The sequence below is a fragment of the Peromyscus maniculatus genome, chromosome 7 (genome assembly GCF_049852395.1).
Source record: "Peromyscus maniculatus bairdii isolate BWxNUB_F1_BW_parent chromosome 7, HU_Pman_BW_mat_3.1, whole genome shotgun sequence".
Taxonomy (NCBI): Eukaryota; Metazoa; Chordata; class Mammalia; order Rodentia; family Cricetidae; genus Peromyscus; species Peromyscus maniculatus.
This window is the reverse complement of record NC_134858.1, coordinates 4,993,303-5,065,391: the sequence shown is the minus strand read 5'-3', so window position 1 is coordinate 5,065,391 and position 72,089 is coordinate 4,993,303. Positions and strand designations below refer to the sequence as shown.

Below are 72,089 nucleotides of genomic sequence, written 5' to 3'. Positions count from 1 at the left end.
CTGGCCACTTCTTATAGTAAACTTCCTTTTGGTCATAGAGAAACAGGCACGGGGTAAGCCATGGTGAAGGAGAGATGAATAAGGGGGTTGTAGGGTACTGAATCAGCCTTTGGCAGCCTGATATAGAGCAATTTCCCAGCCCTATTAGAATAGGCTGTTGGTTAGAGGTGGAGGTCTCTTGGATGTTAAACATTCATATGTCAGCTACCCTGGACAGGTATAGATAGGAAGAAACAGGAGGAGAGAGCAAGTCTAGACATCAAATCAGTAACTTGAGTTAGTTTGAAATGTTGAGATGTGGTCATGGCTGAAAAGTATAGAACATCCTCTACCAGTGCTACCTGAAGAGAGAGGACTTGGGAAGGGAGGAGTGTTTGGAGGACCTTGTATGTTAGGAGGTGGGGCAGGTGTTGGGGAGACAGCACTACAGGTGACCCCAAGGGTAACGTTTTTGATTCACGTATAAGAAGTTAGGCTGTGGCCAGAGGTACATTATTGTATGTTAATACATGGAGGTGTAGTGTTAAAAAACCTCATTAAACAAGAATTGTTTTTAAATCTTCCCTGGATAAAACAATTCAAGAATTGTTTTAAATGTTTTCAGAAACTCATGCAGTGTTCTGAGCTCTGGACACCAGAGCAGCCATAGCAGGCAGTATTAGCAGTGGTGACTGGCAGCTGGCAGCACCAGCAAGAGCCCAACAAAACCAACCAACACAGAATGCAGAGAGCTCACACACTCCAACAAGATCACAGAGAGCTCACACACTCCAAGAAGACCACAGAGAGCTCACACACTCCAACAAGACCACTCAGAAACACAGCAGTGGCTGGTGTCATTCAACTGAGCCTGACTGATTTCCGTCTCAGCTCCCATGTTTACAATGAAACTTACAGATACACCAGAAAACATAGCCCCATCTGTGCAGGGAAAACAGACAGACAAAACTTTCCAAACAACCAGAACCAAGCAACAGGGCTACATCTCCTCTTTTGCCATGGATGGGAGTGAAAGGATTTTGTAATTGAATGAGAGGGGAATGATGTTTGACTGTAGAGGAGTTTTGGGAGTCCCATACCCAGGATCCACCTGGGAAGCTGGTAAGAGAAAAGATGTGTCAGATTGTGTGGTTTGGAGAAGGAAGAGGGGTGACAGCTGGTGAGCCTGGGTTTAAAAGGATAAGGGGAGCAAAAGACATAGAGACTCTCACCTTAGTTAGGAGGTCCCTTCCCAGCAAGGGGACAGGACGGGTTGGTACAATTAGGAAGGAGTGGGTGAGGGGAATGCCCCTAGAATACAGCTCAGTGGTGGGGTCTGGTGAGGCTGTAAGGCTGTCCCTCTACTTTGACAACAGAGGAACAAGGAGAGGTAGAGTCCCAAAATTCCATCAGGAGCAAAAACATGGCCCTGGTGTCCAGAAGGAAGGAGATGGGTCGTCCTGATACTGTGGTGATTACCCAAGGTTCCTAAGCGATGGTGGTGGTCAGGCCAAGGGAGCCTGGGAGCCAGGTCCAGGAGGTTAGCTGGAGGGTGATCTGGGCTTGATGTCTTCACATTGCAAAGAACATGAGGACAGTCAGTAGCCCAGTGTCCCTCTTGATGGCACCATGGGCATGGTTAGAACAGTTTGCAAGGGTTTGGACAGACCTGGGCCCAATGACCCTACTGACCACATCTGAAATGGGGACCCGGAGGTTCTTGGGCTTTGGATGCCTGAGCAGCTGCCATGGCCAGCTGAAAGCCCTTAGGCGGCATCAGGTATTTTTGTTTTTGAGCTTCTCCATCCCTCTCATGGTACACCTTGAAGCCCACAGCTGAGTCTTCTGCTTGTGGAGTCAGGGGTCCTTTCTCTAGACATTCAAGTTTGGTCTTAATATCAGGGAATCTCTGGAAGGAGAAGTGGGTCATAGGGAGCCGTTTTCCATCTGGGTCTCAGGATCTAGACTGATATATTGTAAGAGGACCTTTGTGAGGCCATCTAGGAATTAGGTTGGGGTTTTGTGTTTATCCTGGATGACCTCTTTAATTTTTTTTCATAATTTACCACTTTAAAGGTGGCCTTGTGAAGACCATTCAGGAGGCAAGTTACAAATTGATCCCTGGCAAGGATGCCACTGGGGTGTTGTAATTCCATCCAGGGCTCTGGTCAGGGACTGCCTCGGTCACAGCTGGGTGGCGTTAGTTTGGTGGGTTTCATCTGCATGTGTCCCACAGCCTGGTCGAGACTCACCTGCATTCCTGGTAAAAGATTGCTGTGGAGAATCATATAAACACCATGGGAGGTGAGGGTGTGGGACTAGGTCATACACTGGAACTCTTTAATAGGGGTAGAAGAATTAGCAGTGTAGGAACCAATCTCTGTTCTATTTGACAGAGTATCTTAATGAGAAGGTGATGTTTATCCTGACCAGGCCATCTACTCCAGCAACCTCCCACAAACGAGAACTGTGGCCAGTTTAGGTCACATGAAGGGGGGGAGGTAAAGGAAGTCCCATGTCTGAGCAGGTGTGAGGAGCAGGACTAAGGGCTGCCAGTGGCACCTGAGAGGGTTGATTTGGACAGCCTGTGGCTGAGGAGGGAGAAAGGGAGACCGAAGAGGCTGGGAGGGACGGAAGGGACTGTGGGTTGAAGCTGACAGGGGAGGCTCGTTAGCATGATCTGAAACAGTGGGAAGTCTGGTTTGGGCCTCAACTGGCAGCAGCTGTTTTTCCTTGTGTGAGACCAAAATGAGCCATTTTAGAAATAAGACCAAAATGCTTTCACCCTAAAATTAAGGCCTAAGATTTCTCCTTTTGGGAATAGGCCATTAGTTACTGAAACCAGTCAGTTCAGATTCCAGAAACCAGGAAGTGTAAAAGTACAGAGTCACAAGATAGTCACGAGGTAATACCTGCCAGACTATGGAATGTCCTCTCCCTGGTTTCCAGGGTAACTGTCCACAGAAATGCCCCCCACTTGAGGGCAGCCAATGAGAAATGGTGGTGGGCAACCACTCCCTTAGAAGTAATTTCTAGAAGTCCCTAGAAGCGAGCCAATCAGAATTATACCTGTACTAGCACCCCTAAATGATGTAACCTTGTGACTTTTCCCTTTAAAAACTGAGCTTGCAGACAGGTGGGCACTTCCTCCAGCCTCCACTGCGTTGGATGTATTGGACAAAGTCCCTGCCTAGGCTTGTATATGCAGAATTAAACCTTGCTTTTGCATTCCGGCATGCTCGTCTTTGGTGGTCTCTCTGGGGGTCACGATCTGGGCACAACATTTGGGGGCTCGTCTGGGATCCCCACAGACCCCCTGCCGGGACCCCTAAGAGCTCCGGAGGTCCATCTGCACCGATTTGTAAGAGCACTCCATTTTCTTGTCTTTGCTTTCCTTTTACTTTCATTTTCTTATCCGAAGCCGGCGGTTGAATCTGACAGGCTCACCTTGGCGGACGCGCCTGTAAGGTGACCCTGGAGGAGTTGGAAGATGTTCCAACCCCTCATCAGGACGCGGGGGTCCCCACAGGTCCCCCCCCCCCCCGTCATAGGACACCTGAGAGGGGTTCGTCTGTTAGGATGCCCATGAGGGGTCCGTCTGGGGATCGGGAGACTCTGTTGTCCCTGTCCCATCCGTAGGTCTTTAGCATTATCGAGGCTCCCTCTCCGGACTCTCGTCTGCCTGGACCATCTGTAGGGCCCTTGTTCTTACTTTTTGTCTTCCTATCTTGTTCGTCATTGTTATTTGTTATACCTTCATAAATGTACAAATGTGTGAGAACTGTGGCCATATGTGTGAGTGTTTTATGCCTGAGCTTGTGTATGCATTGGGACTTGTGGGCCGGATTGCCAGCCAAAGGGATGGAGACCCCTTCGGTGGTTGAACTGGCACAGACTAACTTAACATTGCTTCCTTGCTCTCTCTGACCAGAGCACAGGCAGCAGGCAGCAGAAAGCTTGCAATGAGTCCAGCAGGCAGCGGCTGCACAGCTGCTACTTCGGGGACCCAGGGCGCCGCTGAGAGGACTAGGTGGCCCGTGAGCATCACGGGGCCTAGATGCAGCGGGTTCGGGGCCCTGGCTCACTCAAAAAACTGTGGAGTAGAGGTTTGGCTACATGGGAACTAGGCATGGCTTTGTGCTAGAGCAGGCAGTGAGCACTGTGGGGCCCAGATATGGCCAGCAGGTTCTGGCTGGGCTCCTGTGTGGACATGGGGCAGAGCTGGCAGAAGCCAGGAGCCTCAAGGAGCTCAGTGTGGGGGCTGGTGGAGAACTACCTGCCCCTCCAGGGTCACAGCTGAGGAGTGGCCTACAGGTTTGTGGGCCCAGCGTGGAGTCACTTTCAGTCTGCTGTTCTCGTGTACTTGATGGTCTGAGGTTGACAGCAATCCTTTGTCTCCATGGTGCATGCCTTCCTGGTTCTCTTCCATGCTGTTGGGTGGGGCTCCCAAGACCTGCCCTGGGGCTAAAACTTGATCAACATCTGGCTCCAAGAATGGAATGTTACCAACAGTTTCTTGTCTGTGGTACAGTGCTCATGCAAATTGAGAGTTATTCTTGTTATGGTATATGCATGTATTTCTGTTCTTGTTTAAAATATTGTAACTTTACAATATATTCTAGAGTACTGAGGGAAATCACAAGAAAGACTTTGGTAAGAGTTTCTGTTTTAAAGGAAAAGAAAAAGCAGAATTTGTCTGGAGTAAATGTCTGAGGGATCAAAGGAACGGACTGAGGGTACATGGAAGGTTGTAGAAGGTCAGAGGGGGTGTGATGTAAACTGTTTGTTATGGTTTCTTATACCTGCAAATACTGAATTTGAAAGTTAATTCTTATTGGTTTTCATCTTAAGAATGCCTAATGATTCTGCAAACTGCTTATGTGTGTATGTGTACAGGTATGTGACTTGAAAATGTAAGCAAGCTTTAACTGTATGTATGTATGTATGTATGTATGTATGTGTGTAACTTGGATCCAACTGTGTGTATGTGTGCAAGTTATTGTTTAGAAAAATGAGCTTTAAACAGCAACCACGTGGCTCCCTCCATCTTGGCTGGTGACCTCATGGGCAGCCATGTGGCTGGCAGCCATCTTTTACTAAGGTTATAAAGATCTACTCGGGTTAACACCTAATACTTATGTCTTTACCAAGTGTTCAACAGCAAGTTTCTAGAGAATTTAAATAGATGGCAACATATGTTTAATAAATAAGATACTTAGTAAATATTAAAGCTGCACATCAATGATTTTATACACAGGACTACACCTTGCTCTGGCAGCTAAACTTTGTAATATAAAGGAATCATATGAAACAGCTGAGGTTTGCAAATGTATGGCAGGACTAGAGTTCCAAAAAGAGTCTAGTTGCGGTGGTGGAAGACATTTGAGAGATCTCAGTCTTTTAAGAACAGTTTTTTATAGTTAAAAACCAATGGCTTAAAAAAATGTTTCTTCTTATCCAAGGTACATTCAGGCTTAAGAATGTTGTCTAGCCTCCTTGTATTTGCTAAGTTTGTTATGTTTTCAGGGTTGAGCTTGAAACAAGTAATTAGAAACAAAGTCTGTCTATTCAGACATACCTGGACAGTCCTCATACTTCAGAGATCTGCAGAATATGGCATTTAAATGTTGATCTAAAAGCTTACTATAACAGACAGGCTTCCAGATCCTAGCAGTGACCCAGGGTCTCCAAAGAAGATTATGTATGAGGCACCACAACGTCTCTGCCTGAAATTTGACAACGCTAACCACAAGGCAAGATGCCCCAATGCAACGCCTGCCGCCAGGACCCAACCCAGACTGTGGACAAGCAGTAGGACACTGGAATTGATTGCACCCTTTTGCCTGATCAAGGTCAGTCTTTCGTGTCCCTATTCCACAGGAAAAATACTCTGCCTTATGGACCTGATGGCAGAAGAAGATTGATGCTGTTCTGACTGGTGCCTCCAATGCTATGGAGACCTGGGTAGGGTTTGGTCCCTGTAATTTATAGGATTGGAAGCTTCTTGGTCTGCACTCAGATAGTGTATTCTTCTCAGATCTCTGACAGTACTGATGGCCAGGCTAGCTCTAACTATGTCAGCGTGGCAGCATCAGGCAACCAGACCCTTCTGCAAGGCTATAGCCAGCTTGTTAACTCACTTTTAAGAAAATGTTCTAAGATATAAAAGTTTAAGTAAATCATAAAGGTTCAGATATGAGTCCAAAATGAGATAAGTTTCAGATTACTCTCCTGTTCTATGGTTCAGAGCTTAACATTTAGGAGTCCTGATGAGCTGGTAGAGCAATGACTACTTACTGTTCAGTCACAAGCTCAATATTTTGGATTTGTTTTAGATGTCATATTTAAATGTAACATGTTGGGACTCAAAGGTATGAGTCCACTTCTGCTGTTTTACAGATACCCATTACCTGCTTTGTCTACAATATGGATTTCAGTACATATTGGTAATACTAATGTATCTAAAACTTTTATGTCATTTTGTAAGTAGGCCTCAAAGGATCAAAAGAGTCATAAAAACCTAGACCCACTTTACAGGGGTTAAAAGGACCCCAGATAAGTATTCCTAAAGATGGTATTTTTCCTCTCTCCTGGTCTTGGGACTACTGCTTTCCCCATTACTAAGGGTATGGACCTAAGGGTTCCAAATAAGTTCATAAATTTTAACTTCTGTTCCTAGTTTAAATTTGTCTCAACAGATTTCTACTCAGCTGGCAGTCACCTCCAGGTTTTAGTCGCTGACTCCACTGCTCCAGATGACTGTGAGCTCTGGACTTGCTAAAAGCTGACATGGACCAGCCCAGCTAACATGGTTCTTCCCTGTCCCTATGGGGTCAGGCAGCTACATGCTTCTGACAAATGCCCCCTTGCCCAGTCTTTGACTAGCTTTTCAGCCTTCTGTGGGCCCCTGACAGCAGCGCCCCAATGCCAGCTCGAAGCAGTTCCAGAAGAGAATACATCACCCATGTTCCCTGTTCAGAAAAGGCTGAAATCCTGGGTCAAAAGAAAATCCCCTGGCATAGGGCCAAGATGGCTAACTATACATGGCCATTATTAGAGAGGGATACTTAGGAGCTAACTGTCCAAAACCCATGATTGGGTTCCATTAGGCACATGAGAAGGGGGAAATGTGAGACCAAAATGAGCCATTTTAGAAATAAGACCAAAATGCTTTTACCCTAAAATTAAGGCCTAAGATTTCTCCTTTTGGGAATAGGCCATTAGTTACTGAAACCAGTCAGTTCAGATTCCAGAAACCAGGAAGTGTAAAAGTACAGAGTCACAAGATAGTCACGAGGTAATACCTGCCAGACTATGGAATGTCCTCTCCCTGGTTTCCAGGGTAACTGTCCACAGAAATGCCCCCATCTGAGGGCAGCCAATGAGGAATGGTGGTGGGCAACCATTCCCTTAGAAGTAATTTCTAGAAGTCCCTAGAAGTGAGCCAATCAGAATTGTATCCATACTAGCACCCCTAAATGATGTAACCTTGTGACTTTTCCCTTTAAAAACTGAGCTTGCAGACAGGTGGCGCTTCCTCCAGCCTCCACTGCGTTGGATGTATTGGACAAAGTCCCTGCCTAGGCTTGTATTGCATTTGGATATCCAGAATTAAACCTTGCTTTTGCATTCCGGCGTGCTTGTCTTTGGTGGTCTCTCTGGGGGTCACGATCTGGGCACAACACTTGGTTGGCTTATGTCATGTGGGCACTTTTAATCAAGATGGGAGTGAGGTCACATGGTAAAGTCCATCCTTTCCAACCCCAGCAAAGACGGCTGCCAGTCTCATGGCCGCCTCCGTCCCTGTCGGGGGACAGGAACTAAGATGGCAGCAAGTCACATGTTTCCTTCAAGATTACCTATGTGTAGATTTTTAGCTGTCAGCCCTGGTGTTATGAGTTTTAAGTTAACCCCTTTGTTACAGATTTTAGAGGTTTTTAATTGTACCCAATATGCTTACAAATCTTGAGGTAAGATTTGTACCTTGCCGGGCAAGGTGGTACATGTCTTTAACCCCAGCACTCAGGAGACTCCATGAGTTTGAGGCCAGTCTGGTCTACAAAGAGAGTTCCAGGACAGCTAGAGCTGTTACACAGAGAAACCCTGTCTTGAAAATCAGACAAAAATGTGTCTCACAAACAAAAGAAAATATATTCATACCTTAGCAAAAGTTTTAGAGAGTTAAACCAAAACCAAGAGTATGAGATGAGTAGCAATATCAGGAATAGTCTGTCTCTTTATTTTGTTTTGCTCTCCTTTCTCTGTTCCGGTCAGGTGGCTCTCCTGATATGGGAGATTTTGGAGGAAACGTTTAAACAAGCCTTGGGTCTAGAGGGGGGACAGCCATATGCTAACTCCAAAGCCAGCTTTTAATTGAAGTGGGACAACATAGAATAATATTCTAATGTCTCTCATACCTGAAAGACACCTGAATCCCTGTAAAACTGAATCCTTTAAGCTGAGAACAAAGAAGGCTTAGAGATAGGAAAATTCTGAGTCCTGACTATAGACAGAGGATACTGCAGAAGGGAGCTGAAAGGTGTACCAGCCCTTGAAGAGTGTGAGTGTGAGCATGTGCGTGTGTGCGCGTGCGTGCGTGTGCGCGTGCGTCCGCGTGCGTGCGTGTGTGCGTGCGTGTGTGTGTGTGTGTGTGTGCGTGCGTGCGTGCGTGCGTGCGTGTGTGTGTGTGTGTGTGTGTGTGTGTGTGTGTAGGGGAGAGTTAATGTGCACACTGCAGTTCTGAGGAAAGGGTGGGAGAAGAGGGTGGGAAGGGGCGCAGTAGCCCTGTCAGGTCTAAGGACACTGCAGGATTGCAGCTCCAAGGGTGGGGTGGGGTCAGATGAAGAGAGCCAGCCAGAGCTGCAGTGGTATTTGCTCCGCCCATGACCTTGGGCTATAGGGCCCAAAGGAGGCGATGCTTCCTGCTGTTGTAAGTGACCTCTTATAAGGAAAGGGAGAAGGGTCACATGCTCCTTCTCCTTGCTCCTGCCTGCGTGGTGGATTCGCTCCCAGTCAGATCAGAGGATGACTTCTGATGTCTACTCCATTCTGTAATTGTGAGTGTATTTCCTCAATTTATATCTTAATAAATTCTGTTAACCATTTAATAGACTCATGGGGATCAATCATAATAAGTGGTAGCCACGTGACAAAAAGACCCCACACTCCCTATAGCTCCTGCCCACAGCCTCTGTGGCAGCGGCAGCAAGTTGGCTCAGAGGATTGTGCATCTGCTGCAGGTCAACCATGCTAGCACCCTAGAGCCACTGGGTCCCAACCACGTGGATCTGAACCCCTTGTGTCCCTACCGTGGCTACTTGCATGATCAAACCCTAAAGTACATGGGTGGCTGCGGTGAGTTGCTCTGCCCTGCAGAACGCACACAGCCCTAACCCCCAGGAAGGGCCTGACCCCAGCTCAGGTGACCAGCTGCATACAGCAGCCCAGTGCCTGGAGACCAGGAGCTCACGTGGCACATGAGTCAGTCACTCTCTGGCCAGGCGACTCACAAGGCAACACTAGGCTCCTTTCTATTTCCATGTTTTTAGCGACAGGATCGGGTCACAGTTCCCTGCCTGTTTAGAGATTACCAGCAAACTGTTCCTTTACTTTTAAAATTGTTCAGTGTAGCAGCTGCTAATTCCCACCACCCTGGGATGCCTCACTCTGCCCTTGAGAGCATGCCTGCCTGCCCAGCCACCCTCTGGATTCCACCACTCTGGCTGAGTCCAGTCCCAGTGCTGAGACCCCACCCGCCATCACCAACCCTACAATCTGTTGTGGTCTCAGAAAACCTACCTAGTGCTCAGGGGTTGCCTGGGTGAGTGCTTAATCCACAGGAACCATTCAGAGACCTCAGTCAGCTTTCACCAGACCTGCTTTAGCGCTACACTGGTGACACCTGCTGGCTGAACAGTGCTACTACACCCCAAAACCATCATGTGGATGGTAATACAAGGAAGCCAGTATTTCATTCTAGGTAAGAGTACTTGATAATTTTACATCTTAAAACGGATTAATAAATAAAATTTTCTTTACAAATTTTGTCTGTTTCTCAAAACATGGCAGAACTAATATAGTTCACAAGGATTTATAAACTTTTTTTGCCTGCATAATGAATGACATTTTACAGGAAATATACAACCTTCCTAGGACATATTTGGTATACATCATTTTGGCATTTACCATAATAATTCACATAGCATTGAAAAACTGGTTTAATAATAATAACAAAGATGAGTCATTATTGGGACTGATACAGGATTTATGAGGTAGCAAAAAAGACTTGAATAAACAGATTCTTTCTCTGGAATCTGCTAACTGGGTTTCACAAGGTACCAATAGAGACTTGAATAAACGGATCCTTTCTCTGGAATCTGCTACCCAGGATTTACAAGGTAGTTATGAAGACTTACATAAAAAGATCCTTTTTCTGGAATCTGCTAACCAGGATTTACAAAGGTAGTAATAAAGATTTACAAAACAGGCTCCTTAGTTTGGAATCTGCTAACTTACTACAAGAAATTCAGTCCATTAATAATAAATGTACAAATGTATTTGATTTTTATTAATAGTAAATATGAATACTTAATGGGTAGAACAATAGCTCTCCAGGGTGAAGTTGTTGCTACTCAGACACTTTATAAGGAAGAAATATTATTGTTAACTGATAAGAACATAAAAGGTTGCATGATTCCATGAAACCTCTGGAATCTCTTATAACAAAGGAGGTTCATTTGTTGGAACAGGCCCTAGGTGTTTGTCTGTAAGCCCTAAAGGAAACTGTCAAAAAAGATGACAAGGGACCTAATAGATAGAAGGGCAAGACCATACAGGTCATAACATCTTCAGATGGCTCTCATACAATGGCTTATCTGGTCATCCTCTGTGTGAGGCCAGCAGATGATAGACATCCTGAGCCTACTGTGGAATATATGTTATAATCTATTCCTATGAGAGATTTAAAAAATTAAGGAAGTGGTAGTCACCTATGGTATACCCTCAACATGTATAAAACAGTGTTAAATATGTGGTCTACCCCACATAGAATCATACCAGATGATTGGAATCAGTTAATCTCAGCTGTTCTAGAATATAGGCAGCAGTTACAATGGAAAAGCTGGTTGAGAGAGGAAGCAAGGGTCCTAGAACAATAGGGTAAGGCCAGAGGTTTTGAGATCTCCCAAGATCAAATTCTTGGTGAGGGATGTTTTGCTGATAAGAGCCACTTATGATGAGCATACAATATACATACAGCAGATTTAAATGCTTGGAAAAAATTATAGAACCAGGAAAACCAACTGAGTTATACACAAAGATATTCTAAGCACACAAGAACATTTTACTGATTTTTTTTTTACAAAGGCTGACCACAGCTATAAAACAGGCTGTGTCAGATAAGGATTAAGACTGAGTCCTTGCCATTTAGCAATGCTAATATAGAATTCAAAATAATACTTATGCCATTAAAGGTCAGATCATCTCCTTTGGAAGAAAGGATTCAGTATACTAATGGTGTTGGATCTCTTAACTATAGTAATGAGGCTTGGATGGGAGGGGCAATTCCCAGAGGTGGAAGAAGGCCCCATGATACCAAATGTTTTAACTGGGGTATACCAGGTCATATAAGTAGAAATTATACATGAGGTGCTCCTAGAAGCAATACTCCTTCTAGAAATAACCCAAATGGGAGAGCCTAACCTTCTGGATTATGTAGAAGATGTGGCAAAGGTCAACATTGGACCAATGAGTACAAATCAACAATAGATATAGAAGGTAATGCTTTACTGGCAGGAAATGCTTCAGGGGGCCTCTTGCAGGCCCTCAAATCAAACATAGTCCAAACATTTCCAGCCAATGTGGAGGAAATTCCTCTCCAGGACAATTAGATAACTCAGTGTCTAATGTAAAGAATGATACTGTATTGGATGATAGAACAGCCCTGATAGATGAATCAAAAGTTCCAAAGAATACAATAAAATGAGTATTTTGGCAGACTTCCATAAATGAAAAAAGACCAAAACTTAGAATTCGAATTAATGGCATTGTTCTGGAGGGCCTGGTAGACACAGGTGTGGATGTGACTTTAATTACACCAAAATCATGGCATTAGAATTGGCCTCTTCAAGAGGTAGCTGTCCAATTTCTAGGGATGGGAACCCAAACTCAGGTAAAACAAAGTTCAAGATGGGTTGAGGGCATAAGGACAGAGAGGAAGGCTGAAACCATATGTGGCAAATGTAATAGTGAATTGTTGGGGACAAGATCTGTTACAGCAGTGGAATACTCAGATTAAAATTCCTACAATCTCACAAAGGGAATACAGACCAATGCATGTTTCTAGGAATAATATTATAACATACTATAAAAAACAGTCACCAACCATTCAGGCTGTACATAAACAGAGTACAACTGCTGTTGAACTCTCAGAAGCACCTACAGCCCTACCTTTAAAATTACTAACTGATAAACTTGTTTGGATTGACAATAGCCTTTGACAAAAGAGAAGCTACAAACTTTCGAACAGCTGGTTCAAGAGCAGTTGAATGTTCAACACATTGAAGAATCTGCCAGCACTTGGAATTCTCCTGTATTTGTTATTAGAAAAAAGTCTGGCAATTGAAGAATGCTGATGGATCTGAGGGCCATTAATAATTTAGCCTATGGGCTCCCTACAGACTGGGATGCCCTTGCCCCCTCTGATACCCAAAGAATGGTCTATAATAGTTATTGACTTAAAAGATTGTTTCTGCTGGGCGGTGGTGGTGCACGCCTTTAATCCCAGCACTCTGGAGGCAGAGCCAGGCGGATCTCTGTGAGTTCGAGGCCAGCCTGGGCTACCAAGTGAGTCCCAGGAAAGGCGCAAAGCTACACAGAGAAACCCTGTCTCAAAAAATAAAAAAAAGATTGTTTCTTTATCATATCTTTATAAGAAAATGATAGAGAAAAATTTGCCTCCACAGTACCTATAATAATTCCCAGCCAGTCAAGAGATATTAATGAAAGGTCCTCCCAAAGGGAATGTTAAACAGCCCTACCCTGTACCAATATTTTGTGCAAAAAACATTGTAGATAATTCATGTGAAATTTCTACAATCTATAATTTATCAGTATATGGATAATATCTTATTAGCTGATCCAAAGTTAGGTACCTTAGAAAGTATGTTTGAAGAAGTAAAGAAAATTTTGCCTTGCTGGGGACTACAAATTGCTCCTGAAAAAATACAAGGAGGAGATTCTATTAATTACTTAGGATATAAAGTAGAGCTACTGGACCTGCCTGGACTGAGTTTACCAGGTTGATTGTAGTCTTCGGGGGAGGATTTGCCCTGGAGGAGGTGGGAATCGGGGGTAGGCTGGGGGTAAGGGGAGGGTGTGGGAGGGGGGAGAATAGGGGAACCCGTGGCTGATATGTAGAACTGAATGGTATTGTAAAATAAAATTAAAAAACAAAAAACAAAAACAAAACAAAACAAAAAAAAGAAATGAATAAATTAAAAAAAAGAAATTCTAGCTATTGTAAATAGAGAAGCAATGAACATGGCTGAGCAATTATCTGTAGAGTAAGGAGGATTCAAAACCTTTTGAGATTATGCCAAGGAGTAGTATATCTGGGTCATAAGGTAGATTTTAGTTCCCAGGAATCCACAAGGATGACCCCAGCTTAAACTACTAGCAATAGTCAAGAGGGTCCCTGTACTGGCTTACCCCAGTAATCAGATTGGTGAACACCCTAACTCTTATCATAGCACCTTCATCCAGTAACTGATGGAAGCATATCCACAGCCAAACACCAGGCCAAGCTCCAGGAGTCCAGTAGAAGAGAGAGAAGAGGGACTCTATAAACAAGGGGCATCAAGATCATGATGGGGAAACCTACAGAGACAACCAAACCAAACTAGTGTGAACTCATGAACTTTAGACCAACAGCTGTGGAGCCTGCATGGGACTGGACTAGGACTTCTGCATAGAAAGACAGCTGTGTAGCTTGACCTGCTAAAGGGGCCCCTGGCAGTAGGATCAGGATCCATCCCTAGTGCATCAGCTGGCTTTTTGGAACCCACTACCTATGGTGGGACACCTCGCACAGCCTTGATGCCGAGGAAGGGGCTTGAACCTGCCTCTATTGAATATACCAGGCTCTGCTGACTCCCCATGGGAGGCCATACCCTATTGGAGGAGGGAGTGTGGGTGGGTGGGTTGGTGAGGGAAGGCTGGAGGAGAGGAAGGAGGGAAGAGTAGGGGATGTGTGGTTGGTATGTAAAAATGAATAAAAACTTCCTTAATCAAAAAAGAAAAAAAATAAAATAGAGCTACAAAAAATTAGACCCAAAAAGGTACAACCCAGGAGAGATCAATTGCAGACTCTTAATGATTTTCAAAAATTGTTAGGAAGCAGCCGGGCGGTGGTGGCACACGCCTTTAATCCCAGCACTCGGGAGGCAGAGCCAGGCGGATCTCTGTGAGTTCGAGGCCAGCCTGGGCTACCAAGTGAGCTCCAGGAAAGGCGCAAAGCTACGCAGAGAAACCCTGTCTCGAAAAACCAAAAAAAAAAAAAAAAAAAAAAATTGTTAGGAAGCATTTCCAACTTACAGGCTATCATTGGAATACCTAAAGATGGACTAAAAAATTTGGCTAATACTCTAAAAGGGGACAAGGAGTTAAACAGTCCAAGAGAATCATCAGCTGAAGCTGAGAAAGAATTGACTCTAGTAGAAAAGACTATTTGAGAAGCACATGTGGATTGTGTGAATCCAGAACTTGAATGCATTCTGGTCATACTGCCCTCCAGACATTCCCCAACAGAATTTTGATGCAGAGGGAAGATATTATATTGGAATTGATATTTCTACCATGTAAACCAAGGAAGAAGTTAAAGCCTTAAATAGAAAATTTCTCTGATTCAATTCAAAAAGGAAAACTAAGACTTTGCCAGTTGACAGGAATGGACCCAGCACAAATTGTAGTACCTTTAACTAGTGAGGAAATTTCCTCACTATGGAAAGATAATGAATACTGGCAAAGAGCCTGCAGTAATTTTTTGGGAGAGATTAACAATCATTATCCCAAAAGCACAAGAATAGAATTCATAAAGAGAACTGAATGGGTCCTTCCTCACATTGTACAACAAAAGCCAATTTTCTGGAGTCCTCATATTCTATACTGATGCAAATAAATCAGGGAAAGCTGGATACAAATCAGGAGACTTAAGTAAAGTGGTTCAAAGTCCATACAACTCTGTACAAAAAGCAGAACTGTATGTCATTCTTTTTTGTTGTTGTTGTTGTTTTTTGAGACAGGGTTTCTCTGGATAGCTTTGCGCCTTTCCTGGAACTCGCTTTGGAGACCAGGCTGGCCTCGAACTCACAGAGATCTGCCTGGCTCTGCCTCCCAAGTGCTGGAATTAAAGGCATCCGCCACCACCACCCGGCCTGTATGCCATTCTTATGGTACTGACAGACTTCACAGAACACCTCAATATAGTCACTGACTCTCAATACACAGAGAGAGATGTTTTACATATTGAAACTGCTGAGTTTATTCCTGATAATACAGAATTAACTTCATTTTTCATACAATTGCAGGAAATTATCATAAATAGGGAAAATTATATATATATATACATATATATATATGTATATATATATATATATAATATAACACATTAGATCATAGGGGTCTGCCAGGACCTCTAGCACAAGTTAATGATGAGACTGATCAGTTACTAATAGGTTATGTGCTAGAAGCCTAAGAATTTAATAAGAAACACCAATAGCAAAGGTTTGAAGAAGGATTTCTCCATCACTTGGCAACAAGCCAAGGATATTGTAAAAAAAAATGTCCTACTTGTTCCTTCTATAACCAAACTCCATTACATGCAGGAAGCAATCCAAAGGCATACAAAGAAATGAAATTTGGCAGATGAATGTGTTTCATTTTGCAGAATTTGGAAGATTAAAGTATGTAAACCACAATATTGACACCTATTCAGGATTTCAGTGGGCCACTCCTATGAGTTCTGAAAAGGCTGATTCTGTGATTACACACCTATTAGAAGTTATGGCCATCATGGGAATACCTGTACAAATTAAAACTGACAGTGCCCCAGCATACGTCTCCAATAAAATGAGACACTTTTGCATATTATATAAAGCATATTGTAGGTATACCACACAATCCCACAGGCCAAGCAATCAGAAAGATCTAATCAAACTTTAAAGAATATTCTCAATAAGCAAGAAAGAGATAACAATGACTCATAAAAATAGATTGCATAATGCTTTATTATCCTTGAATTTTCTTAATGCTGATGAGAAAGAGATAATAGCTGCTGAGAGACACTGGACGACAAAAAAACTCCTGAGCTAAACCAACCAGTTTATTTCAAAGATGTGTTAACTTCACAATGGAAACCAGGATATGTTCTACATTGGGGAAGAGGTTTTGCTTTTGTTTCTGAAGGAGAAAAAAAAGCTACGGATACCAACAAAATTAATAAAAATTCGATTTGACAGGGAGAAACCCCTTGATGAGGAGAAGTAAAAGCTCATCCACTGATGTGACATCTCTACAAGTTGTAAGAATGTATGAATTTCTAAATGGTCTGATTAAATAAAAAAACACATAGCCAAATATAGGGGTGAAAGCCTTAGAGAGATCAGGGAAAGCCACCAGCCAACCTTACCTTACCAACTCTGCAGCTTCCAAATGAGAGTTACTTCCTGTCTACCCAAGTCTATATGCCTTGCTGTTCTGCCATCTGATTTTCTGTCTGTCCAGGTATATTACTTCCTCTTCCTGCCCTGCTCTGTCACTTCCTGTCTGTCTGTACAGACCTCCAGACCTCCATGGTTAACTAGTGTTGGAATTTAAGGTGTGTGCCACCACACCTGGCTCTGTTCCCAGTGTGGCCTTGAACTCACAGAGATCCTGCTTGCTAAGTGATAAGATTAAGGGCATGTCTTACCACTGCCTGACTTCTTTGTTTACTTATAATGGCTGGATCTTTTCCTCTGATTTCCAGGCAAGCTTTATTTATTAAAGCACAAATAAATATTGCCACATTTCAGCACAAATAAAATATCACCACAGCAGGGTTCTGTTTTTTGTCTTTACAGGATAATAGAAATACCCATCTTCAAGAAATCATAAGACCTTGGATATCCAGACATCTATGTGGAAGGAAAGAATCTATTGGTACAATATACACAGGGTAATATCTCACTTCCTCACATCTATATCTCTTCAACTCTAGAAAAGTTGTGGTTTCGATTCAATTATATCAAGCTGACTTTGGAGTTGGAATTTGTCTCCCTCCTTCTCTAAACCCAAGCATGTTGCTAAAAGAAAAAGTTAAAAGATTCTGTCTCATATCAGAGGAGCCATTTGGTGTGGGACAGAAGAAAACCAATAAAAAGGGACCATTGTCATCAAGATTCTATTTCTTTCCATGTTTGTCCTTGCTTTCAGAGAATCCTTTCTTACATGTCATGTCATCTTTAAATTCAAACTTTCCATTTTGGTATTAAGTTTTCCACAGTGAAAATAAGTCTTTCCAATAGCAATCTCTGAAGTCTCCAGAAGGAAGATGGGGCCCCACAACAACAACTCTACCCAGTCCAGAATGATGCCTTGTTACCCATGAACATCACTCAATGATAAACTTTGGACTGAAAACTTCCAGACAGTTCTAAGATGAGATGGTCCAGCACACTACACTTCTAGCCAGAATCTCAATCTTACCCATTTCTGAGACTGGCTGCAGACTCTATTGAGACCTATCTGAGCTTTCTTACAGAACCCAATAGAGATACCCTTGCCCCCTAAACAGCAGGAAGCAATTCTAAGAAAATGATGTCCTTTCTTCCAAAGGTTTCATGTTTCTCAGGGTTATGGATAATGGCTATAGGGTTGGGGGTGGAAGAAAATATTGGACTCAGTATTCTTTTTTAGAAAAGGGGGAATGAATAGGTATAGGATATTAAGGTAGATTATCGTATTTACTAGTACACTAATTCAGTAAAATATTAGCCTTAGATAATTTGCACTGATATGGATTTTTATATATTGATACAAATGTAAACTATTCTTATATTCTTACTTATGATAATTTGTATATTGATACAAATACAAAACTATATTTGTTGTATTGTACACATACTCCTACTCTTGTTTGAAATATTTTGTATATTGATACAAATGTAATATTATACTTTTCATACTGTATGTATGTTCTACCTCTGTTTAGGATATATTGATACATATTTAGGATTATTGTCATATTACATGTTGCACTATACATTCTTATCTCTGTTTAAGCTATTTTTTGTATTGTCACAATCTTGAGGTCATTGTCCTTATATCATACATCTGCTTACAGACTGTTTATGTTGTTAATGTGAAGCCTTAGTCCTTAAATTATTTTAGTAGAGAAGACTTACTGAGATATAGTCATTCATGCTTGTCATTTTTATAGTTATGTTAGTTAGGTTATCCAAACTTACAGAAATATGTCAGATGGATAGGCAATCTTCAAACACTACATAGACCTAGAGAATATGACATCTAATGTTTTGATAACTTAGAATTCTGTTGACATGAGACATGATTGCTCCTGGCAGCACCAATCTGATCCTGAGAGAATGTTGGGCTTCTGAGACATTCCCGTTTGGAAGTTTGTATTCTTCTTGGCACAAAATGGCCTATTGGACCAAGAACTGCCCTTGCTGACTGCTGACAGTACGAATACTGTCCCTTCTGAATGAGCAGGACACAAGGAAAAGTGACTATTGAACTCTGCCAAAACAGGGTAAGATAGTCTTTCAAAATACCTACTTCTGAAAATGATCTGTCAGATACTCTAGGCCTGTAGCCAATTTGAATGCACCAATGATGCTGAGAAACTTTAGGTCACTATTCAGGCTCCCAGCTGTCTCTGTCCACTCTTGCAAGACTCCTGAAAGTTGCTAGCATCCTTCTCCCATTTCTCAGGTATTATATTCCTTCTCAGGTCTTTGATGGAATTGAAGACTAACAGTTATAGTTAAAATTTTCTTGTATCTTAGCTAGAACATATTAAGTATTAGATCAGTTTCTTCAGGATAAGACATTTTTGGAATGATCTTTGTAATACGCCATTTACCTATGCTCTAGACTTCTCTGGATTTTAGTATGTGTCTCTTGTTTGATTTTATTTTTGTTGGTTGTAGTTCCATCTTGCTTAGGTCATTATCCCTTATTCCTCCTGGACAATATTTGATCATCATTCCTATTGTATATAGTTTTGTATTAGGTTAAAACTTTCTTATTTAGACAAAAGGGGGAGATGTAGTGGGTAGCTGTTCCAGCTTAGACCTGAAAGTACTGCCCCAGTGAGGCTTCTGGTAACTGCCATGCCTACCTATGACCTGCCCCTGGGGTGGGGCCAAGAGCACATCTTAAGACTCAAGATCCAGATGTGCAGGCATCTCTTGGTTCCTTGTTTATGTTATTAACCTTTGTTTTCCTGAAAAATACTTGATAATCATTCTTATTATATATAGTTTGCATTAAAGATTAGAACGTTCTTATTTAGACAAAAAGGGGAAATGTAGAGGTATTTGCTCTGCCCATGGCCATGGGCTATAGGATTCAAAGGAGGTGGTGCTTCCTGTCATTGTTAAGTGACCTCTTATAAGGAAAGGGAGAAGGGTCACATGACCTTTCTCTCCACTCCTGCCATGCAAGGTGATTTGCTCCCAGTCAGATCAGAGGATGACTTCTGATGTCTACTCCATTCTGTAATTGAGAGTGTGTTTCCTCAATTTATATCTTAATAAATTCTGTTAACCATTTAATAGACTCATGTGGATTGACCATAATATGGAGCCTTAAAGACTGTGGCTGGGGGCACCTCTACCTCCAGGAGTAACAAAGGAGTGCTGGACACTCAACGGTCACTCCTCAGACTCAAATGTTTACACCAACCAAAGAGGAAACTCGCCAAATTGCCGTTGGTGGATGGGGTGCCAAGAGATTGGTGAGCCTGAAGGTGAGTCTGTTGCCGGTGGACTGGAGATGAGGGATGGGGTCCCAGTGCAGCTTAGACCATGAAGGGAAATGCAGGCAGTAGGAGAGGCTATCCCAGGTTTCAGCACCAAATGTAAGCATTACATCTCGGATGGAAAGGTAACCTGGCATTCGGGCACCAAGGAATACCACAAAATCACAGCACACAACAAACTTCACATAAGAGATTTATTGGGAGGGAAAAACCCAGAGGGTGACTGCCTCTGCTCAGGTGAGAAACAGCAGAGAATGAGCAGAAGGTAGGGCTTATAGAGTTTCCTAGGGGTGGTGTGGGGTGGAGCTTTCCAGGGTCTGGATTTCAAGTCAAGAGCTTGGGCTTTTTACTCTGTAGGACGGGGGCTGGGTGGAGCTGTTAGGGCAGTTAGATTGTTCTGTGGGTGGAACCTGGCAGTTGGAGGTCCTTGAGGGAGGGCCCTGGCCACTCTGTCTCAAGGGGCCTACACAGTCCATATACCCTAAGAAGCCTTGTGAAGACAGCCAGTGAAAAAACTACCACTTGTAAGGCATGGAATGAGGACACCAAAGCTCCCAACACCTAAAGCTTGGACTTGGGAGCAAGGACTGTGAGAACACACTTGGGTAAGTCACTCAGTCCAGGCCAGCTGGGTGGACAGATGAGTGTCAGGGTCAGTCCAGGTGAAAGCAAAGATATTTTGAGACTGAGGACTGAGAGGAATAGAAAAGAAGGCATCCTTGAGGTCTAGAACTGAGAATTGAGAGATTCCTGAAGGGACAGTGGACAGGAGAGTATAAGGGTTAGGCACTAAAGGATGGAGAGGGGCCACTGCAGAATTAATGAGCCAGAGGTCTTGAACCTGACAGTAGGTTCCATTAGACTTTTTAACTGCAAGTATGGGAGTGTTAAAAGGTGAAGAGGTTGGGTAGAGCAGCTTTTTCCTGAGAGGGTCAGAAATGATAGGCTTAAGTCCTCTTAGGCTCTAGAGTGAGAGAGGGTACTGAGCTTGGGTGATATATTTGGTATGGTCCTGTAACTGGATAGTAATAGGCTGATGCTGTGGGATGTTCTGTATGCTCTGAATGTGTTGCTCTGATTGGTTAGTAAATAAAGTGCTGATTGGCCAGTAGCCAGGCAGGAAGTATAGGCGGGACAAAGAGAAAGAAGGCTGGAAAGTGGAAGGCTGAGTCAGGAGACGCTGCCAGCTGCCGCTCTAATAAGCAAGATGTAAGGTACCAGTAAGCCACAAGTCATGTGGCAACTTATAGATTAATAGAAATGGGTTAGTTTATGATACAAGAACTAGATAGCAAGAAGCCTGAGCGTTTAAGCCTAACAGTTTAAATAATATAAGTACCTGTGTGTTTATTTGGGTGTGAGTGGCTGCAGGTCTAAGCAGGCCTGGAGAAAACTCCAACTACACCTGACCAGTGGCCCTGTTGGCAGCATTTTGGGCAAGGTCCTATCAGTGTCCCCCGTGGGGCGGTGGTGCAAGCCTGGGCCCAATGGCTGTCTTTCCCGCACTTGAAACAGGGACCAGGCGGCTTCCGGGGAGCCAGTCAGACAGCGTGTGCCAGCATCTGGTAATTTTTTTGGGGGGCTTTTTCATCTCTTCCATGGTACACCTTAAATGCCACCGCCAACACTTCTGCCTGTGGGGTCAGAGGGCCTTTCTCCAAGTGTTTAAGTTCTGCCCTTATGTTGGGGAAGCTCTGTGAGACAAAGTGGGTCACAAGGAGCTGCCTGCCCTCTGGGCTTTCAGGATCTAGGCTAGTATATTCAACAAAGGCCTTAGTAAGCCGTTCTAAGAAATGAGATGGATTTTGTCCTTATCTTGAATTATCATTCTTAGTCTTTCATAGTTTACTGGTTTTAGGGCAGCCTTATGGAGGCCTGCCAGGAGGCAGGTAATAAACCTGAGTATTGTTTTATAAATCCATTCAATGGTGTGTGTTCATCTGCACACGTATGCTGTCAGAAGTTAACTTTAGGATGTATCCTCCACTACTTTATATATATTTTTTGAGACAGGGTCTCTCACTGAACCTAGAGCCCACTTTTTTAGGTGGCTGGCCAGCAAGCCCCAGCAGTCTGTCAGTGTCTCTGCTCCCGAGCATGGGGGTTAGTGGTGTGTACTGCCACCCCTCGCTCTTATGTGGGTGCTGGGAATCCAAACTCTGGTGCTCACACAAAGACCAGTGTACCCACTGAGCACCTCCCAGCTCAGTCAATGATTTTGATTAGAGGTTTTAGTTCATTTGTATTTATTTGTTAAATATATTCAAAGTTGATCATCCTCACTCTTTTGTATTTTTGTTTTTTGAGATAGAGTTTCTGTGTAGCCTTGGCTGTCTTGGAACTTGCTCTGTAGACCACGTTGGCCTCAAACTCATGGATCTGCCTGCCTTTGTCTCCTGAATACTGGCATTAGAGGTGCATGCTACCACCACCCTGCTGTCACCCCTACTCTTAACACCTGAAATGCTTCAAAATTGGGAACTCCTGAGCATTGACCCGGTGACACGAGGAAATTTCCATATCTGACTCCATGGTGTTCAGTCAAAATGAAGGCACACTAAGAATATCACAGAAGCTTTTGGTTAGTGTTTAAGGCGCGCGTGCACGCACGCGCACACATGATTAGACAGGTTCTATCCCTGATACCTCATTTGCATATGTAAATATCCCAATGTCCAGAATCTGAGACACATTTGCTCTCTAGCATTTCAGGTCAGAAATACTGAACCTGTATACATAGGCAAGAACTGTGTTATTATTTAGGTCCTGCAAATCCTCTGGCTGTCTCCCTGTGCCTGGGTAATCTTCTGTACCAGCAATGATAGTATGCTTTATTATTTATCTTCTATGTACCCATTGGCTGTTACCTAGCCCAGTGGTTATTTCTTTTAGGAACTAACAACTTTGTGTAAACTACTCTGTACTTTTACCACCCACCTTCCATTTTTATTACTCGTCACAATGTACCTTTTGTCACATACGGCTGACAGTGCAGCTGTCACTGGCAAGGCTTATCCTTCTGAAGCCCATTCTGAAAGGCTCCCTCCTTGAGTAGTGTGATAATGGAACACCACCCACACTTTTGTGGCAAGTCTGAAGGACAGCTTTGCTATTTAGTCGGGTTTTTGTTTTTCCCCTTATAACATTGACTAGATCATTCCACCCCATTCTTCCAGGATGTCAGGTTTCCACTGAAGTCTTGATGGTAAAATTGGAGCCTTTTGTGTGGGGTTGCACATCTTTTTCCTGTTGCCTTCAGGATCCTGTCGTGCCTGGCAATTTGACTGCAATGTCACGGTGTAACCCATTCTGAATCAAATAGGAGTTGTGACTTTGGATCTTTCTGTACCTGGATTTTTTAAAATAATTTCTTCCCTCAGACTTGGGGCATTTCTAGTTATTATTTCTTTAAGTAATCTTTCTTCCATTAATACTGTATTCAGTATTTTCACTTGTGATGCTGGCTCATAAACTGTGTAGGATCTCATTTCTTCACATCTTTTTTCCTCTGATGACCATATACTTCATTGCTAGGTAGGTTCTCTAAGTACTCTAGCGATGAGTTGAAGCAGATTTTGGTAGCTTTGGGAGTCCTGGATCCAGTCGCCCACAGATAGCATGGAAACAGTTTCCTCTGTTACATGTTCCCATGATGCTCTGCCCCACCATGGGCTCAAGAGCAAGCAAGTAGCCATCAATCATGGATGAACAGCCCTCCCCCCACTTAGGCAAGAAACATTTTTTATAGGCTGAGTATCAAGTTATTTTATTACAGGAATGTAAAGCCGATTTAACACTTCATTATATTACAATTTTCACTTTGTCACTTGTTTAACCTTCCTTAAAATGATTATCTCGAATTATTTTTATATGTTAATAGTGTGGAGCTCTCTAGTTACTGGAAGTGGTTGGTTGGTATTCCCGTCTTCTTGACTTCCCATTTCCTGTTGGACTCTGTATTTGGTGGTACTGTCACTTTAGGGTGGCTTTGGGACAAAGGACTCACACTTGGGATGGAGGGCGCTGGTGAGAGGTACAATGACCTGGCCCAGGCGAGGACAGCCAGCGGCCGAGGTGGTTGTGGCAGACACTGTGGGGCCCGCCCTCGCAGCTCTGTACGTGAGTGGCTCAGGGTTTTGTGGGTCCACTTGTGACATCTGCTGGAGTCATTCTGCACCACAGAGGTCATCGCTAAGGCTTTTCAAGGCACTGAAGAGTGTGCCCGTGGAGAGGCTGTGGCTCCAGGGACTAGAACATGGGTTCTCAGGACTGAGGCCCCTGCTGAGAAGTTCATGACAGTATCTAGGTTCCACCTGTGAAGCAGCCAAGAACTGGGAACAAGGGCATGTGGCACACACATGGCCATGGTGGCTGCATGGTGAAGTGAGGTCTGTGTTCTCTCCGGTGACCGCATGAGCTAGCATTAGTAAACAGGCACATCACACAGTGGCCCTGGGCCCCAAGCATGAGGCCTTCTAAGACACCACTGATGTTGGCTGTCCAGGCCTGAGCATCCCTGACGGCCGAGCTGCCACTTTAGAGGGTCCACGTGCAAACAAGCTGGTTCTGGGGTGTCTCCCGTGTCAGAAGCAGAGGTAGGTACTATGCAGCCTCAGAGCTTAGCTTTGGAGTGTTTCGAGTTTGTTCAGGGTCAGCAGGAGAGATGGCATCTCTGATTTCTGGAGTGAAATAAGTGGCTGCTTTGTGGTGTGTGATGTGTTTGTGGAGGTGGCAGCCTCTGGTGGAAACGGATGGCTGATAATCTGTTGCAAAAGAAACTGAACCCAAGAATACTGAAGAAATGAGAGACCCCAATGGCAAACTTTCAAAGCCTGTGCCAAGGAATGGACATTTTTGTTGTGAGACTAAACTATCCAAGGTCTGGCCTAGGTGTAAAAGCAGACCTTTACTGTACATGCATCAAGATTATATACTGGAAGCTGGGTGGTGGTGGTGCATGCCTTTAATCCCAGCACTCGGGAAGCAGAGTTCAAGGCCAGCCTGTATTCAGAGTGAGATCCAGGAAAGACACAAAGCTACACAGAGAAACCCTGTCTCGAAAAACCAAAAAAAAAAAAAAAAAAAAGATTATATACTGGATAAATAAAATAGGAACCTCTGTGCACATTCAACAAAACACTAAAACCTTTGAATGGAGAACAAATTTTATTCTAAAAATAGATCTTAGTAACAATGAAATACCAAAATTGGTCATTATAGAAAAAAGGGTAACAAGAATTTGCTAGTCTTTCCCCTGAAGATACAAAATTATCACACTATAAAATATGTTGCCAACTCTCATTTCTCTTCCTTTGAATTATTCTTTTTATGGAATTACTGAAGTGAAATTTAAAGCCAGAATAGCTCTGGTGTCCACACGTACATCTAGGATTGCTTTATCTTAACAAACACATTCTCTAGGAAAGCTAGGAAAGGTGAGCATTTGTTCACTTAAGCCAGTCTCGGAAGACAAATTTACGCTTCGAAAATGTGGTCAATTTTGATAGATTAAAAAGAAATCTCTTCAACAAAAGTCCTGGTATTTGAAAGCAACAAATTAGAAAAGACATAACAACATTACTTTTAACCCCCAAATCAGTGGAGACTAGGAGGCAAAGAAAGACAGTACTTCAGGAAGAGGTCTGGACCTTCAAAGTGCTAAGGAAACAGCATTCAAGAACACTGCCCGCTGGTACTGAGTACCAAGAGCGCAGCAAACCGAAACAAGTTCAACTTAAAAGCCCTCACCACCGCAGGAGCCTAAACTACATTCTGAAGAAAGGAAAGTAGCCAATGAGAAAGCACTCACTTTCCATCAGCCCACACTTGAAACTAATCTACCCCATGTTCCATTTCCTAGCATTTCCTCCATTCTCCCTGTTAATAGATCTGAGCATTCCACGTTTACCACATCAGTTGGCCCTAATGCACAGCAAGTAGAAATAATTTTATTTATATAAAAAATTCTTGGTAGTCTGCATTTTCTGAAAACCAGCAGATTACAAAAGTTACACTTAATTTTAACTGTAACAGGTGTGCACTCATTAGGACATTTGAGGCTTATTTCTACACTTTCAAAAATTGCTGTAATTTTTTGGCCCTCTACAATAGAAATATATTAGTATTTTGTAACTAACACCTCCTTTGTTAGCCTTGACCCTGAGTTTGACCTGGAATCTAAACTATAGAACTAAATGCCGCAGACAGCCTGGGCTTCTGGAGTGACAGGCTGCTGGGGTGACGGCCACTGGGGGACCGGGTGCTGCTTTCCCTGGAAACACCAAGGGTAAGAAGTGGGCCTGGGGACATGGAAGCTGGAATTTACTCGAAAATACAGCCTAGAATAAAAAACGCCATTTTCTCAAATCTGAGTAAGTTGACAGTGTAAAAAATGCAGCATCTCCACTCTGTAGTTTAGTGGCCTGGGGGGCTTCACAGTCCCTGGTTCAGAAAGCACAGCGTTTTGCTGTCAATGTAGACTTCTAAACACTGATTTGGAAATCATACAATGGGGACTTTTAAAAAAAGGTATTTTACATTCCATTACAAATTTCTATATATGGAAAGCAGCTCTACATTGCCTAAAAATTGTTCACTGAAACTCAATCTGTCAAGTGCCTGTGAACAGCGTTCCCAGTGGTGTGACAGGTTCCCAGGCAGCGCCGTGGCTTTGCCTAAATCTGCAGAAATGAAGAAACAGCAACACGGACGGCTGACAAGAGGTGGTTAGTAGAGTCCACACTCCACGGCACTCCAGGGCCTTAACACAAGCATGGTGTTGTGAGGGCTGCATTGGAGTGCAAGTTCTCTCTAGATCAAGCCTGACTTCTAAACCCTAAAATGTTGACGTCTTCTTAAGATGAGCTGGGTAGCTCAGCTGTGGAACTCGAGGCATGAATTAGGGTACACCCAGCTCTGAATGGCACTCAGGTTCTTTACGTGGTCACTGTTTAGTGAAAGTCAGTGTTGCGGCAGGCTCCTCCCTGTATGCTGCACGGGATCCCGCCCAGTGACAACCAGTGCCATCTGCATACTCCGAAAGACAGGGCTTGTCTTGTGAGGACTTGTCTTGCGAGGACTTTCTAAAGTAAATGTAATCACTGGATAAATCACCTGTTTGCTTCAATTATTCACTGAACTGCCCAGACCACAACCTTTACCTTCAGTAATGAGGGATTTCTGGATATCATGGAATACACTGTTCATTTTATGCATGCTTCTTATACTACTTCCAAGAAAATAATATTTTAAGCTAATATAAACAAACTAATTGATAGGGTTGCAGGCTCTCTTCTTTCCTTGCTCAGTAGAGTGCTTTAAATGATGGCATCATGTTCATCACTGTAATAGAAAATTTAAATTACTGTCAAATTAGTATTTGTAAGGAAGACGTTAGAACAGTCTCTATTTTCACAATCAAAATTAATTACTGTTGCTCAGCATTAAGTCGTGTGCATACCCAGTATACTGCAGTGGTTAAGATTGCCAAATAGGCCCAGAGTCAAATCCCTGTGACTTTTCATAGGGCATAAGCCATTATCTGGTCATGTATACATGAGAAAAAATTAGCCCATAAAGGGTAAAGTTAGGAAGTTAGGCAACTTTAAAGGCTAGGATTACAAGTCATGGAACACCACACCTGGCTTACAGAGTCTGTACTCACAGTAACTACTATTACCAGGGAAAACTAAGCAGAGGAATTTCCTTTTGTGTCTGTATCTTTGTCATTAAAGCAAAAACTATGCTTTTACTAAAATACTCTTTGATATATATCACATATATATATGCATGTGGACAAGTCACTAGGTTGATGAGACCAGGCATGTCACTTATGATGTGTGGTAAACGCCAACAAAGGAGTTGGTTAAAAGTTGGTAAAGCAGTGTTTGACCCCAGGTGTGTTTTCATTTGTGAGCACAAGTCTGACCCAAGCACAGCGGAAGTCTGTCCCGGAGAGAACACTGGACATGATAACTATGTAGAGGGGCCAGACTTACATGCTTCGATACCGGATGCCTCTCCTTGAGTAATACATTTTGCACCCAATGTAGAGCACAGCCAGGACCCCCAGTGTTAACACTATTCCTCCAACAAAGCTGCCGGGGTCAAACCTGGATCCTTTGCTTTTGTCAGAATGAACAGTCGCCGTTACTAGAAGGAGACAAAACAGATGTCCGTGCTGTAGTCTGAAACAGTGCATGCTCTGAAGTCTGAATTTCTCTGTAAGAGCGCTGAAGTGGGGATGAGGGAAAATATAGGCACATAAAGGTTCTGTATTTTTGCAGAATGGAATGCTGGCTTTAACGTGGCATTTAACAACTATTTTACAGCACAGAGAATATAAGTCATTTTAATACATACTCGTTATCGATGTCTTTAAACTACTGGGGACTGTGGTCGTCACCGATGCTGATGTGTGGGTTGAGTTTGGGGAAGCACTTGCTTTGGGTGTAGACTTGGAGGCAGTGGAAGTCGCGTGTGGTGAGACCTCTGGTGTTGATGTTTTAGCAATAGTTGCAGGTTTCAAAGTGACAGCTGTGACAGTTTTTGGCAGTCTTGAAGTTACTACTGGCTTCACGGTGCTGCTGTTAATTTCCCTGGTCTGGTTGGAAGTCATGTGCACAGTGATATTCTCTGAAAAAAAAAAATGCCAAGAATAAAAACCGTTAGGATCTAGAGTGAAAGATCCCACACACTGCCACTTGTCATGGCCTCACTCAGCGGGGGTCTGACCAGGCAGCGGCAGGAGATCTGTGCGACAAGGGCACCCGAACTGTCAACAAAACCAGGCCCACATTCACAGAGCGAGGGAGTTCTGTAAGGATATAAAAACCTGTAAGACCAAGTCATCGCCGAATAGGAATGCTGCACCATACTTCCTGACACATTTTAGGTCGTTTGTTTTTGTTTTTGGAGACAGGGTTTCTCTGTGTAACAGCTCTGGCTGTCTTGGTTGGGTCTCTCTGTGTAGACCAGGCTGGTCTCAAACTCACAGGTATCTGCCTGCCTCTGTCTCCTGAGTGCTGGGATTAAAGGTGTGCACTACTACCACCCACACATTTTTGGTTTTTATAAGATACTTTTTTGTTTGTTATTTTGGGACAGGGTCTTGCTATGTAGCCCAGGCTGGACCCAGGCTTATGGCAATCACACTGCAGCCTACCTGAGTGTTGGGATTACAGGTCCTGCATAACCTGTAACAAATCAGTTCTTGTCTAGAGGAATAAACCCTGAATGTGAAAGTGAAAAGGTTTTTAAGTTTAAGGTTCTCTGCCACATTGTTTCAAGAACTCTACGGACAGCCAGCAGCTGCAGACTTCCAAGACACAGCAGGATATGAGCAGGCAGTTATTCTTCCCTGGGGTGACTCTGGGGATGAAATGCTACCAGTTAGGTGGTCATTCTGTGATGGTGATGGGGTCCACAGGTGTGATTCTGAATGCCTCAAATCTCAGAGCCAGTTCCACTGTGGCTGACAGCGCTGGTGCCTCAGCCCATGCCCAGCTCCTATATTTTGGTATGAAATATTGTGCGCATGAAAAAGGGACAGAAGCATTTAGTCTCCTTAAGTAAAACTCCCAACAACAGAATGTCTTCTTTACATCTTACTCAGTAGGCATTTCCCTTGAGGGAGTATAAAACACTGCATGTGACCAAAACCAAGCCCTACATCCATGGTCCAAAGGGTACCACTCTGATGCTCTACAGCTGCTCACAGTGCACACACGTGTGGGAGACGTGTAATGCATGTTTGACTCTGGAAGATGGTGGTGATTATTTCTGTGTTGGCTTCCCATCTCTCAGAGATGCAAGAGCTTACTGGTTTCCGTTCTTGTCCATTTTTCTCCTCATAAATAGTTAAGATGGAGAAGATGAGTCCCTGGGCCCATCTTCTTGCCCGTCTTCATCAGCCCTTCTGTCGTGTTACAGAGCGAAATGATGACTCCACACGTCACCATCCTGTCCTCCACAGCTAGGCTGAAGACTCGAGCATTTCAAGCTTAACCGTCCAGGCTGGTTTCCGGGCACTGCTTCTCCACACCCAGACACTTAACTCCCGGGTGTGCCTCACGACCTCGCTCCTCCACTGTGTTCTCCCCAACGGGGTATTAGCTATTTTTTTTTAAGATTAAGAGAACACGTATCATTACCCTAGTAGGTGCCACACTTGCACTAACCTTTTACTAGTCAATCCCGAGTACTATAACATCTAATCACATTTTAATTGCTGCACAGATTCCATGGTGGTAAAACTAACACAGTGAAGACAGTAAACACCACAGCTTCCCACCCCTGCACACAGGACAGTCTTCAGACCCATAAAGTAAACACCACAGCTTCCCACCCCTGCACACAGGACAGTCTTCAGACCCATAAAGTAAACACCACGGCTTCCCACCCCTGCACACAGGACAGTCTTCAGACCCATAAAGCTGCACCAGCAAAAGCAGGACGGGAGGGCACATTTGTGTCCTACTCGGAAAAATCAAACGTGCTAGAGAAACAACTCATTGGCTAGAAATTTCTAAAAATTGGTAAAATACTCCAAAGGGTAAACTGGTGTTAAGGTGCAGATGTAAGAGCTGGGATGTAAGGATGCTCTCTTTAAGGTCAGAGCTCATGCCTGGTGACTCACCTCCCTTATTCTAAAGTCTACTAAAATGTCATGTGTTCCCTCTGTGAAGGACTGTATCAGTCTGGGCACGGAGGCAGCCAGCTGCAAAAGCAGCTCTCAGGAGGCTGAAGCAGGGGATTACAAGTTTGGGGCCAGCCAGGGTTACAAGACAAGATCCTGTTTCAGAGAACAAAAACAATGGGCGAGGCAGATGGCCCAGTGGGTAAGGTGCTAGCTGCCAGGCCCGAGAGCTGCGTCGGATCCTTAGGACCCTCATGATAAGAGGAGAACACTCTCAAGGTGTCCCCAACCTCCGCACGTGTGCCATGGCACACACACACATGCATGTTCATACCCTCACAATGAATGCATTTAATAAAATATTTTCTCCCTCTTTTCACTGTCCAGGGAATGAGGAGTACCTAAATGTACCATTAACAAAACTGTCATGTGTACAGCGGTGTCAGGACACCTGGCCAGCCAGGCAGCTGGCACTGTTAGGGAGAAACCCTGTCATCCACCCAGCTTTGCATCCCGCTCTTCTCAGTCTCTTAGACCAGTGGTTCTCCACCTCCCTAATGCTGTGAGCCTTTAACACAGTCCCTCATGCTGTGGTGACACCAACCATGAAATTATTTCATTCCACTTCATAACTGTAATTTTACTGTTATGAATTATAATGTAAATATCTGATATGCAGGATATCTGATATGCAATCTCTGTGAAAGGGTCATCTGACCCCCAAAGGGGTCCCAACCCACAGGCTGAAGACTGCTGCTCTAAGCAAAGGTTGAACGGGCAGGCTTGGGGAGGATGTTGGCTCCCACCCTCGGCCCACGGAGAGAAACTAAGGGAACAAAGGAATGTATCTGAAAAGTCAGACAGCTTTCTGCCCTGAGACTGGCCAAGGTGAGAGGCTGCTCCAGGCAAGGTTTGTTTGTGAGATAGTTTATCTATCTACCAGCAGAATTTAGGATGCCACCTTACCTGATACCAAAGTGGTTCATGAGTCAATCACAGACCCTAAGAGGAGAGCTGCCATGGGGCAGCCTGCAGGGTACTTCGGGGTGGGGTGAGGCCAGCAAAGGAAAAGCTGCTTCATGGACGGAGGAGGGGCCTCAGCAGGACAATCTGCCAGAACCTCCCAGAGAATCAGGAGGGTCTTCCAGAGGGCGCCAACCATCAAGCAGCTAACTGGCTTTTCTCCTTAAGCTCCGTTGGGCCTGGCCAGGTAAGGGAAACAAGTAGACGGGAGAGGTGGCCAACAGCGTCTTCTTCCGGTAGATGTGTGACCTCGGAGCCGGCCTGTGTTGGCAAATCTAAGGTCCAGTGCGGAATCACTGTAGCGTTTCAGCATTTTGAAATCATGCTCTCCAGAAACGGTACCCATTATGGCAAGGCTGTACCCCAGCAGACGTGATCATCTCATGAGACTTTCTCTTGGGATGACGGCAGCAGCAACTTCTTTGAACCACTTTGATCAAAGATGAATCAGACCTCAATCTTGACCACGACTGTTTAGTTATGAAATTTCTTGTTGTTCTTCCCACCCCAGTTCCTTCTGTAATAAGGCGTGAAGCACATGGCTGTACTCGAAAGACAAGGCTGGAGTCCCCAAACCTGTCTGCTCCTCCTAGTGCAGTGAGCAAACCCCTCTCACTCACGTTATTACTTATCACTTTAAACATTATGTTGGGATGGGTGGCCGGCCTTTTCCTTTGTGACTCCCAGAGAAGGCACTTTTGCCCACTGCTTACACTTCTGACCACCAGAGCGCCCAGGGACGCTATCTCTCGGTTTTGACATGCACATCTCCCTCCATTCTCAATGCTGCTTCAGGCAGTCCTGGCAAGCTCTGTGCTTGGCTCCAGGGTCCCACGCACTGGCATGAAAGTGCCCCTGCAGCTGGACAGCTGGCACAGTGTCTGTGCTTAGCCCATTGCTTCTACACATCCCCAAGGTCTTCTGTCTTCACTGAACATAATCATAGGAAAGGGAAGGAAGGAAGCTGTCCAGTAACAGCCCATGTCCTCCCAGCAGCTGCAGTGAGAGAGAGAAAGGCAGACGCGCACGTGCACACGCGCATGTGTGGGGCCTCCACCAGTCTGATCAGATTTCACTCCGCTATCCCACTTAGTTCCAGCCACAGGGAGCAGAGCTCGGAGCCTCTTAACATCTCTGGGGGCCATTGTCCTGTGCCTGTAAGGTGCTCCCAGGGCTGGGAGCATTAGCTGAGGTAATGTTAGCTCATCAAGCCTATGAGAGACGGCACTGCAAAGTTCCCTCCAGGAAGCAAAGGGGGCAGCGGCCAGGCTCCCATTTCCGATGGCAGCCATTGGCAGTCATGACAAGTTTCAACTACGGGAGAGGCAAATAGCCACTGTCTGACAGAGCCAGTGATGCCCCGTGAAGCCGCCTCCCCGTGACCCGAACACCTGGATAGCTCCAGCTGCCTCAGTGTCGGGTAGCTGCTGTGAGGAGCAACCACCCTTCCCAGTAACCAAGTCCCAAAAAACAGAAGGGAAACTGTTTGTTTTCCTCAGGGCACCATTGCACACTTAAATTCGCACCCAGTTTAAAACTCAATTATTTTAACTGCAGTGGCAGCTTCCTGTCCAGTACAGTTGCTGAAAACAAGGCGCCATTTCCAGACAACCAGACGTTCCGGTGCCCAAGTAGGATTTTGAGGAGCTGATTCTAAGCATGGTTTGTGGCTTGAAAACTTGAATAAAATTAAAATGAGTTCCTAGAATTAAAAAAAAATAAAATAAACACCTGAGAACCCCTCTTCAGAGTGCACCTTACCCTTACCCTGGCAAGAAGTGTTGAGCAAACCCAGAGACACTGTTAAAAGCCAAAGGCCTCCTTACTGTGAGTCCATAGACTTGTTCTAGAAATTCCTCTAAATTCAAATTATTTGACAGTGAGAATACAGAACTGAAAATCTGATTTAAAAAAAAAATCAGTCTAAAAACAAAAAACAAAACCAAACCAAACCCTAGACAAATATGTACCAAAATGGGTCTAGGTGAAAACTGGGCCTTGTAAGAGGCACCCCACCACAGGGGAGTGTCTTTTTGTGAATATTGAATGTCTTATGGATCCTATTAGTACACACAGGGTTTGCTCCATCTAGAGCCCCAGGACAAACCTGGCTTCTGTCTAGTCTGTTGAGGCACTGAGTCCACAGCAGGAGCACTGCTCACTCCCACGGCTGGATGGGAAAGGCAGGGCAGTGGCCTGGCTGCTCAGGGCAACGAGGCTGCCCACAAGACTCATTCAGCCAGGTCCCTTCGTCAAGGGCCTGCCCATTCCAGTCCACAACCACATCCTAACCCACAGGGAGAAAGTCTCGCCAGCTACAGAAGGTCCAATTCGTGAAAAGAAGGAAGCACGCTTGGCATTACTGTCCTGTGTCCCTGCTCAAGACCCTCCAAACCCCTCAGCATCCCTCCCTCTCCTCTCCGCCCCCCTTTCTGTGTTTTGAGACAGGGTTTCTCTGTGTAGCCCTGGCTGTCCTGGAATTCCCTGTGTAGCCCAGGCTGGCCTTGCACTCAGAGATCCATGTGCCTCTGCCTCTCAAGTGCTAGAATTAAAGGCGTGCCCCACCACACCAGGCCAATCCTACTCTCTTAACCCGAGTTACAAGCAGCCGGGTCCTCAGTCACCTCTTCCTGACTGCGTGAGTGCTAGCTACTTCCACACCGACCATGATGCCCGGAGGCCCCACTGGCGCAGATGGGCCTTACTGTGAGGGGCTCATGGTGGACTTGACAGACAAGGGCCAATACAGTTACAAGCCAGGCTGGGGGCTAGGCTAGCCTTTCTCTTCTCCCTGGGCATCGCTGTCTCCCTTTTAATCAAATGCCTGGTTTAGTTTTTATAGTTCTTAATTATATTTCTATTACTTTAGATATTAATGATTCTTGGGATCAGCATAAAAATGCATGTACCCAACACACACACACACACACACACACACACACACACACACACACACACACTACATAACTAAACATTTGTTTTTCTATCATGCTGGCAGTGGCTTTTCTCAATCAGATAGGAAGGAAATGGTTTTTCCCTTTCTTCAGGCATTGGCAGTCTAATGCTGGAAGTATACTTTAAGCAGTTTTTACTTTTCATTTTACAAGCTGAATCCACAATTCCTTCTGTAGAAAATTAGGAAGCATACTATAAGGCAATGGGGAAGATTCTTACATAGAAACTGGCACAAATATGCATACTATATGTAAATGTGACCAAGACCCACCCTGTTCTGGCTGCTCCGCCCCAGAAGTGGTCCTTGGGGCGCACTGCAGGCTTCCGCGTGCCCCTGGGCTCTCTCAGTGTCAAGTCAGCTAACGTAACTGAAAGGCCAGTGTCTTCTGCTGAGCTGGGACCTGGCGTGCGCTGCAGAGCGGAGTCCAGGTCCTCTGTATTTTCTGCCGCTGGCCCTGTATTACCTTGGTTCCCAATCTATGCCAAAGACTGTTCTACAGAGTTTCTGAGGCAGATGTCAGCCCCACTTACAGAAAAAACAAAGGCACACAGAAGGTCACAAGTGTGGAGGCCATGATGTAAAGTTAGTCACAAGGGACAGCAGTGCCACAGAGTCAGAAAGCCTGGCTGGAATGGGCAGGAGGTACACCACTGCCCAGTGCTCCTTTAACATGCTCCTGGCTGGAATGATGAAACCCATGGACAGAAGTTAGATTGAGGGGGTTGGAGACATGGCTCAGTGGTTAAGAGCACCGACTGCTCTTCCAGAGGATCTGGGTTCAATCCCCAGCACCCACATGGTGGCTCACAACTATAACTCCAGTTCCAGGGGTTCCAACACCCTCATACAGACATATATGCAGGCAAAAGACCAGTTTATATAAAATAAAAAAATTTAAAAAGAATTTAGGTTGAAAAATTACAACACAAACATGCTCAGAATTACTTCAAGTATCAATTTCAGCACCAAACACTTTTCTGTTCCCTGAATCTGCACATAAGAAACACTATGGGCTCGTCTCCATCGGGGCCCACACAGGGCACTGACAGCCACCTCGCACATACCCCTGTGTCTTTGCACTGTCTCTGTAGGGCTGAGATGAGGGAGAAATCATGCCTGAGGTAACACTATTAAAGCTATACTAGCAATTTCATAGGCTATGCAGATGGTACTGCCACTCGGTTACAGAAGATTTATGGCCTAAACACAGAATAGGCATGTGCAATCTGCAGCTGCCACCAAAGAATGTGGTTATCCACAAGCTCAGAGCACCACAACAAAGACAGAGCCAGTCAGCAGAACAGCAGCTGCTCAGTGTCAGCAGAGAAGCCCCGAGAGGCAACGACTGCACACAGGAGCAGCGTGGCAACCACTTCAGGTCCTGTGGAAAGGGACCAGTTTTCTGGTTGTTGTTGTTTGGTTTTTTGAGACAGGGTCTTGCTATGTAGCTAAGGTTGGCCTGGAACTTGCTGTGTAGCTCAGGTTGGCCTTAAACTTACAGTTCTCTGGCTTCGTTCTCCTGAGTACCCAGATTACAGGCATGGTCCCCATACCCAGCTTTGATGCTAGTAATTGTTTTAGAGACAAGAGCCTCACTCTGTAGCCCAGATTGTCCTGAAACACTAGGTAAAAGGTAGCATCGGACTCTTGGAAATCCTCTTGCCTCAGCCTTGTGAAGCTACCTTGGCTGACTCTGCACAACCAAGTTTAATACTTAATGCCCAATGTTTCTTGAAAGACAAGGAACAGCAAAACCTTCAGACACTAAAGTATACACGTGCTTAATGTTTTCTAAAAATCCTGGATTTCAGACAGCAGCAGCCTATGTGAGCCCGCGCTAGTGCCAGACAATCGAGGCCATGGAAGTCTTGGATCAGGACATACTTATTCAAGGATGAATTTATATAACACATTCATGAATACAGAATGGAGCGGCGCCATCCACCTGGGAGGGATGAGGAAAGGCCTGGACCAGGTCACTGAGCTTTGGCATCAGGAAGCCTTCCATGTCCAAGAGGGCACGCGTCTCTCCCACCTCGATTTTTAAAAGGTCACGTATACTCACAGAAGACCACGCCCATCGGGCCAATCCACTCCATCCCATTGGTCATTAGATTGAAAGGCCAAATTCACACAAGATGCCATGCCAGGTGGTTTTCCCGTTTTCAAGTTTGTGTGATCTCTTGGACCTGGAGGAGGGTAACAGGGCTTCTTTTGCAAGCCTAGTGCCCATTGTGCAGTGGTCCCATCGGAACATCTCGAAGGCCGGGCTGATAGCGCTCTGCCATGCGAAGTGCTCACTCAGACACGGGTTCCCCTTTGACAGTCCTCACAGCACTACAGACAGCATCGGAAGACACACACGGATACTTGTCACAAAGTCCAGAAGCAGAAAGCTCGCTTTGAAAGCGTTTAAGATCATAGTGTCTCACAACTTTAATTCCTGTTGTGTTTTCCTGCTGGGGTTGAACCTGCCAGTTGGCTGTACCCACAGCCCCTTCCCACTTACCAATACTGACTGGTTCAAGAAAGGTGCCAATAATAGAAACACCTGTGTTCTCATCAGTCTGTGTACTGGCTCGTTTTATGTCAACCTGACACAGCTAGAGTCATCTGAGAGGAGGGAGCCTCAATTGAGAGAATGCTTTCATAATATGGGCTACAGACAAGCCTGTAGGACATTTTTTAAATCAGTGATTGATGGGGGAGGCCCAGCCCATTGTGAATGGTACCATCTCTGGGCTGGTGGTCCTGTGTTCTGAGAAAGCAGGGTGAACAAGCCATGAGGAACAAGTCAGTAAGCAGCACCCTCCATGGCCTGTGTATCAGCTCCTGCCTCTAGGTTCCTGCCCTGTGTGAGTTCCTGTCCTGACTTCCTTCAGTGACGGACTGCAATGTGTAAGCCACACAAACCCTTTCCTCCCCAAGTTACTTTGTTCATGGAGTTTTATCACAGCAGTACAACCCTAACTAAGGCGGTCTTCAGTAACGAAGCCCCAAGGTGCAAGTGTACCCTTACCTGCTTCCCTCTCAGGAAGTCACTGTCCCAACTGAGGGTTTCTTCACACTACCTCAGTTGGCAGGGTTTCTACACCATATAATGCTACTACTCTCCATGGTTTAAATTTTATTAACTACTCTGCACAATATGTCTTCTGACATCTGCTCTTTGCATTCAACATAACTGGTTTTGTAAAGTATTTAAAACCTTTTCCTAAGAGCTGTACTGTCAGGTAGGTTTGTACATATTCAGGTTTTCTTGTTATATGAGATCCACTCCTTATGGTCCTTAGAATCTCACAACTACTGATGCCCCAAATCCCACATCTAGGAATCTAGTTAAATCCTAGCTCAAGCTGCTAATGATGTGCATGTAAGATCACTGCAAAACTGCTTAGAAGAATAAAATATGCACTGATGGGGTATTGCTAAGGAAACTATACGAATCTATACCATGGCACACAATGAAATAGTACAAAATAGGGAACATTTAAAACAGAGCCAACAATGTGTCTCAGTGGGTATAGGTGCTTGCTGTCAAGTCTGACGACCTGGTTCCATCCCTGAAACTCACATTTTACAAGGTGAGACCTGAGTCCTGCAGTTTGTTCTCTGACCTCCACACATGAACTGGGTGATATGTCCCTAACCCCCCAAGATAATATGTCTACAAATGCTTTGCTATGCATGCTCCCTTCCAAAAGTTGAGGTCTGATTTTACATCCCTTGTCTTGAGGTTTTTCTTCAGAGAAAGAGAATCTGGTGCAGGTGATGCCTCCTGACCTGAGGCTAGCTTCCACAGCCCTCTTCAGGAGAAGAGGGAAGCTAACCACGTGAGGCCTATGGACCCCGGTAAGAACTGCAATATAAAGCCAGCCCTACTGAGTTACTGCCCAGCTCCTGATGACACTACATAACAGGAATACTTGAAAACTCCACTAAGCTTGGGGCTCTGAACCTGCAGTTGATACAAGAGACAAAACCAACAATGCTAATATGGGCATGTCTCCGTTACTCACAGGAGCAAACAATGCGGGCATGTCTCCATTGCTCACAGTAGTGAACAATGCGGGCATGTCTCCATTGCTCACAGTAGTGAACAATGCGGGCATGTCTCGCTGTGACTGTCTAGGAGTTACTGGAAGGAGTGGTAAAAGGTCAGGGCCTTTTCAAGTTTTTGCTTTAGATGCTAAAGCATCACGTCAAAGGCTAAAGCATGAATGTTAACAGCCACAATTGTCCAGAGGTCTGTAAACATTTTAAATAAGACACACCCTGCAGGGAGCAAAGGAAGCCTGAGTGAGTGAAGTCCTGAGGGAATGTGTGCTGACATAAACTCAGCCATGTCAATGACCTCATAGCCTCAGACTCAGAAGGATGCCAAAGCCTTTCTTGGGACCAAGTGTTGACAATATGTGCAGAAAATGTCCACCATAGCTTTTTCCCTCTACCCCATATTTACAGCCTAAAGATGCCCCCCTCCCCAACCCTGGAGACTACAGCTACATAGATTGGCTAATCCTGCCTACGTGTCCAGTGGTATGCAATGACCCATCTCTCTATTCAACTCTGTCACAAACACCTGAGCTTCCAGGGCTGCAGTTTCTCCAGCTAAGAACCCCAGACCACCGACGTCAGCTTTCTGTGTCATGTCTGTCTTCTCTTCATTCCACCCCAGCCAGGTCTGTCCCTGGGGCTGTGTTCCTAAAACAACTGAATCTCAACTCTTGTACAAGAAAAGAACAAAATGACTTTAATTTTAGACACACTGTGAACAAGTTCCTGGCTGACTGCTGATTAAAAGAGGCAAACTGAGGGTGGAGTGGGCAGTTAAAGGGAGGCATAATGCTGGTACAGGACAGACAGACGACAGCCTGCGGAGACAAGACAAAGCAAACCTAACCCAAGCTATCTGAAGCTTCTAGAATGTGGGGACAAAGAGCCTCTGAGGCTGGAACCGCCCCATTGGCTGTGACTGAGAGCATGTGTCTAAGGAGATGACTGGCCGAGGAGGCTCTCCATGCAGAGCTCATGGAGAGGATTCTTACTGGCATCCCACGGACTGGAGTGAAGGTGGGAAGTGGGTGGAGCAGGGCACAAAAGACTGAATTCCTTTCTTGAGAGTTCAAACTTGATTTATGGAGACATTGCTAGTTTCCTGACTTTGTAAAAGTCTGGTTTGAAGTGGGTCCTCAAGATATGAGTCAGAATGAGGTTTACCTGAACATCCAACCCCATGCTCACCAGGTGGCTTTCTCAGAAACACAGTCTTCAAGGAAGCAGTCATGTTCATCATCAGTGTTGAGAAACACGGAGAAGGCATCACACCTATCCTTGTAAAAATGTGAAGAGGAAATGAAGAATGTCCCTGGCTTGTGTAGGGAAAAGGGGCTGGCTAAAGAAACCCACCTTGACGCTGGAGCCCAGAACGAGGGAAAGCCGGCTCAGATCAGGGCAGAAAGAAACATAGTTTGGCTCAGTCAGATCAGAGCCGTCTCTGCCCCTGGCCAACTGACTTGTGAAACCAACCAATCACAGAGCAGGACAATAGAACCCTGGGCCCCAAGTCAACCCCTGGTTGACTCCACCCCCAAGACATCCTATGTAAAGTGCCCTGCCTGGTCAGTTAAAAAAAGAGCTGTTCTCTCCACCTGGACTCCTCCTTTCCAAATAAATCTCTTTCTCAAGAGTTTTGGGTGTGAAAATCTTCATTTACTGGCATAGAGAAGACCTTTGCTAAGACGTCCCTCAGTGGACAGAGCAAGGAGGAACTGAACAGAAGAACCTTGCTAAGTTGTCCTGAAGTGGACAGAGCAAGGAGGAGCTGAAAGAGCTGAAAAAGTAACACTTTTCTCATGAGCCAGAGGAGATTGCCACATTTTTGCAATTTCTTAGGCTGGAGAAGCAGAGCTCTGCTGGGAAGCCACCTTAAGTGGGGGCTGAGCAAAGCTCCACTGTAGCGGCTCTCCAGGAGAGGAGCAGGATCGCTATATTCTGCAGGAGACCATACCCCATCGCACCAGGTATACCCTGACTGTCCCGAACAGTCAGGATAACCTTCCCTGCTGAAGTAGTTTCAGGCCTGACTTTCCCAACAAGTCAGAAAAACTTTCCCTCCAGGGTTGGGCTGCTTTTTTGCAGCCCCAGCCATCAGAGCTGTGCTAAACAGCTCCAGGTGTCTGGGATACCTCACTCTCCAGGGTTGGGCAGCCTCTTTGCAGCTCCAGCCATCAGAGCTATCCTAAGCAGCTCCAGGTGTCCAGGACACCTCCAGGGCAGAGCTGTCCTGAGAAGCTCAAGATGTTGCCTGACTCCCCAGGCAGTCAGGACACCTTTCCCCAGACTTGCAAAAGAGTTGCAACAAATTTACTTACAGTTTGTATCAGTTTTCATGCTCAAGAATGGCAGGACATAGAATCTTTATGTATCAGTCAACCAGGCATGTTAGAAACATACTGAGCCTCAAACAGATGGAACTAGAAAAAAAAATCATCCTTCATGAGGTACCCCAGACTGATAAAGACAAGCATGGTATATACTCATAAGTAGATATTAGCTGTAAAACAAAGGAAAATTATATGCTACAATCTACAGACCCACAGAGACTAGTAAATAAGGAGGGTTCATGGGGGTGGGGAGACACCCAGATCTCCCTGGGATGGGGAAATAGATTTTATGAGTGGACTGAGGGCAGGTGGAGATGGGAACATGAGTGATCAGGTTGGGGGCATACGGAGGGGGAGAGTGTTGAGGGGGAATGCTGGGGGGCATTTCAGGGTTGGGTGGAAGCCTTGCACAGGGGAATCTCCCAGGAATCTATAAGGAGAACCCCAGCTTAGACTCCTAGCAATAGTAGATAAGTAGCCTGAACTGGCCATCTCCTGTGACCAAACTGGTACCTGGCCTAATTATCATCATAGAGGTGACATTCAGCAACTTATGGAGGCAGATGCAGAGACCCATAGCCAAACATTAGGTGGAGTTTGGGAATCCTATAGAGGAGGAGAAAGGAGTGTAGGAGCCAAAGGTGTCAAGGACAACATGGTAAGGTTCACACAATCAACTAACCTGACCTCATAGGGGCTCACAGAGACTGTACTGACAACCAGGGAGCCTTCATCGGGCTGATCTAGGCACTCTGTATATATGTTACAGTTGTGTAGCGTGGTCCTCTTATGGGACTCCTAACAGAGGAAGAGAGGCTGTCTCTGACTCTTCTACTGGCTTTTGGGACCCTGCTCCTCATACTGGGTCACCTTGCCCAGCCTCAAGACATGAGGAGGTACTCTGTCTTGAGCCAGGCCCTCACAGTTCAAATCATGCTCAGCACCACTGTCTTCCATGATCCTACTAGTATTGCACTGTAAGGTCCACTTAAAAGTATTCAGCTGCGTTTCTAATCCAAAGTCCCAAAGCCCACATTCTAGCAACAAGAACATGGCCTGGCCTATCAGAGCAGGGCCCCAGTTCCTGGTACCAACTCTGTCTTAGAGTTTCTATTGTTTGAAGAGACATCATGACCACACAATTCTTATTAAGGAAAACATTTAATTGGAGCTGGCTTACAATTCAGAGATCTAAGGTTTAGTCTATTATCGTTACGGCAGGAAGCATGGCAACAAGGCTACACCTCCTAATGTATCTGTGGGGGCCATTTTTATTCAAATCATCACCACCATCACCATAGAGGGTCAAGGATTCAGCCCAAGTGCTCTGCCCCTGAGCTTTGTGCCCAGTCATCTTGTTTTGAAAATAACTTATTACGTAGCTTTGGCAGTCCACCAGTTAGCTGAAAAGCCTGAGGCAGGGAGTGACCTGTTAGCCAGTGACAGTGGCCCGGAGGCTTTTCTGGTCTTGTCAGAGGTCCTAAAGCTTGAAAGTTCAGGTGGTTGAAGTTGCGCATAGACAATTGCTGTGATGCAATGCCCTGGCAAATGCTCCTAAAGGGAATGGAATAAAGTGGTCTGAATAAAAATGGCTCCCATAGGCCCAAAGGGAGCAGCACCATTAGGAGGTGTGGCCTTGTTGGAGGAAGTGTGTCACTGAGGATGGACTTTGAGGTTGTAGAAGCTCAAGCCAGGCCTAGTGACTGTCTCTTCCTGCTGCTTGAAGATCCAGATGTCGAACTCTTAACTACCTCTCCAGCACCATGTCTGCCTGTGTGCTGCCATGTTTCCTGCCATGACAATAATGGACTAAACCTCTGAAATGTAAGCCAGCCCCAATTAAATATTTTCCTTTATAAGAGTTGCTGTGATCATGGTGTCTCTTCACAGCATTAGAAACCCTAACTAAGTACCCCATAAGATCAAGGGCCTCCTGTCTGGCAGACCTGATTCTTTATAGGCTTGGCTGGTAAATTCTTACAGGTGCTGGTGGCAAATGCCTGTAATCCTAGCACCAGGGAGGTTGAGAAGCAGGAAGGAACCAAAACAGAACAAAGACTCTCACAAGTAAGCAATCTAACTCAAGCATCAACAGAAACAGATTCAGAATAAATTTCTTTATCACAACTATTCCACACTTAAAGCATTCACTGTGTAAGATATACAGCTAATAATTTCATTATTTATTTACTTAATTGCAGTGCCAGGCATAGAACTTGGGACCTCCTGCATGCTAGGCAAGTGCTCTATAATGGAGCTACATAACCTACAATCAACCTTAAGTTTTCAAGTCCATCAAGGAATTACTAAAACCACCTTGACTCTATACCATGAAAGGGGAAGTTTATAATCACCATGTGCAAATGTTGGTGCTGTGCTTTTTGTTGCTACACAACACTGAAAGCCCCCTCCCTTTTCACTAGAAAAGGAAGATAAAGAGAACCTGTTGCATAACGTTTAAAAACATGTTCTTCCCAGGAAGATGGCAGCCGAGTAAGAGCCTTGGTGACAGTCTCCCACTGGGACACCAGGGCACAGCGATTCCCGGCCTGAGTGCTAAGGAAATCAGTGGACTAGTTTTGAAACAGCTACTTACAATCAAGGCTTGTTTCTTTCAAGTTTCATGGAAAAACAAAACAAAACAAAACAAAACCACAACTCAAGACTAGCAGATAAGACCCCAAAGTAGTAAGCAAGGAACCGAATCACCAGTCACGTAGCCACAAAGACTGTAAGAGAAGAGGAAATACAGCAAAACTAGAAAACCAGTTGTAAAATAAGATAGACTCGGACCCACCCGGTCAACAGTAACCTTGAAGTATATGCATTAAATCCCCCAATTAAAAGACAATGAGTAAATGTGGGCGGAACCCCAAATTTCTATCAAACTAAATGGTCTTTACAAAAAACTAAGTTCAACTGTTTGAGCTCATGCAAACTGAAAGTAAAGAAGGCAGAATCCCATGAAAAAAGGAATTTAAAAGAGAGGGTAGCCTCATAGGTAAACTATGTGTTAAAACAAAAGCAGTACAAATAAATATGACCATTATACAATGATGGGAGATTCAGTCCAGCAAGAGGAAGTGGAGATAAAATTTCAACATTAGCTGACAACTTTAGTATTCCACTGTCAGCAACAGACAGGTGTCTGGGTCTCAATCCAGAGGAAAGCAAGCAAGCATGTCAAAGAGGTAGCTGCATGCCCATCTTGATTGCAGCTATCAATCATGCAAACATGCATGCAAACAACCTAAGTGCACCTGCTGATGACAAAGACAATGTGGTGGGTACACGCAACAGAACGCCACTGATGATAAAAGACATCCCGACCATCCTGTGACACAGATGGACTGATGGTCATGTCAGGTGAAATAAATCAGAAACTGAAAAGCAGCATTGTACGCACGCATGCAAGCACGGAATCTAAAGTTTGGTCCTGGCTATGGTATGGTAGACCATATGAGACAATTTGGAAAAACAGGCAGACTTTGTAACAAAAAGAAAAAAAGGAAAACCAGGGCTGGTTTTCTGTTCCGAGCAACGACTGCCATAGCTCACAACCACCTACAACCCAAGCTCAAGGGGATCCAACGCCCCCTTCTGGCCTCCATGGGCATCTGCATTTGCAGTGAACACATAATTAAACAGAAATATTTTTAAAAATGTTACACTGTGGTTGTTGACATGATGAGGGAAGGGTTCTGGGAAAGTGGAGGGCACTAAGACCCCATGAGAGGAGCCAGAAGCTTGCTGGTTTCACTGGAGCTTGACCATGGAGAGAAATGGAATGGAAAATGGTCAGTAGGTTGACTCAGTGGGTAGGGGCTTGTCAATTTTTTTTCTTTTTTCAGAGTTTATGAAAAATTATTCAAAGAGCAATGATTGGACAGCCACCTAAAACATGACTTGAGTTTTTTCTAAAGTGTGAAAATGACATTAGGATTATGGTTTTGAAAAGTCTTCACGTATATTCACAAAATCCACAAAAATCAAAGTGCCCACCTTCACAGGAGTCTCTCAAAGGGCCAAGTTTCACAGCACAAACGAATAAAAAAGTTCACATTTGTCGTCTCCCTCTCTCTCGTCACACTGTCACAAAAGGACTAATCGGGAGGTCGGCTTTGCCAAGGTTAGCTGTGATGTTTCAGGACATTTCATGGCTAATCCTGGACAGGTGCCTAGAACACAAGTGTCATGCTGACCTACGCACCATGTGACGGGACCTCTCCACTGTTCTCTGTAACATCTCAGTTTCAGTTCTGAAACTTGAGGGAAGCTTTACTTTCCTACGGACTTTCCCCTTATCCTCTTGACAGCTAATGGACTGACTATCAGATCAAACAGTTAGCCAGCAAAGTAAAATCCCCACCACACCAAGGGTCTGGCTGCTGTTACTGCTCATGCCTCTGGAGGTGGGGTGTCAGGTCTGTTTTCAGGAGGCTTCCACGCAGTGACCATCACCAGGCAACATATTCTAAACCCCAGCAAGGAAACAAATCCCTTACTTGCCAAATGCCATCAATTGTTACTTTCTTCACATCTTGTTATGACCGCCATCCTGAGCATACACCTATGCAAAGACCACTGAGGAGGAGATGCCCCAGCCACTGTGGGAGCAGGGGTGGGGGGTGGGGCAGTGCTTCTCTACTTCAGACACAGTGGAGTGTTTCTGCTTTTTCCCACTCAGATTTAATTTGTCTCAACAGGCACCAGGATTGGTATTTCTAATAACTTATGGCTAAGCTTGAGAGCTGCTGCTCTGAAGATGGGAATGCGATCTGGGCTGGTGAGAAGGCTCAAGCGTCAGGCCTGCTGGGGTGGTCTAAATAAGAATGGACCCCAAAGGCTCAAATATTTGAATAGAGTCATCAGGGAGTAGCACTATTTAAGGACTAGGAGGCGTGGCCTTGATGGAGGAAGTGTGTCACTGGGGGTGGGCTTTGAGTTTTCAAAAGCTCACACTGGCTCAGCATGGACCTCCCTCCCTCTCCCTCTGCTGTGGATCAGGATGTAGCTCTCAGCTACTTCTCCAGCACCACACTTGCTTACTGCCACGCTCTCTGCCATGGTAATAATGGACTGAGTCTCTGAGACTGTAAGCAAGCCCTCAATAAATTTTCTTTTATAGGAGTTGCCTTGGGGTTGGGGATTTAGCTCAGTGGTAGAGCGCTTGCCTAGCAAGTGCAAGGCCCTGGGTTCGATCCTCAGCTTCAAAAAAAAAAAAAAAGAGCTGCCTTGGTGTCTCTTCATAGCAATAAAGTGGTGACTAAGACAAGAGCTTACTGCTCTTTCCGAGGACTCAAGTCCAGTTCCTAAATCCCACACTGGGTGGCTCACAACCACCTGTAACTCCAGGTCTCCCTTTCTGGCCTCCATGGATATCTGCATACATGAGGCACAGATATACAGACACACAAGTAAGTAAGTAAGTAAGTAAGTAAGTAAATAAAGACTGATGCAAGTTGTAAAGTTTATGTTAAAAGTTAAAAAGCGATGGGTAACCTAACAATTTCCAGGACTGAAGGAGCTCTTGATCCACAAGAACCCTTTTTAGTAAGTGGCTCACTGAAGTGAAAACTGCCTGTCTTCAGTGCTACCACGGCCCAGTCACCTCTGCCTCGACAGACCATGAGCACAGTAAGAGGGAGTCTCTCCTTCTCTAGCCCGGTTCCTTTTCCTCTCTCACACGGCTCTGCCCGTCGGGCCTCTCAAGTCTGCCGTGAACTCGCAGGGCTCAATCTTAATTTTTCCCTTTGAAATGATCTCCAAACGTGGGGTGAAGTGTCTGCTCACTGACCCAAACACCGGCCTGCAGCCCCCACTGCCACCTGCTGTCCCCAGTCAATCAGCAGAAGGCCTGTGCAGACTCCTCACCACTGTCCTGGCCTACAGCCATTTACACTCACTCAGCAGGTTCCTAATCATGAACCTTACTCTTTGAAATGTCAGTCAAATCATGGGATTGCCCACCTTTGAGTTTTCCATAGCTTCTGGCTGCATTATAATCAATTTCAAACTCCAGGGAGACTCCAGCACCTCCCTGGGACAGCTGTCCTCCTTAGGGGAGCTGCAGGACCAGCCTTTTTCCTCTTGCCCTTTCTACCTTCTTACAAAGCAGAGATGTCCTGCCAAGAAGCTGCTGGGTGTGCAGCCTGATCCTGGGAAGAAGCAAGACTCAGCGTTGCTTCTACACGAATCTAATCATGGCAACTCCCACAAACACAGAGCTCTGTGCTCGCTGACTACACCTGGGGGACTCCTGGCACCCAGGGCTAAGACAGCCCATACACTTCTTCTATGTAGAATGCTTGGTTATCGCTTACTGTTCCAACAGAAATTCATGCCAGGTCCTGCACTGGGCCCTGGGATGTGGTGACTGAAGTCAACACTGCCCCTTCAGGCACTAGCTGACAGCTGGAGTCACAGGAAGAAAGCATCATGTAGACACAGAATGTTAAACCACTGGGTCCCTGGAATCTGGGCGATCAAGGACTGTTCACTAAGTGTGAGGCCTGAGCATTCAGTGTTCAGCACTCTGATGCATGGACAACAGGCAGGCAAAGGCAGACACAGGAGGGACAGTGCTTTAGGTATCAAGAACAGTCTGCTGCAAAGGCCCGGAGCCAGGGGAGCCGGGGAGACTGGAGGAGGAGGAGGAACAGAACCACATGACTTCTTGCTTGGTCAGTGCTGAGTGCTGGGGTCCTTACATGCCACCTCACCTACCCTGTGAGGCCTGTGCTGCCGAATGGGAGGGGAGACTCAGAGAGACTACACATCATCCGTGTCCAACCAACAACAAAATGATTCTTTTTCTCTTTTTATTTTCTCTGAAGGACAACATGAAATACATACCATGGGTAGACACTAAAAACCAGTGCAGAGAGCAAGCAACCAAACCAGTTTCCAGAGCCCGCAGGCCAGTCTCAGGGCACCCACCACAGTGTTTTTCCTTCTTTCACCCCCTCTTCTCTTCCCCTCTCTCCTCTTCTTGGGAAAGTAGCAAGGAAACTCTATTCGAAGCAAAGGTTATAAAATACAGTGTCCAGTAAGAGCTGGGGAGGGGAATGTGTGATCTGAGTGTAGTGTATGAAAAACTTTTCAGCAACAAGAAAAAAACAACGACAAAACAAAAAGAAGTGCTCACAGCACCCCCTGGGTGAGCAGCTCCTGCGTCCTGACCTCCACAATGCCCGGGGCTCTGAGGACTCTCGCTCATGTGGCCCACCACCAATCTGGACTGTGTAGCCCTCTCTGACCTGTACTCTTTTTTTGCTCTGGATAAAGTAATTTTGCTTCTTCTATAAAAAGAAACAAAACAAAACAAAAAAGAAAGAAAGATAAGAGGGACAATGGACCACACGGGTGAGCAAGTATGTTATAAGCACGGGCCACGAGGGTCTGAATTCCCATTTTTCAAATACTGTGCTCACAAATTTAAGCTGAAAAAACAAACAAACAAACAAACAAAAAAAAAAAACCCCAAACCTAAAACAGAGTACTTTTAAAATTGTGTATATATTTACAGTGTACTACATGTTTTGAGCCACTGTGGATTGGTTCAATCACGCCCCACCTCACACATTTATTTTTTATGGCGAGACCTCACAATCTATTCTTTTAGCAGTTCTCAAGTAGGAAACATTGTTATTGGGCTGGCGAGATGGCCCAGCTGGTAAAGGTGTTGCTGCCAAGGCTGACGGTCAACGTTCCATCCCCAGGACACGTGGACAGGGAACTCACTCCTATAAGGTGTTCTCTGCCCTCCACATGACCCATGGACGGACACACACATAAAACAAAATACCTCAAGTAACGATGTTAGCTATTTACTATATCTTACACAATTTCCACATGAACCATGAATTACCTTCACAACCAGAAAAGGGGAGAGGGAGAGGCATGGCTAAACCAGGCACAACAACAACAAAGGAACCCACCTACAACAAGCTTACAGTGGTGATGTGCACAGCAGTCCTGGTCACATCATCAACATGCCAGGTGCAGTTCAGGTTCCTAATCACAACGCTAGCGTATTACAGACAGACGTGGAAAGGAAAGCCAGGGCATTACATCATCCTAGCTGCCGAGTATGAGAGAGTGCAGTGGGCCAGACTCACTGACAGATACTACAGAAAAAAGAGCCCTCAACTTATGAGGAAAAAAGACCCCGAACAGTTAACTCAGTTGCCATGACCTGTTTCCAGCCTCCCATATTTTGACAGCTAATCCGTAATTGTTTTGTCCCCTATTTCCTGTATATGATAACATAACCAAAAAGCAGCCACCCTTGCACGTCACTGCCAATGTTCCTTGAGGAAGATGGTCACTCCTTCTCAGAGTACCTGCAGTACGGTGCCTATGCTGGTTTTTTCTCCTGCCTGGAAGGTTCTTTCCTCTGTTATGGATAGGGCTGGCTCTCTCCGGTCTTCAAGTCTTAGCTTAAGCCAGCCCACCTTGTACAGGTCTACCCACATCAAAGAACCTGAAGCAGACCTGTGGTCAGTCTCTACCCCACCATCACCTGTTTAGGTATGGATTTTACCACCTGTTTACCTCTTATCACCATCTCAAACCATCTGCAGCTCATTTCTTCCTTATACTCCCTCCCCCTCCCTTGATGGAGCACTCAAGAGCAAACTCAGATCTGTTTTATTTACTAAATGCCTTTTGCCTGAAATAGCACCAGGTCAAGTGGGTAATCCAAACACCCATCTGGTTCAGTAGGTGGGCATGCAGTGTATGGTTATTCCACTCCACAGTCTGGGGAAATCTATGGACAGTCCACGTTACCAGCAATCTTCAAACGCAAGCACACAAACATGAATGTCATTAATAGCAGGAAAAATCCAACAGGTTGAGTCTGAACTAGCTTTTCAGAGCAGTGAGGGAAACACTCTATAACCCCACCACCACTTTGAAAGTTCTGCTGTTTTACTTTAAAAAAAAAATCATTTTAGTTATAAGTGTGTGTGTGTGTGTGTGTGTGTGTGTGTGTATGTCTGTGCACTCTAGTGCAGGTGCCTGCTGAAGCCAAAAGCATTGTATTCCCTGGACTTGGTATGTAGGTGGGTGTGAGTCACCTGACGTGGCTACTAAATACTGAAATCAGGTTCTCCCTTGATAGGAGCAACAAAAGCTCTTAACTGCTAAGCCATCTCCTATAAACATAATAAATAAAATAATAAACAAAAGTGATACAGATGGAAAGTGACAAGGGAAGAGACCTGAGGCCAATCATGGGCCTTCACCACACTCAGGCGAATGGTGAATACACCTGTACACATGTATACACATGTACACATGTACACATGTACACACACACACACACATTTTCCTTCCCCCTAAAATAAGCTAACAGGAAGAGACATTCACCTAACCGCCTAGTAATATATGTAAAACATTCAACTACCCAGTGGTAATTACTATTATACTTGCTGACAATAATTTATCAACCCAGTTGATAAATATTACTATACTTGGGGGCATCTTTCTAGTCCTTTTCTCCCCCATGAAGTTTTCTGTCATTCTGTCACATACACTGGAATTCAGCACAGCCATTGCTATGATCACAACAGAAGCATAGCTATGTTGCACTAGACATCAGCAGGAAAGGCAGACCGAATGAGAACAAGGCACAGGGTGTGAGGACAAACCACACAGGACTCCGGGACCAGCTGGGTAGGCTAAGTCTCTGATCCCAGTAGCCACAGGGTTGAGCCAGGAGGATATCAAGTTCAAGACCAGTCTGCATCACACAGTGAACTTGAGCAAAGCCTAACCTACATTGTATGACATGGTTAAACAAAGAAATAAATAACAACACAACTCTATGAACTTGCACAATAATGTGAATGCACGCAATAGCAAGAACTGTAAATGTAAAGTGGCAAAAATCAGAAATTCTATCTCATCCATATTTTACCATGAGAATATTAAATATAAAACATTTTAGGGAGTCAAGATGTGGTCTACTTTGTGCCCTGAGCACTCAGAATGTGTCAGTAAGAGCAGGTTATGTGTAACCTTTTCCAGTTTCTCTCTCAGTCAGTGTCATGGGCCACAAGAATATGAAATAAGAGTACAGCTGTATATAATAAACTATACCTTGACCGACCAAGGAGTCCTTCAAGAGGATAGCCATTTATCATGGAATATTTGGTGTTATTCAGCTTTCAGTAGGTATCAGCTGTCTTCTGCTATGAAATTCTTGTGTCTCCATATACTATTAGGTCATATGGCAAAAAGTTTAGCTTCTCAGACCTGCTGCTGATCCACTATGTAACACCCCTGCAGGGCCTAGGAGACAGGCAGACTGTAGATGCATAGCTTTGTTTCTTGAGCAAATGAAGCTCAGACCACCCCTTGCCTTCAGGCCTAGTAGCATTGAGAGCCATTGTCTCAGGACAATAGGGTGTTTTGCATAACCAGGTGCAGTAAAGACTGGAGCAGACTGCCTGGTCAGAGCAGAGTGGCATGGCTGGGGGAGAAGAGAACAAGCTAGAGTTTCTGTAGATGGTAAGGCAGGCTGGCTCAGGCCGAGGAGTAAGGAAAGGGAGGAAAGATGGAGGATGAAGGAACAGGGGACGAAGAGAAGATCAAAAACATAAGGGCTTAGTTACTATTAGACTATGAGAGGACAGAAAAAGAAGGGACAGAGAGAAACTGAGTGTCAGGACGGAACTGAAGCTATGTAGGCAGAATTTTGTCTTAGAGAAATAAAGGACAAAAGAGCATGGTGTACATAGATTCTTTTCCCTCAGATGACCCCCTGCTGGATGTAGTGTCTTCCCCAGGAGTCTGGGAAGGATTTTCTCAGGGCAGGCTCCTGGGAAAATTCTGACAAGTCAGCACTGGAAATGAAGGCAATGGGCAGGTGCCCCATCCTGTGACAGCACCTGCAGGCTAGTGAGTGCAGAGCCCCAGAAGGGCTCATCTGTCCCAAACTAACAGTGCGAGTGAAGGAGGGCCTCATTAACTGTCTCTCTGGAAAAGAAAGATGGCAGGCTGAAGTCTGATGGCTCAAACAGTGGCATTCAGAGCCAGCCAGGGCAGCTCAGGGGACTTTGTTCATTAGTGGACCTGCAGACTCATGACTTCACAAGCCACACGCAGGTTGAAATCCCAGTATGTTTTTGCTTTGTTTGAGACACGGACTGTACTGGTTAAGATTCTGTCAACTTGACACAAGCACCAGCCATCTGGGAGGAGTGAACCTCAACTGAGAAAGGTCTCAATCAGACTGGCCTACAGGCAGGGCTGTGGGGAACCTTCTTGATCAATGATTGATGTGGAGGGCACAGCCCACTGTGGGCAGTGCCATCCCCGGGCAGGTGGTCCTGTGTAGTGGTATTTGCTCAACTCATGTCCTAATAAATTCCCTAATACTCCTTGGCAGAATCCTGTGGATTTCTCACTTTAGTCCTGGACTGGATAAGAAAGCAGGCTGAACAAGCATGAGGAACAAGCCAGTGAATAGCATTCCCCCATGGGCTCTGCTTCAGTTCTTAACTCTGTGTTCCTGCCCTGAGTGATGGAGTGTGACCTGAGAGTTGTATGATGAAATAACTGTTTTCTCCTCATGTTGATTTTGCTCATGGAATTTTATCACAGCAACTGAAAGCAAGCTCGCACAGGGTTCCCATGCACTCCAGGATGCCTTGAAGTCCCTATGTGGCTGAGGATCACCTCAAAGTCCTAATCTTCCTGCATACACCTCTCAAGTGCTAGGATTACAGGCACCCAGCTTCCCACACTTTTTTTTTTCTTCAGTTATTCACATCTTTGCTGGACTAACACCAACAATCTTGTGAACCATCACCTGCTAATGGGCTATGGGGTTCACTTGAGAGGAACTTGTGGTTCAGCCAGGCCCTGGAGCAGCTTGAATATACTCCCTGGCTACTAGAATTATAGCCTAGATGGAAGAAACCCTGAATTTGTAAGATTTACCTGTAACATTAACACTGGAGGTCAGTAGAGGCACAGAGTTGTTTCCACTTGGAGAGCCTATAAAAATAAAGAGAAGCATTAGTAAAGCACACTGAAGAATCAACTTGGTATGAGCCCTCTGCCCTTCTGTGAAGGTGTGGGGCTCCAGAGGGTATGCACACTGAGGCCAGCTTTGACTGTTTTTGTGTGAGAGGTCAGAAAAGACACCACACCATGCAAAGACAGCATGGCCAGGCCTCTGAGGACGAATGCAGAATGTGTCCTTTACAGACGCCACCAGGTTGATGAGCAGTCCATTGTACAGGCTTACAGTCAGGCTGTCTCCACTTCCTGGGCTGCAGGGGGGGCTGGGAGGGTCTTGCATTTTGAAGGAACTGTGAGCTTGAAGAAAATGAGAGGCCCCTTTAGTGCATGTGTATCCATCACGCATATACTCCATGCCTAGTCCGATATAGTGAGTCTTTAAGCCTGGGCCTGTATGCAGATGAGGGGGAGGGGAACTCACAGCTGCAGATGGGCAAGGCCTGAGGATGGCAGTGGTATGGGGGAGGGGAGGTAATGCCACAGGAAGTTCTGCTTGTACCACTGTTGCTATGAGACATCCTGGAGCTGTCAGTGGGTTTGAGGCTGCACTGTTAGATCTTTCACACAGAACACAGCAAGCTTCCGTAACAAACACTTGCACAGTGCTCACTATGCGCCACCCTCTGGTGACGTCAGCTCTGTTCCGGGTGGTGTGGACCATCCTGGAAAGGCCCTCTTGTTCACGGGTTCCTCCTGGTCTTCTTGCCACCAGCACCCCTAGTTTCACTCAGTGGAGAGATGATATTTGTAGGTCTCTCATTTTTCAGTGAAAATCTCAGTAGGACTTTTCATTTTTAAGCTAGGACCTTAAGATTTGGAGGGAGGGGGAGAAGAGAATCCTGTGCTCCAGGTGGGCACCTTTTAGTGGTTTACTTTGGAACTGGCATAAAGACAACCCACGAGGGAAGGGAGTTCAGGTAATACTACTATTGTTCCTGTCACAGAGACCAGTGCTATTGAGGTCAGGCTAAGCCCTGTTCTAAGTCCCTCCCAATGTAAAGAGACACAAAGGTGTTTTATGTTTCTGACATAACTCACTTCCAACAAACTCCCTCACTCAAAACAGAAATCCAAAACAAACCAAAGAACCTTTAAAACACAAAGATAGCAACAACAACTTTGAAATATTGACCAACTGACAAATCTCTTTCTTATATGCAAATATCTTCCTCTGGATGGGACTATCATCCAGTGTGAGATGGAATTCAGACAGGTCCTGATCAGACCAGACGTACTTGGCAGGCACCAAGCAGTGGCTGACAATATTAAATGCTTCCTCTCAGCCTCCTGGAAAGTCTATGGCAGGAGCCCTATTCTTCAGTGACAGGAGCTGAGGCCCAGACAAAGCTGCTCTGCTCATGAGTGAGTCTGGATGTGGATCGGGCTGATGAATTTCAAAGCCTGCATAGATCTATGTTCTCCTCTCCATCTTCCTGGTGTGACATCACCAACTGCTCCTTTCTCAATCAAGCTATCCTTTGGTTCCTCCCTCTTCTGGCTTCACTGTCCCATCTATTAGCAAGAGGTCTGTCCCACTGCCCAAGACCCCACAATAAAGATCAACCTGTCTGGACTGCTGCATAAGCATCAATCACTGTCACTCCTGAGACAGAATTTAGTGGCAAAATATTTGAATGTTTAAACAGACATTCCATGCTTTCAGTTATAAGTTAATACAAATTATTTCATTCCCCTAAGGTTGTTGAAAGTGTATCTGTCATTTGCTATAAAAAAAAAAAAATACTAACAGCCTGCCATCCTGCCTCCTGAGTGCTGGGATTAAAGACGTGTGCCACCAACCCAGCATCAGCATCAGCACGATAAATTATTATTTTGGTATTTTGAGACAGGGGTGCTCTATATAGCCCTGGCTGTCCTGGTACTCACTATGTAGACCAAGCTGGCCTGGAACTCACAGAGATCAACCTGCTTTTGTCTCTCAAGGGCTAGGATTAAAGGCGTGTGCCACCATGTCAGGAAGAATATTTGAAAACCAGAAGTTCAATGACATTATCTTCTGTCTTCTACAGTATTCTGGACAGCATTATGGAATGAGAACAGTAGGAGCTAACATCAGCTGATGTGGCCTGCTGATGAAATGGTAGAGTCTGGGCTCCAATCTGAAGTCAAACGTGTTACTTGTACTGTAAGTAAGTTGGCTTACGAAGTCTCAGATTCTCAGCTATAAAATGGAGATAGTATATGAGGATCCTAGGGGTGAATTACAGTGGAGAACATGGCAGAAGATGTACCTAGCCAATATTAGCCACATCTCAGTATGACTGCTAAAATCTCCATGCATTGTAATGCTGCTTATACAGATTACATGTTGCATGCAAAGACTAGACGAGTTATTTGGTTTTGTTTTATAGTTTTTAGAGGTATGGTTTCCCTATGTAGCCCAAGCTGGCCTTAAACTTCCTTTGAATTGCAGGGATTACCAGGGGGCCTGGTCCTGTTGATTACTCACTTAACAAAACCTCCTTTTAGCACAGTTTGAAGGTGACTAGTCTATAGAACTAAATTCATTGGCTCTACTAGTTCACAACATCAGGGCATCAGAGCATTTCAAGTTTTCTAAATAATCTCTCTAGTGAGACATTTATAAACAGAACGCAGTATTGAACAACAACAAAAATGTGTTATGACTCCACTCTCCTCTACTCAGTAACTCAGAGTAAACAGACTTATTTGTGCACGCAAGGCAAGCAGGTGGAGAAAACGAATGAAAATTTCTCCATAAATGAAACTAAAAACACACACAACAGCTGGACAGAACTGAAAATCACAAAGCCTTTGGTCACATAAAGCTACTTACCCTAGTTTACTATTTCCCTAGCGACTGGACTCTAGTAGGTACTAAGGGGAAACAGAATCCTCACAAACTCAGAGTTCTCAAAGTGTCCAAAAGGTCAAGGCCCCGAAGGGAAACAAAAATCCCCAACACAGAAGGCTGCCAACACATTTTGTTACGGCCTTAATGACGTCGTGGGCTCTGGACAACAGAGACCTGAAGGTTGCTGCGCAGGTGACTCGTAGCCCTAGTGGCCTCGGCCCGGGCATAAGCCTCACCTGCGCGGGGGGAACAAGGCGCGCACACCCAAGGCTCCCCACCCAGCCGCACTGGTCCTGGAATCCAACTTGTAGCGTCTTGGGGGGCCTTCTGCTAAAAGCTGTGTGGGTATTCGAAAACCAGATCTGTTTCTGCAGCAGTCAGCGGACATACTTCAATCTACAGGTCTTTCTACCAGCCACAGAACTCCAGGGAAAGGCTGAGTCCTCGGCAGAAGGGCCACCCCAGGAAAACTCAACAGGTTGCCGGCACCACGCCGGCCTGCCGCCCCCAAGCCCGGAAAAGCCAGGTGGCCCCGGGACAAGCGGGAAACCCGCCCCAACCTCAGTTCCCCTCGGCCCGCGGAGTCTACGGCAGATGCGTGGAACTTTCCACGAGGACGCCGGACGTGGAGACGCAGGCCGCCCCAGCGCGCTTCCTCTCCGCGGACCTACCGTCGGCCGCCGCCCCCGGCAGCGCCAGCACCTGCAGCGCGCCCAGCAGCAGCAGCAGCGCGGCCCGCGCGCACAGCGCCATTGTTCCCAGGGCCCCTGAGCGCCCGCAGCGACCGCACGGCGCCCGAGCTGCCCTCCGCGCACGCGACCGCTCCGCGTCCCCTTCCGCCGCGTCCCGCTCCCCCGCAGCGCCGCCGGCCTCGCCGGTCCCCCGAATGACCAAATAGGGCGCGGGCCGGGCTGGGGCGGGGCCGGGGCGTGGTCCGCAAAGTCAGGAGGGGCGTGGCCCACAGGAGGCGGGGCCGGGGGAAACTGCCGAACCAGAGGGGCGTGGCTCTGAGAAGAGGGGCGAGACCGAGAGGGGGCGTGGCCGAAGGAGGCGGGGTCAGGGCGTGGCTCTTCGAACTGAATGAGGCCTAGCCGAGAAGGGGCGGGGCGCTCGGAGGCGGGTGAGGGCGTGGCCTTTCATGCGGGGCGTGGTCGGAGCTGGGTGCAGGGACCACGGCGCCCCTTTTCTCTGCCCCTGGCTGGCAGTGTTCTTGCCCGACGTCCGGAAGACAGGCTTTGTATAGAAGTTTTCGGGTGAGGATTGGGGCGTGTGCGGCTAGTAGCGAGAAAGGAAGTCGCAGGCTGGATGACTGCAGAGGGAGCTCCTCAGAGGAGTGTAGGAAGGTCGGACTCTACCTAAGAGCTGACAAACTCAAGTTCCAAAGTAAATATCACGATCTTCATACTCTAGTTGCTCCTCCCTTTTACGGCATATGTGCGGAAACAACTAGAGTGGGCGATGCGGCTCGCAGAACTGTTGGAAACTTTGCATCTATAACCTCGGACCCTCTCTGCATGGAGTCCGCTGACTTGTCTCAGGACAGGCTGTTGTGATCTAGTTTTTTGACAAAAATCCCTCTTAAGCCCCTAGAGCCAATGCTCCCAAAGACTGAATTTTGACTACACTCAGAACTCTAAAATGGTATGTGACTGGTGTAGACTCCTCAACTAATGTTGAAGACAGATCCAGGGCAATGCAGCTCTCTCACACCTGATCCAGGGCACTTTGAAGATAAGCTAAAAACATGGTTATGAGAAATACTTTTTTTTTTTTTTTACCAGCAAAGCTTATCGGTTATAAATGTGTCCTGATCATGGATTAACTGGTTGATCTGTTCTACATTTACAAGACTTACACCTGAGGTTGCAATCAGCCAACCCCAAAAGACCGTTATCTACCACAGGCTTAAAAAAAAACAAACAAACAGTTGTCCGTTTAGGATTTGGTGGTTCTGTTTCTGAAGAATCTGGCCATGGGACTAGTAAGTGCTTCCAGACATGGACTAGGAAGTAATGTTCTGTAGAATGGAAGTTTGCCTTGACTCTGAATGTTGAAATGCGGTGCCCAGGGTGGTGATATAAAGGTTTGGGCATTGGGGAGGTGATTGGGTCAGAAGAACAGAGCTCTGAACAACGAAATTAGTACCTCATGAAAGTGGCCTGAGTGAAATTTCCACACACACACCCCATCCCCATCCCTGCTACTACGAAGAAACAGTAAAAAATAGTCTATGAGACCAAGGGTCCTGAACAGACACCAAATCAGTTGCTGGCATTGCCTTGGACTTCCCAGCCTCCAGAACTGCGCCAAGTTTCTGTTATGCATAAATTAATCAGTCTAAGGTACTTTGTTACAGCAACAAGAATGGATAGAGACAATGTGAAGACAAGATGTCTACTTGACAATTATTCCCAGGACTGACCTTGATGGGGGCTCCCCCAGAATATCTGCTGCCTGATCCCCACACCATGATATGAATGGATGATTTGTTTCATTTTTCAGGCAGAGTCTCACTATGTAGTCCACAGTGTCTTCCAATGCATGGCGATCCTCCTGCCTCAGCCTCCCAGGTGATGGGATCACAGGGATGCACCATCATGCTAGGTGCTTGCTTTGTTTAGTGATAGCTCATTGTGACTAAAAGTTCTCTAGACATACCAGCGTGTCGACGACTACGACTCTGTCTTTGCTCATCTTCCTATAACAGAATGTGAAGTGTCAGAATCAAAATGGACTCATGTTAACCCTACCAAAAATAAATCTGAAAAGTTACAAAGGAAAAGTACTTATACTAAGGAAACACTTGATAGAAACTATCACAAAAGATTGCCAAGACCACAAGCTTGCACAGAAGCCACCAGAATCTTTATCCAAAAAGTACTTTCGGCAAGCGTGTCTGTCCAGTAGTTATTTCACCTCAGACTGACGCCACTCTTGCTATTGTGGCAGAGGGAATGTTTCAAGAGCACTGATGCAGTCTACCCTATGTCTTTAAACAGGCCCCTAACTGGTGTAGCAGCACGGGCCTGTAATCCCAGCCCTTAGCAGACAGAGGCAGGAGGATTGCTGCAAGTTCAAAGCAATCTGAGCTATACAGTGAGTTCCAGGTCAGGCTGAGCTGAATATATAGTGAGACCCTGTCTCAACCAAACCAGCAGCCAGGAATGGAGGCACAGTCCTGTGATCCAATCACTTGGGAGGCTGAAGGAGGATTGGGAATACATGGTCATCTTCAGCTTTTAGCAAGTTTGAGGCCAGCCTGGACTACATCAGACCCTAACTCAATAAACCTGTCCCACATTGATCTGCCTGGTCCAAGATCTCAGCATCTAAAACCATGAGGTAGCAAAGAGATAGAACATATGTGCATCCCAGGTCTTAAGGGTCCCACAGCGGCCATACCCCAGGGACATGTACCTGAAGGTCATAGGCAGGTGTAACAGTTACCTGCTACCTCACTAGGGGCGGTGCTTCAGGGCATGGCTCAAACAGCTCCCACTACATCTCCCCCTTTTGTCTAAACAAGAAGGTTCTAACCTAACACAAAACTATATACAATAGGAATGATTATTAAATATTGTCCAGGAGAAATAAAGGGTAATGACATAAACAAATGGAATTACAACCAACAAGAACAACATCAAACAAGTTTTTGTTTTTTGTTTTGTTTTTCGAGACAGGGATTTTCTGTGTAGTTTTGGTGCCTGTCCTGGAACTCACTCTGTAGACCAGGTTGGCCTCGAACTCACAGAGATCTGCCTGACTCTGCCTCCCAGAGTGCTGGGCTTAAAGGCGTGCACCACCGCTGCCTGGCTATACTAATTATCTTAAATAGGAATATAAAAATAGTTTACATTTGTATCAATATACAAGAATCCATAACCATGCAAATTATTTAAGGCTGATATTTTACTAAATTAGTTTACTAGTAAAACAGCAGGAAGCAATTCTAAGACGACGATACCCCCTCTCCCAAAGGTTTCATGTTTCTCAGGATTGTGGACGATGGTTATAGGGTTGGGGGGTAGAACAAAAAATCAGACTTGTTATTCTCCTTAAGAAAAGAAAAAGGGGAATGGATAGGTACAGGATTTTAAAGTAGATTGTTGTATATACTAGTAAGCTAATTTTGTAAACTAACTTTAGTCTAGTGGCATGATAGACACTGATGGGCCCCAATGAGGAGGTTAAAAGTGAGTTGGGGTTAGAGAGATGTCTCAGTCAGCAAGTGTCTACTGTGCAAGCGTGAGGACCTGAATTCAAATGCTCAACACTCCTGTGAAAACTGGGCGTAGTGACAGATGCCTCTAACCCTAGTGCTAGCAGGGGCAGAGACAGGTGGCTCCCCACAGCTTGCTGGCTAGACACCCAGTATGTTTCTGGTTCAGAGGGACACTGTCTCAAAATAACTAAGTAGCTAGATAGTAGAAATCCATAGGGGAAGATACACAACATCTGGGCTCCACAACATGTGCACACAACTTTCACATGCACACGTACACTATACATACATACATACATACATACATACATACAAAGTACTTGGTTTCTAGTTATAAAGAAGGTGGAAAGGGAACCTGGCAAATTCATGTCCATCACACCTACATTATGATTTACCTTATAACCATGAAAGTCTAGTATTTTAATCATTAATAAATGTAAAAATATAGGCTATAGTTACAGGAAATTCTCAAAAATAACGATTTCATATACATTACTTTCTTGATTTTTGTTTTTGTTTTTGTTTTTGTTTTTGTTTTTGTTCCAAGACAGGGTTTCTCTGTGTAGTTTTTTGTGCCTGTCCGGGTTCTCACTCTGTAGACCAGGCTGCCCTTGAACTCACAGAGATCCACCTGGCTCTGCCTCCCGAGTGCTGGGATTAAAGGCGTGCGCCACCACTGCCCAGCTCACTTTCTTGATATCTTTTTAATTAATGAAACATTTCATTGTTTTCAATAAGCATGCTACTAGGTGTGAATTTGTTCTATTTAAATATAAAAGGGAATCAGAGCAGTGGTGGCGCACGCCTTTAATCTCAGCACTCAGGAGGCAGAGGCAGGTGGATCTCTATGAGTTTGAGGCCAGCCTGGTCTACACAGCTGGTTCCAGGACAGCCAGGACTACACAGAGAAACCCTGTCTCGAAAGGACAAAAAACAAAGAGAGAGCGAGAGAGTGGGGGGCATTTTATTATTCAAATTATATATTAGGTTATACTGTTATACTATGATAGTACTATATATATACATATATACATATATATAGTCATATATATTATACTATAATAGTAGTGAATCTTTATTTTCTGACACTTCTAATTCTAATAAATTATTTGTACAAGTATCCAAGAGGATTTTGATTAACAACATCCCTTACAAAAAAAAGTGGAAGGAAAGAACCAGGTCTACAAAGCTGTCCTGTGACCTGCATATTCATACCCCAATCATAAAGAAAAAATGTAAAAATCACAATAAACACTAACATATTCCTGAAGGACCAGATGTGAGTTGCTTTCCATGCAGGAAGAGCAGAGACTGCTCTTGTGATGATCATACAAAAGGCACAAAGATTTTGTGTCTTCCCAGCAGAACGTGCTGTCTTCGTGCTTGTCTCAGTGACAAAGCACTGAATGAAAGCAAATAGGAAGGCTATACTTTGGCCCACAGCTCGAGGGGCACGGTCTAGAGCGCAGGGAGGCCACATGTCCTCAGTCAGGAGGCAGAACCCACGTTCTTGGCCCTTTTAACTTTGATTCAGTCTAGGATCTCAGCCCAAGGGATGGTGCCACTCTTCAGGAAGGGTCTGCCCTCCTTCTTTAAACCTTTCAGGAAACACCCTCAGTAGACATGCCTAGAGGTGTACCTCCTAAGTGGTTCTAAGTCCAGTTGGCAATAAAGACTAACCATCATACTTGCTTAAAAAATCACCATGGTAAGTTTTTATTTAAAAAGAAACAGGGGCTGGGTTTGAAGTCTGCAGGCCTGTAATCACAGCACTCAGGAGGTGTAGACGTTCAAAGCTACCCTTGGCTACATAGTTTGAAGCTAGACAGCCTACATGAGAGATAGATAAATAATGGAGCAGATGCTAGAGGAGGACCCATCTGATCTGCATTCTATGGATAATTACCTCATAGCTACGAGCCAATAAGACTTTTTGATAAAATAATATTTGCATGATGAAGGAATCAGAATCAATCAGGCTTTGAGACTGTGATGGCTACAAATTAGGCAAAGCTGTGGAAAGATTTAACAAAAGGCTGTAAACTGGCCTGTGTCCATTTCCATGTCTCTGCCAAGTGCCTGTCAGCTTCCATTTTAGTGGACGGACAGCCACGATAAACTCTGATTGAGTCTTACAATGGAAGCCCACTTACCCATTTCTTCCCTCTGCATTCTAGAATCCCTGTTTTCCTTATATCTTCTCTCATCTTTTGGTTCAGTCTTCCTCAGAGTGAAAATTGCAGCCAATGTGCATATAGTTAATCAACCAAGAAGAATCGCACATCTCTTGTGTCTGACATTGTACAAGACTTAGAGGAACAGGAGTAAAAGGGAAATAAAATGAGCTAAAAGCAAAGACAAACAAAAACCAGCAAAAAATAAAAGCCTACACGTTTGGACTTTGCACTTCTAATCTGGAAGCCTCACATAGTGTCCCTGACTGCAGTGAAGACAGTGTCCAGGGCAGTGAAGACAGATGCAAGAAGATGGCTGCAAGTTTGAGGCCAGTTTGATCTACACAGTAAGTCCCAGGCCAGCCAGGGAATCTTAGCAAGACCCTTTTTCAAACACACAAAAAAGAAGTGAGGAAAAAAGTTCTGAGTGGATTGAAGTTGTAAAGGGATGACTTCTTAAAAAGGGAGGACTATGGAGCTCTGCTCAGGGGTCGTGTTACAGGGCATCTTAGATCACTACCCCACCACTTCTTAAAAGAAGCTGGGGAGCATGTGGATGAAGGAAAATGGAAGGAAGGGCTCTCTAGAGGCTCAGCGGTTAAGAGCACTTGCTGTACAAGCCTAAAGACTCGGGTTGGGATCCTGGAACCTGCATTGACAGCCACGCACATTCTGAGTGGAGCCTGCATCCCTGTGTGCGTGCGTGCACAAACACACACACACCCATCCACCCCACCCACACACACGGACACACGCACACACGCGCGCACACACACACGGACACGGACACGGACACACGGACACACAGACACGGACACACGGACACACAGACACGGACACACGGACACACACACACACACACACACACACACACACCACACAAATAAAAATTAAAGGAGGATGGATTTATTTACACTTTGACCAGATCAGAGTGAAGCAGAGTTCTGGTGTCTGTCTGCATTTTCTGTAGCACTATTACAATTTTCTAGAAGAGGTGAATAAAAGCCGGGAAAAAGACATGCTCATTTTAGTAATCAGAACTGTGTGGACTCTCCTTGCCGTCACAGAGGCTCCAGTCTTCCCCTTGCCCCAGCGTGGGACTCTGGAGATGTTTTCACTCTCTGGAGTCCACACTTTCAACAGCCTGACAGACAGTTGGAGAGGACAAGTGTCTGGACAAAGGCAGCTGTGGTCGGTGTCCACCTACTGTAGTCCCCCTTCTGGTGCTGGGATTAAACACTGGACAAAGGCAGCTTCCCGGAAACAGACCTCACTGTTTGCTCAAGGTTTCAGGTCACAATCAACACTGGCAGAGGGAGTTATAGCAGCAGGAATGTGAGGCCGCCGGTCACATGGCATCTGTAGACCAAGAGGAGAGAGTCAAAGGGGGTGAACACTTGCAGCCAGTTCACGTTCTCCGTGTTACAGGATTATACAGTGCCTGAACCCTACCCACAATTATGATGGGTTTTCCTGGAGCTGGAAAGATTGTTCAGTGGTGAAGGGCACTGGCTGTTCCTCAAGAGGACTGGTCCAATTTCCAGTGCACAAGTGTCTGTAACTCCAGTCCCAGGGGACGTAAAGCCTCGGAGCAGCAGGGTTGTAGGTGGGCCACAGGCATACATGCAGACAAAGCACCCAGGTACTGAAATAAATATTTAAAATAGTATGGGTCTTCCCACCACAATTTAGAATCTCCCACAGGTGTGCCCACACATCCATCTCCTAGGTGATTTTAGATTGTTCTGTTGACATGGACACTAACCATCATATTAGATGCTAGATTTGGTCCCTGGCACTGGAACAAAAAAAAAATGTGGGGAATCTGTGTCTGAATGCAGAGAATTTACTGCCCCAAAGGTCATCCTTGGGTGTTTTCAGGGTGTGTTCTAGTCAGAATGAAGTTGTCTTAGCAGGGGAAGAGATTTCCAGGTTTTGGGTGGCTGTGGGAAAAGCGCCAGGGACTTTCTACTCTTAAGTCCCTAGTTATCACCTCCCCTTTCTTCTTAGGGACCAGTTCAGTTTTCTTACTGTCTAGTCTGTCCTTAGGGATTCTTGTTTCTTCAGCTCTACATGCAGAGTTAATCAAAAGGCCTTTTGTCATTCTGTCAGTGAGGGCAGAGAGGTGGCTTCATGATGCCCCCACTCTCCCCAGCAGCCTGTGTTACCTCCTCCCAGGCCAGGATTCGTGGCTTTGACATAGAAAAGAATTTCAGTTCTGGTCAGTGAGATGAAAAAAGTTGGAGATCTTATAGGGGTTGGGGAAGGAGAGGCATTTAGGAAAAGAGCAAGATGCACCCCAGTGTGGGTACAGGCTCCTTAAGAGAGAGTCACAATGAATTGTCTCAGCATTATCTATTTCAGTGGCCCCCAAGTTACATCTCTAAAGGTTGCTAAGAAACCCTTTTTCCATTTTCCCTCTTTTAAAACATTTTATTATGCTTTGTTTATGTGTGTGTGTGTGTGTGTGTGTGTGTGTGTGTGTGTGTGTGTGTGTGTTACATATTTCTGTATGTGGACACAAGCATGCCTCAGCGTAGAGAACTTGGAGTCATTTCTTTCCTTCCATCACGTGCGTCCTGGGGAGTCATCAGGTTAGTGGCCAGGGTCTTTGCTCACTCAGTCATATTGCAGGGCCCCTTTTACATCTCTTTTGTTAAGTGAGCTAAGTGAGGTGGCTCCCGAGATGCCTGAAGTGGAATTACAATCTGACAAGGGGAACCCCGGGCCCACTGGTGCTGAATAAAGGTTCAGAATGTGTCCTTTCTCCATGAGTGGAGTGTTGTGGGGTATCCACCAAAGAACTTGGGCACAGGTTTAATCCAACAGAAAGTCTTTATAACTGGCCAGCAACTATATTTCATGTTTGGGATCCCAGTTTAGCCCCAAGCCTTTTTCAAGGTGAGCTTTTAAGCAAAAAACAAAAACAAAAACAACCCACATTTTGGATTGACATACTTCAGTTAACAAGAACAGTTAGCCAAAGGGGAACTACAGAAGCCCAAAAGCAAGGTTAGTACATTTAGAGACTTCCCAGAACTACATGGACTTTGATGGATTAGGCCTTTGTTTGCAGGCACTTCCATCATGGAGTCAGTTGTGCTAAGGTCTGGGGGCGTGGTGCGGAGTTTCTGGTGAGAGTCCTAGGGACTGCAGCGGGAAGAGGGTGGAGAGGCCTCGGGCTGCGCTGGCTGTGCTTCTCTGCCCCTAAGAAGCTTTACTTGGTTTCCTGGCTCAGGGCCTGCTTTTCTTTCCCATGTCCCAAATTTTTCCTGCCCCAATTCTTCCTTACATGAACATTTTTCACAGCTAGGGTTTTAGAAACAAGTGTTTCAGGTGACAGGAAAACATAAAAGAACTACTGTGGAAGTTTCTGAAAGAGGAGATGAAGCTGCTAGAGACTTCGTTCCTGCTCAGCACCTCATGCTCTCATTTGGGCCATAAATGATGAGTAGGGTGCGCTATCTGCTCAACAAAAGTTTGAGCAGCTGCAAAGAACCACATACACATACTACAAATAACAACCGTGATGCGTTGGAGAAGCAGCAGGCACTTTAGAGTAAATGGTTAGGAGCTTCTGCTATAGGAAGACTGAGTCCTTGAGAGAAACCTGGGTCATGACAGTGTGCCAGCTATGTGGGCAGAAGGAAAGCCTGCATGTCTGGGAATTACTGACTAAGAGCAGCAAGGGTATTGGGTCTTAGGAATTTTCACACAAGGAACTGAAATATTTAGAAAAATAATATGGGGCCTGGGAGTGTGGCTCAATGGTTGGGGCTTAGTCAGTACTGGTGAAGCGCATGGACCCGGATCTAGCCCTGCAAACATTTAAAAAGAAGTATGGTGTTGGGCGGTGGTGGCACACATCTTTAGTCCCAGCACTCGGGAGGCAGAGACAGTTGGATCTCTGTGAGTTCGAGGCCAGCCTAGTCTAAGAGCAAGTTTCAGGACAGCCAAGACTACACAGAGAAAATCTGTGTCAAAAAACAACAAGGAAACAAAACAAAACAAAAAAGAGAAAGGAAGGGAGAAAGGAAGGAAGGAAGGGAGGGAGGGAGGAAGGAAGGGAGGGAGGAAGGAAGGGAGGGAGGGAGGGAGGGAGGAAGGAAGAAAGAAAGAAAAAGAAAGAAAGAAAGAAAGAAAGAAAGAAAGAAAAAGGAAGAAAAAGAAAGAAAGAAAGAAAGGAATGAAGGAAGGAAGGAAGGAAGGGAGGGAGGGAGGGAGGGAGGGAGGGAGGGAGGGAGGGAGGGAGGGAGGAAGGAAGGAAGGAAGGAAGAAAACTATGGCGAGTGACTGAAGAATTAGTGAGTTATGACTTACTATTATTTAGTCTTATTTCATTTTGCTTAAAACAAAGCAAAACCAAACAACAGAGTCTGGCACTGTAACCTAGGTGGTTTGATACTCTGTATAGCCCAGGCTGGCCTCAGAGCCATGCGACCCTCCTGCTCGGCTCCTGGGATTACAGGCATGCACCTCCATGCCCAGCCCGTGGAGTGACTAAGAGGGGAGAAAATCGCTGACAGAAGCAGCTTCACCAAGGAAGGATTCATGGCTCACAGTTTGAGGATGCCGTCATCACAGCAGGGAAGTCATGGTCACAGGTGCTGGAGTCAGCTGGGCACATGGCGCCAGCAGAATGCAGAGGTAGATGAACGTGGGCAAACAGCTTATTATTTAGTGTGGTACCCAAGCTCATGGAATGGGGAAACCCACATTCAGAGTGGGCCTTCCCTCAATTAAACCTCTCTGGAAACACCCTCACATACATGCCAAGAGGAGTGTTTCCATGGTGATTCTAAGTCCAGTGGACAGTGAAAACGAACCTTCACAGCAGGATGTGTGGGAGTTTGAACCAAAATGGAAGCAGTGAGAACGGCAGCAATGTATTTAGGGTATATATTGAAAGTAAAGTCAATTTGGATATGGTGGCTGAGGGAGAGAAATTAAGTAGGCCTCTTTGTGCTGGGGCATCCCAGTGTTAGCTCTAGATCCCGTATCCTTTTGCAATTCTATTGTATAGTCCTTCTGACATTTCTGGATCTGTTATAAAGGCCCCCGCTTAGAGCGCATTCAGATGTGCAGTATTGTCCTGGGGGGAAACTGAGGTTCCCTCTTTGGGTGCCTAGACTTATTAACAAAATAACTTAGAACTGGACTCGGGGAAGCTTTAGGAACAATTTTCTCAGAGTCTGAGAGAAAAACTACAGGATGGGCAAGGTTTGAAGCTCAGCAGTTGTCAGGGGTGACGGGGACCAAGAGGGAGAGCCACACCCTTAGGGAAGCAGGCGAGCAGGCTGGGGCTCTGGTTAAGAGCATGTGCTTCCTGTCCTTGCAGAGGATCCATTTCTGCCAGTTTCCATGTGGGGCAGCTCACAACTGCCTGTTACTCTAGCTCCAGAGGTATTCAAGGCTTCTAGCCTCCACAGGCACCAGCACGTGTGTGCACATACACATAACTAAAAAGCATAAAATTCTTAAAAAATAGGAAAGGCAGTTTCATAGGAGGATGAGTATCTGCATGGCAGAGGAGAGGGAGGCTCCGAGAAGAAGACTAGAAAGTCCAGAGTGACTGCAAAGTATGACAAGACTTCCATCAGTGTCTGAAAGGAAAGGAGAAAGAAAGAGGGAAAAAGAAAAAGTCACACTTCTCTGAGCAACCCTGTAAAGTAGAGGAGGTTTGGCCAGTGCTGCCCAGGAGAGGGTCACAGTGTGCACAGGAGAGGGTCACAGTGTGCACAGGAGAGGGTCACAGTGTGTACAGGAGAGGGTCACAGTGTACACAGGAGAGGGTCACAGTGTGCACAGGAGAGGGTCACAGTGTGCACAGGAGAGGGTCACAGTGTGAACAGGAGACGGTCACAGTGTGCCCAGGAGAGGGTCACAGTGTGCACAGGAGAGGGTCACAGTGTGCACAGGAGAGGGTCACAGTGTGAACAGGAGACGGTCACAGTGTGCCCAGGAGAGGGTCACAGTGTGCACAGGAGAGGGTCACAGTGTGCCCAGGAGAGGGTCACAGTGTGAACAGCAGAGGGTCACAGTGCTGCCCAGGAGAGGGTCACAGTGTGCACAGGAGAGGGTCACAGTGTGCCCAGGAGAGGGTCACAGTGTGCACAGGAGACGGTCACAGTGTGCACAGGAGAGGGTCACAGTGTACACAGGAGAGGGTCACAGTGTGAACAGGAGACAGTCACAGTGTGCACAGGAGAGGGTCACAGTGTGCACAGGAGAGGGTCACAGTGTACACAGGAGAGGGTCACAGTGTGCACAGGAGAGGGTCACAGTGTGCCCAGGAGAGGGTCACAGTGTGCCCAGGAGAGGGTCACAGTGTGCACAGGAGAGGGTCACAGTGTGCACAGGAGAGGGTCACAGTGTGCACAGGAGAGGGTCACAGTGTGCACAGGAGACGGTCACAGTGTGCACAGGAGAGGGTCACAGTGTGCACAGGAGAGGGTCACAGTGTGTACAGGAGACGGTCACAGTGTGAACAGGAGAGGGTCACAGTGTGAACAGGAGACAGTCACAGTGTGCCCAGGAGGGGCTTCTGGGAAGGATATGCTCACTATCTCATTAAGGAGATAATTACTGCTCCCTATCTCCTTAGCATGGTGAATCAGTCTTCTTGAGGAGTCGTCTTCTGGCCAAGGAGTGGGAGGGGCCCAGATAGATTAACTTTTAATGGAGCAAAAAAATAGTATTTAATGCTCTCATCTTAGAGCAGATCACATGTGATGTCTCTACCCAAGGCCAGAGGTAGCTTTCACTTATCTGACCAGGAAGTAGCATTCCCTGAATGGGAGTCAGCAAGGCCATAATATCCATCTTCAGGTGCTACTATATTGTGTACTTCCAAAGCCATTGTAACAATACCGCCTCCTGAGATGTAATCATTATTTACATCGTCGTGCATCAAGGGAGAGCTAAGGAGCCCAGGTTTTTCCTTTAAAATCTCTATTTCTAATATTGTCACAAACATGTCAGAAAAATAGATGGACATGTTTGTGCTTTTCTTTCTTCCTTTTTTTTTAAAATTGATGATTTATTTATTTTTATTTTTTTGTGCGTTGGTGTTTTGCCTGCATTTATGTCTTTGTAAGGGTGTCAGGTCCCCTGGAACTAGAGTTACAGACCCTTGTGAGCTGCCATGTGGATGCTGGGAATTGAACCCGGGTCCTCTGGAAGAGCAGTAAGTGCTCTTAACCACTGAGTCATCTCTCCAACCCTTGTGTATTTGTTTCTACAATGTCAGAATTTATTGAATTACAATAAATTCATAAGCTATGTACATTTCACTGGCTACAAATTGCCAAGTAGTCTTGACTTCTGTTGAGAGCTGGTGTGTGTGGCGGTTTGAATGGGAATGACCCCACAGGCCCCTGTGTACTTGCATGCTTGGTCTCCAGGTGATGAGCTGTCAGAGAAGAATTAGGAGGTGTGGCTTTCTTTATTGGAGGAGGTGTGGCCTTGTTGGAGGAGGTGTGTCACTGAGAGTGGGCTTTGAGGTTTCAAAAGCCCAAGCTAGGCCCAGTTTGTCTCTCTCTTTCTCTCTCTTCCTCTCCCCTCCCATCCTCTCCCTCCTCTCCTCTCTGCCTGTGGACCAGGGTGTAAAGATCTCAAATCCTGATCCAATGCCTGCCTGCATGCTGCCATGCTCTCCACCATGACGGCAATGACGAAGACTCTGGAGCTGTAAGCGATCCCAGGTAAATGCTTCCTTTTGTAAGCTGCCGTGGCTGTGCCGTCTCCACAGGAACAGAACAGTGACCACTAAGACAGCTGGTAAGGGCAAATACAGGGCGTTTTAAATTCTGATCTTAATTACTACTACCAGCTCTCGGATTGTGCATTATATACCACACAGTGTCTTTATTACATATAATCTTAATTTCTTTTCTAGATACCTGAGAAAAACCACTTAAGGGAGAAAGGGTTTATTATGGCCCACAGTTCAAAAGTAAAGTCCTCCATGAAGGTGAGGTCAAGGTCAATAGCTTGAAGCAGTTGGTAACAGCACACAGTCAGGAAGCAGAGGGAAAATGCAGGTGGCTGCTCCGGTAGAGTTCTCGACTTACAGAGTCCAGGCCTGCCTCTACCACACAGTGCCACGGAGAGGGGTGGGGCTTCTTCCCTCAGTCAGTGTGCCCCAGCACATCCACCTGGGTCCTGGAGAACTGAACTCCTCTTGGTCCAAGTGTCCTCACCCACTGAGCCACCTCCCAGACCTCAAATGACTTTTCAAAGATTTATTTTTATTTTTACTTATGTGTGTGTGTAGGTCTTTATGTGTATGCAAGTGTGTGCAAATGTCTGTAGAAGCCAGAAGAGGATGCCAGATATCCTGAGTTGGTGATTGTGAGCCACCTGATGGGGGAGCTGGGAATTAAACTGGGGTCCTCTGGAAGAGCAATATGTGCTCTCCACTGCTGAGCCATCTCTGGGCCCCTCAAATGACTTTTAGGTTATTTTTGATTTCAGAACCAAGTTTCTCTTCTTTCTTTTTTTAAAAATAAACTATTTATTTAGAGGATGTGAGTGTGTATGTATGTGTGCACACATGTATACGTTTGTGTGAATCCCTACCACACCTGTGTGAAGGTCAGAGGACAACTTTTCCGGCTTAGTTCTGCCCACCTCACAGTAAGGCTAGGATTTCGAATGTGTGCACCGTATCGAGCTTTTTACATGGGTTCTGGGGTGGAGCTCAGGCTGGCAGGCTGGCACAGTTAGTATTCTGAATCACTTAGCCGTCCGTCTGCCTGGCCCTGAATCATGTTTCTTGGAAACTGAAGCTGTCCGAGACCCAGCTCCCCAGGCTCTGTGACATGAAGTCGGGAAAACTATCTTGAAGGTCTTTGCTGAGCACTTACTGTCCACGCTCCTTCCTGTTCCTCAACTTGACACACACTGAAGGGGGACTCTCAACTGAGGAAATGCCTCCATCAGATTGGCCTCTAGCCAAGTCCCAGGGGCATTTTCTTGATTAGTGACTGATGTGGTGGGACCCACCCATTGTGGGTGGTGTCTGGGCAGGTGTCTGGCCTGTATCAGGAAGCAGGCTGAGATGGAGAGATGGCTCTGCTCTTAAACAATAGGCTCACAACCAAGAAGGAGCAAGCTGAGCAAGCCAGTGAGCAGCCTCGTCACAGCCTCTGCTTCAGCTCCTGACATGGTTCTTCCCTGGGTTTGGCTTTAAAGGCTGTAACCTGGAAGCCAGGCAAACTCTGTGTTGTGTCCTGTGTCATGCGCCCCACCCCCATGCCCACCGTCCCTTTCTGTCACCAACAGAAAGCAAACTAGGACGCTAGGACAGTGTGCAGCACCACAAGGAGCTCAGAAGAGGAGACAGGACAGAGTTGTGAGCAGCCTGTTCTTGAAGCGCTCACGTTTAGACAGACAATGCATTTTCCACAGACAGGAGTCAAAACAGCATCACATGGGCTTGTCACAAGACAAGTGCTCTGAGTAGACAGGAAGGAGAATTAAATGTCTACGTGCTTTTCTAGGACTCGACCGCTCCCAGGCATGGCAGAGGAAAAGGGTTTTGGTGTAGATATCAAGGAGAGTACAGCCAGAGGCATCTGGGAGAGTCCGGAGTGAACCAGTCCATGGGAGCAGGAGAGGGGACAGCCGAGAGGAGAGGGCCAAGAGAGAGCCCCCCCAAGAGAAACAGCCAGGGGCAAAAAGAGCAAACGGCAGGGCTGTGTAGGGAAGGGAAGAAGCCCCTGGACTGGAGAGGTTTAGGGTAGGGGCGGGGTGGGAGGGGCTGAGGGGAACCATAGGTACTGAGTGAGCCTGTGGCT

At 45.6% G+C, this 72,089-nt stretch overlaps 1 protein-coding gene across 1 annotated transcript; it reads right to left on the bottom strand.

Annotated features, from left to right (window-relative positions):
- Window positions 1-25,167: 25,167 nt before the first annotated feature.
- On the bottom strand, window positions 25,168-56,834 carry Tmem123 (transmembrane protein 123). Its single transcript, XM_006983783.4, has 5 exons — window positions 56,565-56,834; window positions 52,974-53,030; window positions 28,382-28,654; window positions 28,018-28,171; window positions 25,168-27,361 (listed from the first exon to the last, which is right to left on the bottom strand). Exons 1-5 carry the CDS (start codon window positions 56,644-56,646, stop codon window positions 27,337-27,339), a joined length of 591 nt encoding a protein of 196 aa, XP_006983845.2. The 5' UTR covers window positions 56,647-56,834; the 3' UTR covers window positions 25,168-27,336.
- Between the last annotated feature and the right edge of the window lie 15,255 nt (window positions 56,835-72,089).

Coding starts and splice junctions, on each gene's coding strand:
- Tmem123 (XM_006983783.4), bottom strand. CDS start 56,646: ATGGCGCTGTGCGCGCGGGCCGCGCTGCTGCTGCTGCTGGGCGCGCTG. Junction 28,655..52,973: donor CTCCAGTGTTAATGTTACAG/GTAAATCTTACA, acceptor TTTTTTTTTCAG/AGAATATCACTGTGCACATG. Junction 27,362..28,017: donor GGCATCCGGTATCGAAGCAT/GTAAGTCTGGCC, acceptor TTTCTATTACAG/TGATGAACATGATGCCATCA.